At 42.1% G+C, this 72089-nt stretch overlaps 1 protein-coding gene across 2 annotated transcripts; it reads right to left on the bottom strand.

Moving 5' to 3' along the window:
• Positions 1–26644: 26644 nt before the first annotated feature.
• LOC142198137 (calcium-binding protein 39) lies at positions 26645–58270 on the bottom strand. 2 transcript variants are annotated; one of them, XM_075268998.1, is made up of 10 exons: positions 57935–58270; positions 51415–51492; positions 48065–48216; positions 38970–39134; positions 37968–38086; positions 36651–36819; positions 34676–34735; positions 34437–34502; positions 30747–30890; positions 26645–28842 (listed from the first exon to the last, which is right to left on the bottom strand). In XM_075268998.1, the coding sequence occupies exons 3-10, from the start codon at positions 48176–48178 to the stop codon at positions 28654–28656; spliced, it is 1026 nt and encodes a 341-aa protein (XP_075125099.1). In that variant the 5' UTR covers positions 48179–48216; positions 51415–51492; positions 57935–58270; the 3' UTR covers positions 26645–28653. The 2 variants fall into 2 exon arrangements, with proteins under 2 accessions (XP_075125099.1, XP_075125100.1); XM_075268999.1 differs by having other exon boundaries at positions 58009–58270.
• Between the last annotated feature and the right edge of the window lie 13819 nt (positions 58271–72089).

Genomic DNA, 72089 nt, shown 5'->3' with positions numbered 1-72089 from the left:
ACATACATCACCAGTTCTTACATCTTAATATTGGTCTATACTTGTTAAAGTGTGTAGGTTATACAACCGATTGATTCACAACTATTTTGGTTGTTAATAATGATATGTTTCCTTATATTTCTTGTCCCCTAGAGTAAAGATCAATTTATGTTCTTCAATCTACATTTATTGCGGTTCTAGGAGCGTTTTTGGTAATTTCACCCATGAGTTGGGTTACATTTTCGTACATATTTGAAGATCGAGAGTGGATAGAACACAACTTGTACATCTCTTACTTACCTGCTTGTTGTTGATTCTTTCTACATAGTAATGTACATGATACGGTATAGTCTCTTTCATTCAGTTCCCGCAAGATATATCATTAGTAAGAACATGAAGTCCTTATTGGCTAGTGTCAGTCACGTGACTGCTCTTGATTGGTTACGGAGGGTCACGTGACTAGTTACATACGAGAAGGCGCTCTATGCTTGCCTGGAAGTTATAAACAGTCCAGTTATATCCATCATGCAGGACTAAGAGATCTCCGGAGGTAAAACTCTTATGATGCAGTTTAGGTATATCGAATACTGCATTATGAGTGTATATCCACATGTTTTGTGTACATTGCGTGATTAAATCTTGTAAGATGTAGATTTTGTATTGCAAGTTTCCTGGATGTATATAGTGTATGAGATTATATATCCACTATTACTGTTATTGCTATCATGCTGGTCGAATTTTGAATAGAACGAACCAACTACATTACAACGCAACTTTATTATACATATAAACACATCACAACAGGTTCAGGTGGCATGAACTTAGTCAATCAATAATGGTGACTGATTGGCAATTCAATGGATGGGAGTTTCATCTCTGGAATTTACCTTTAAAAATGGTTCATTTAGAACTGACCGATAGAGCTATGACTAAGGGGCATTAAAAAACCCCGAAACGCGTCAGACTCGCGGCATTATGTTTTTTCTCACTTTTTCTTCCTTTTGTTGCACTTTTTAATGGATTCATGTTTTGTCTGGAGGTCCCTTCGACCTGTTTTAATTTGATGGAATAAACAAGATTTTATACTTACCTCAGTGTTGCGGATCCATACTAAGTTCGTATTGTTGCACAAACTTATGTACTACCTAAAGTGACATATGTCCTACAGATGCTTCCAATCTACCTCCCTCCAGCTTTCTTTAGGTCAGTCAGGACAATGTTCACTGCCTATATGTGGAAGGTAAAACCCCCTCAGGCTCCCATATAGCTTACTGATTAAAAAGAGAAAGAGAGGGGGGATTTCCCACCCTGATCTAATTTCAATATGTAAGGCCATCCAATTAAAGCACTGGATTTCTCTAGTGAAACTACTCCGATGCCATATCAACTGTGAAATGATTCTTAAGTGATTAGGCCCGCCCTACAAATGCTTGCTCTGGCTCCCGCCAAAGCGACTCACTGGTGACCTTAAATCTGATCCCTTGCTCAGAGGACCCCTTGAGACTTGGCAGATGCATAGTACCCTCCTGGCTCCGTCTCCCACCCCTATCCTTCCAGCTGATCTTATTCTCTTCTTAAATTCTTCTACTTACAATGTATACCCTGACTTCTGGGCTAAAGTAGGTAATCTTACGCTGAAGGACGTTATAGTTGACAATACTCCGCTCCCTTTGAGCAATTGCGAAAAATCACAGCTAATGCCCCGCTTAATTTTTTGCACTACACGCATTTTAGCAAATGTGTGTCAGCTCTTGGAGCTCTATGAGTTCTGTCACGCCATCTTACAGACTTTGAGAAATCCGCTACCAGCAGTCTACCTCTACAAAGAAAAGCTAGGATTTGCAAACAATTTCTACAATGCCACCTGACCAACAAATCTCAATATTTCATGGGAAGCCGAACTCAAACGCTCCCTTGACTCAGCAGACAGACTTTTCATCCTGAAACACACTCACAGCTTCTCCTCCCAAGTCCGCCTACAGGAATCTCATTATAAGATACTGACTAGGTGGCATAGATCGCCTGACTGGCTCTACGCCCACAAATTAGCAAGTTCAAACATGTGTTGGAGATGTAAGTCTTCTAGGGGCACACTGTCCCATATTTGGTGGCATTGTGACAAAATCAGACCGTTCTGGATAACTGTCCAAAACTGTATCAGAAAAGTGACAAAACAACATTTAACGCTGTCCCCAGAGTTAGTAATACTTTCATGCCCAACTCTGACCATGAGACCTTCAAAAACCTCTTTAGCAACAAACTTATTGTAAGCAGCTAAATCACTGATACCCACTCACTGCCTACAAACCTATCCTCCAACTATACAAGAGTGGATCGCTAAAGTAAATCAGATTATGAGATTAGGAGAACAGATAAACTGGGCCAGTAGATCTCATGACTCATATACAAGAATCTGGTCCACTTGGTGAGACTTCAACCAGGCCTTACTCACATAACGTTCTGGATAGGTCACCCCCCCCCCCCCCATGTCCTTATCTCTCTAAAACCCATAACCACCTCTGTTGCTCCTCCCCCTCTCCCCCCCCCCCTCATTCCACCTTACTCCTTCCCCTTCCTTAACAACATTAACGAACATTTAATGTCTTATTTGTATTTACTCTTGTGTAGTTATGGTTATTTTACACCTTTATTTGTTGAAGCTTGTTCTGATTTAACATGTTGTACCTGTACTATGTAAACTTGTAAATGTTATAAAACCCAATAAAACTAAGAATGTAAAAAAAAAAAAATAAACATGGCCTCTGACCTTATGGAAACCACCCAGCTCCATCTATATTTGCTTGAGAGACATCGTCCATTTTGTCACACTTTGTCTGCATCTAGAGCAGAGAGTGAAGTCCAAGCAGGAGAAGAAATTTTCATCTAATTTGCATTAGACTAAAACACTGGAGAATAAGAAAAGCATCTTTGGAAAGTGTATAAGTAGCACTCTAAGATACAGTCATTAGTTCGATACCAGCAATAATAATTATATATATATATATATTTGCCAGAGCTCAGAATGGGGGTCCTAACATAAAAAGATATATCCCACTAATCCCATGCTAGCCTAGTTCAATGGTGCCCAAGTTCCTGCTGGTCTTTACTTCCTGATGTCTCTAAACACACACGAAATGCCTGGAGATGTCTCTCATCCAAACACTAGCTAAAGTGGATCCCCAGTGTGGCTAATGATTGGTTGAGCAGACTTTTTAGGCATTTCCTGTGTATCATGAGACACCAGGATGTATACACTAGTGAGACCTGTGAGATATTGAAAAATGGACCAGCAGGAGATTAATTTACCATGATAGGCTATGTTCACACAGCAGAATTTGGTGACATAGTAGATGAGGTTGGATGAAAACACCAGTTCATCAAGTCCAACCTATAACCCTACAGTCCCCTACAGTGTTGATCCAGAGGAAGGCATGAAACCTTATGCCAATTGCCTAATTTCAGGGGGAAAAAATCCTTCCCGTTTACAATCTGGCAATCAGTATAAAACCCTGGATCAACATGTCCTTAATAGAGATGAGCGAACACTAAAATGTTCGAGGTTCGAAATTCGATTCGAACAGCCGCTCACTGTTCGAGTGTTCGAATGGGTTTCGAACCCCATTATAGTCTATGGGGAACATAAACTCGTTAAGGGGGAAACCCAAATTCGTGTCTGGAGGGTCACCAAGTCCACTATGACACCCCAGGAAATGATACCAACACCCTGGAATGACACTGGGACAGCAGGGGAAGCATGTCTGGGGGCATAAAAGTCACTTTATTTCATGGAAATCCCTGTCAGTTTGCGATTTTCGCAAGCTAACTTTTCCCCATAGAAATGCATTGGCCAGTGCTGATTGGCCAGAGTACGGAACTCGACCAATTAGCGCTGGCTCTGCTGGAGGAGGCGGAGTCTAAGATCGCTCCACACCAGTCTCCATTCAGGTCCGACCTTAGACTCCGCCTCCTCCGGCAGAGCCAGCGCTGATTGGCCGAAGGCTGGCCAATGCATTCCTATGCGAATGCAGAGACTTAGCAGTGCTGAGTCAGTTTTGCTCAACTACACATCTGATGCACACTCGGCACTGCTACATCAGATGTAGCAATCTGATGTAGCAGAGCCGAGGGTGCACTAGAACCCCTGTGCAAACTCAGTTCACGCTAATAGAATGCATTGGCCAGCGCTGATTGGCCAATGCATTCTATTAGCCCGATGAAGTAGAGCTGAATGTGTGTGTTAAGCACACACATTCACCACTGCTTCATCACGCCAATACAATGCATTAGCCAGTGCTGATTGGCCAGAGTACGGAATTCAGCCAATCAGCGCTGGCTCTGCTGGAGGAGGCGGAGTCTAAGGTCGGACCTGAATGGAGACTGGTGTGGAGCGATCTTAGACTCCGCCTCCTCCAGCAGAGCCAGCGCTGATTGGCCGAATTCCGTACTCTGGCCAATCAGCGCTGGCCAATGCATTCTATTAGCCCGATGAAGTAGAGCTGAATGTGTGTGCTAAGCACACACATTCAGCACTGCTTCATCACGCCAATACAATGCATTAGCCAGTGCTGATTGGCCAGAGTACGGAATTCGGCCAATCAGCGCTGGCTCTGCTGGAGGAGGCGGAGTCTAAGGTCGGACCTGAATGGAGACTGGTGTGGAGCGATCTTAGACTCCGCCTCCTCCAGCAGAGCCAGCGCTGATTGGCCGAATTCCGTACTCTGGCCAATCAGCGCTGGCCAATGCATTCTATTAGCCCGATGAAGTAGAGCTGAATGTGTGTGCTAAGCACACACATTCAGCACTGCTTCATCACGCCAATACAATGCATTAGCCAGTGCTGATTGGCCAGAGTACGGAATTCGGCCAATCAGCGCTGGCTCTGCTGGAGGAGGCGGAGTCTAAGGTCGGACCTGAATGGAGACTGGTGTGGAGCGATCTTAGACTCCGCCTCCTCCAGCAGAGCCAGCGCTGATTGGCCGAATTCCGTACTCTGGCCAATCAGCGCTGGCCAATGCATTCTATTAGCCCGATGAAGTAGAGCTGAATGTGTGTGCTTAGCACACACATTCAGCTCTACTTCATCGGGCTAATAGAATGCATTGGCCAATCAGCGCTGGCCAATGCATTCTATTAGCTTGATGAAGCAGAGTGTGCACAAGGGTTCAAGCGCACCCTCGGCTCTGATGTAGCAGAGACGAGGGTGCACAAGGGTTCAAGTGCACCCTCGGCTCTCCTACATCAGAGCCGAGGGTGCGCTTGAACCCTTGTGCAGCCTCAGCTCTGCTACATCAGAGCCGAGGGTGCGCTTGAACCCTTGTGCACACTCTGCTTCATCAAGCTAATAGAATGCATTGGCCAGCACTGATTGGCCAGAGTACGGAATTCGGCCAATCAGCGCTGGCCAATGCATCCCTATGGGAAAAAGTTTATCTCACAAAAATCACAATTACACACCCGATAGAGCCCCAAAAAGTTATTTTTAATAACATTCCCCCCTAAATAAAGGTTATCCCTAGCTATCCCTGCCTGTACAGCTATCCCTGTCTCATAGTCACAAAGTTCACATTCTCATATGACCCGGATTTGAAATCCACTATTCGTCTAAAATGGAGGTCACCTGATTTCGGCAGCCAATGACTTTTTCCAATTTTTTTCAATGCCCCCAGTGTCGTAGTTCCTGTCCCACCTCCCCTGCGCTGTTATTGGTGCAAAAAAGGCGCCAGGGAAGGTGGGAGGGGAATCGAATTTTGGCGCACTTTACCACGCGGTGTTCGATTCGATTCGAACATGGCGAACACCCTGATATCCGATCGAACATGTGTTCGATAGAACACTGTTCGCTCATCTCTAGTCCTTAACAAAATCTAGAACCCTGAAATTGAGTTGGATTTTGGCTCAAAATTAACTCCATACTCCGCCTTAATCCAGCCTCCAGTCATTTCAATGGGAGTCAGACCCAATTTTTTCCTCTAGCTGATTTTGTTAGCCATCAGAAAATTAAGCATCTGAGCTTAAGACAGATTCTGCCTGATAATTCCAATTTTACAAAAAATATGTGATTTGAAGCAAAAAGCAAGATCCGGTAGAAATAAAAGGTACTACCTTATCTCAAGACCAATATTTGAAGAGATTGTGTCTTCGTAATTGTCATGCTAGTGCTTCGGACCTAAAAGTTGAGTTTCAGAATGTGTCTACTGTTGAAATAAGTGCACAAACTATCCGAAAACGTCTAACAGAATGTGGTCTTCATGTCTATAGACCCAAAAAGAAGCCACTGTTGACAAAAGAAATGAGGGAAAAGCAACTTGCTTGGACTAAGAGACATGTTTCTTGGACAAAAGAACAGTGGGACAACGTCATCTTTTCTGATTAATCAAAATTCAATCTCCATGGATCAGATGGGAAACGGTATGTGAGAAGACGAAAATCGGAGGCATACCAACCAGAATGTATTGTACCAACTGTAAAGCTTCAAGCAGGCCAAATGATCTGGGATGCATAAGAAGCAAAGGAGTAGGTCAAACACAGGAACAGTGAATGCAAAATACTGCTGTGACATCTTAGAGACATCTCTGAAACCGACTATCACCGATCACTACTCAGACAACCAAAACTGCATATTTCAACATGACTCCGCACCTTGCCACACAGCAAAGTCAGTGAATATTTCTCATGAGATTTATTCATATGCTTATTTCCTAATATTGTTACAACATTTTATTAACGTTTTCTCTTTCTCCACTCGCTTCTGGTCCAGGAATTCCTCAAAAGGAGCAAGATCAAAGTGTTGGAATGGCCTAGCAACAATCCTGATATTTATCCTATTAAACAGTGCTGGCATATCACGGGTTGTAAAATTGTTGTGAAGAAGCCAAAGAGTAAAACTGAACTCCAATAAGTCAATAATAGAGTGTGGCATCATGAAATTGACCAGCAATATACAGTATTCAGAAGCTGATTTGTTCCATGCCAGACAGATGCAAAGCAGTTATTATAGAGGACCTTTCATCAGATTGGGCACAGGCAGTTCCATATACTGCTGGAAAGCCAACAGTGCGCTGAATTCAGCGCACTGTCTGCTTTCCCGATCTGTGCCCCGGGTAAAGCACTATCGGTCCCGGTACCGTAGCATTTTACAGTCAGAAGGGCGTTCCTGACAGTCAGTCAGGTACGTCCTTCTGCCCAGCAGTGCCTATCGCGCTGTATTGTGAGAGCAGGGAGGAACGCCCCCTCCCCTACTGATAATACTCGTCTATGGACGAGCACTGTGAGCAGAGGGAGGGGGCATTCCTCCCCGCTCCACAGTACAGCGTGATAGGTACTGCTGGGAAGAAGGATGTTCCTGACAGAGAGTCAGAAACGCCCTTCTGACTGTAAAGCGCTACGGTACCAGGACCGATAGCGCTTTACCCAGGGCACAGATTGGGAAAGCCGACAGTGCGCTGAATTCAGCGCACTGTCGGCTTTCCAGCAGTATATAGAACTGCCTGTGCCCAATCTGATGAAAGGTCTTCTTTGAGCACCAAAACATGTTTATATATAATCTCATACTGTTGTATTATGGTTCCATTGTGTTTGTAATAGAAAAAACAATAAAAGTTATTTTGGTTGTAAGGAATGATACAACAATGATTTCTTGTCTTTTTCCATTTCTATCCTCTTCTCTCCTGCTTGACGAATATTTGGGAATTTTGTACGTCACGGGACATTTTTCAGTCGATTTCATAATAGGAGGTATACATATCATCTGTAGAAACTCAATTTAGATGCATCACATACGTTTGACAAAATCCACTGGTGGTGCATTTTAGTTGTCTGTTAGAAAAAAATCTAAGATAAATAAAATGAAAATTTTGGTGAGAAACTTGAAAACCTTTGTTTTCCTGTTTTAATCATATTTTATCAAGCATCAAAGGAGCTTCTAAAATAATAATTGAATTGTTACATAAATGATAAATCCCCGTAGAATTCATGAGTTATTTTATGCTTCAGAAACCTGTTTTCCAAAGCAGCACAATCCTCAGGGATTTACCCTACAGAGATCCCACTACTCATTTAAGCCGTGCTTCAGGAATACGACTGAGCAGGCGGCTGCTTCTAAGGGACGGAGATCTGTCTATGTGGTTCATGGCTCCAACGCAGTAAGTTGCTCATGTGTTTGCACCTGAAGATTGAGAAGTTCAGTCGGCAGCACGATACAACTTTATGTTAAATACCCAAGTGCTTAAATAAAATCTATCCAGTCTGTACTTTAACACTGCTATGTTACTTACTGTACATGGTCCCTTCCAGAAGATTTCATGACACAACTTATAGTGGGACCTCCAACCTTTTATAAATGAATACAAGAAACTTCTTGTAAGAAACTGCAATGTATTTCCTTAAAGAAATTGCTTCTACCTCCATTTATCACGGCGTGCGCTTCTTTTCTCAGTCTATTATCAATAATATGCCTATCCAAAGAGGAGGTGAACCATAAGACTCATACAGAGAAGGCTATGGAGAAGGAAAGGGGGAAGATGGAGGGAAAGAGGAGACACCCAAGCAATGCTGCGATATAATAAGTGGTTGTTCCCCTTACAGTGCTAGAGAGAGTTATCTTACTTAATAAGTATAGTAGAGCCAAAACTGGTGTGTGTATTTCTACCATCTCCCTTTCAGCTCCATAGACTTTTATGTAAGACATAACTTATCTGCATGTGAGGCTGACAGGCTGTCTCCTTTCTGGATACAGATTTTATTAAGGAGAACAGACTGAAGAAAGGGAGGTGGAAACAGTCTGATAAATCAAGAAAATAGCATTTTTCTTTAATAAGATATATTACATTTATATTTACTATTCATTAATATAAGGATGATATATAATTGGAAGTATGTTTTAAAGTGACCAAAAATACCCAAAGTGTGTTTCACATATACTGGCCATTATTGTAAGGATCTATTGTAAGACGGATCCAAGTGGTGTCAGACACATTTCAGTGACCTATAACGGAGTCCAGTGCGGTCAAGGTTTCTCTAGTTCAGCCCTGTGAGCTGTGAGCGATTTGTAGTCAAAAGAAGTCCTAGACGTCCTACTGGTATCTGCTGTGATAGACGGGGGCCTAACTGAAGGCTATGTAGGTATAATTGACAAGTACTGACTACATGGAGCCTCAACCATAAAGGGAACTGTCACCATGAACATGTAGTGTAATTTATAGATATCATGTTATAGAGAAGGTGGAGCTGAATAGATTGATATATGTATAGTTTTTGCTTTTTTTTTTTTTTTTTTTTTTTTTATGTAAATTGTGAGCCCCATATAGGGATCACAATGTACTTGTTTTTCCCCATCAGTGTGTCTTTGTAGAATGGGAGGAAATCCACGCAAACATGGGGAGAACATACAAACTCCTTGCAGATGTTGTTCCGGGTGAGATTCCAGCTCAGGACTCCAGCACTGCAAGGTTAACCAGTGAGCCACTGTGTTACCCCTTGACATATATAGTTTTGTATGAAAAGATTCAGTATAGTCTGTCATTTATTTATATATTTCTCTGAACTTCCTTTACTTAGAGGAAGCCATTGTGTAACCAAGAAACTGGAAGAACCTTTTGGAGGCTTTATCCAGCTTTTAAAAATCAATGGCCTGTTATTACGTTAAGACAACAATTTTAGGGTTGACAGGGGCCGACTGTCAGGACCCCCACTGATCAGCTGTGTCCAAGAGCAGACAGCTCCCATCCTTTATGTGCTGGCACTGCTTACTCACCGTATTCTTGATAAAGGCGGTTGTGGGTACTATAGCTGTATCACTTTCAAGTTGTTAGAGTAATTCTCTTTTCATATAGGTTTACTTATATTCTTATATGACAAAGGTCTGTATCTTTCTGATCCAGAGTAAGTCTCGGAATCCATTTTATCAGATTATGTAATATCTTCACATTGTGTAATATTGCAAAGTGTTTTCTCATCCATATATGGAGCTTTTGTTCTATTCAAGGATGATACTGATAGACTGGACACTCATAAGCAGCTTGTTTCCTATTTAGGGAACTAGATGTTATCATTTTCATACAATGTGACCAGACCACAGAACCCAAAGATGGTTATACAGACCCACAGTTTTTGTTCTTCCCCGAAGTGACATGTTTTATTGCTTAATTTCCCGAAATGATTATTCATGTAGCTTAAAATTATGCCAAAGGTCAGCCATATTTTGATGGACGTGTTTTATGTATCTGAGCTTATAAAATAAACGGCTTCTGGGTGGGACTTTGGAGAGCTCTGTCCGGACCATAACAACATCAAGGTGTCTGTTTCTTCCCTTTTCTGTGATTGCTACCGGTGACAATCTGACTATACAATCTACCTGGGGTAAGATAACTGACAACTATGACAAAGTCTATGGGACACCACTAGTAGGGGGCCCTGGTCAAAGCTTGTACTAGGACCCATAGGACTTTAGTGACGTCACTAATCCGGGGGGGGGGGGGGGGGAGGATTTATCAGCTACTGATTCCTACTAATGTCTCTTAATAAACTGGGCACATCTGCTGTCCTACCCTTTACAAGACTGAGCTATAGTTTAAGCCAGTTTCTAGCATAAATGATGGTGATTTTGCACAGAAGCTTATGCCCGCCCATTAATCCACTTCCAGAGTCATCCAAGTAAGAAATGATTGATAAATTGGCTTCATTATGTATACTGCAGTGTATACTATGTATAAAGTTTAACAGTCTTCCCCTAGAGCCAGCGTAGGGACCTTGTCTCTCCAGCTGCTGTGAAACTACAACTCCCAACATGCTCCATTCACTTCCATGGGAGTTCCAAGAACAGCAGAGCAAGTATGCATGCTGGGAGTTGTAGTTTTACAACAGCTGGTGAGCCTTAGGTTGGCTACCCCTGCCCTAGAGGGTTATGTTGCACATGAAAAGAATGATGACCAGGTCAATGTATCCACAGCATTTTAGATGACACATCTTGTCATCAATTCTCCCATATAATAAAGGTCTATACAATGGGGAATACATACCAAAATGATATTTTGTGCAGTTGTCAGGTGAAATAAGATGGACAAGCGGAACCAGACGTCACCAATGGAATTCATCTTCCAGGCCTTTTCCAATTCCACCAAGTTTCCAGCCTTGCTCTTCGCATTATTCTTGTCCTTGTACTTTCTCATCATAATGTGGAACTTTACTTTGATGCTGGTCATAAAAACAGACTCGCGTCTCCATACACCGATGTACGTTTTCCTCTTCAATTTGTCCTGCATGGACATCTGTCACACCACAACTGTGGTTCCTCAGACTCTGTACAACTTGATAAGCGGCAGGCACAGTATTTCGTTTTTTGGTTGTGTCAGTCAAATGTTTTTAATCATTGTTTTTGGGGGAGCGCAGATAGTGATGATTACCAATATGGCATATGATCGCTTTGTGGCCATAACTAACCCACTGCGTTACAAGTCCATCATGACCCTGAAAACTTGTGTGATATTATGTACCACTCCTTGGGTCATCTGCTCAGTCATGGCATCTGTCATGGTATATTTGGTCTTCCGGGTTCCATTTTGTGGTATGTATGAGATCAATCATTTTTTTTGCGATGCTGGCCAAGTGTTATGGATAACTTGTCCCAAAGTGCCAATTCACCGAGCTGTGGAAGTCATCATATTTTTTATAGTTCTTTTGTTCTTCACTTTTAACTTTCTATTTGTCATTGCTTCCTATGTATATATCATCAAGGCTATAATGAAAATCCGCACCAAACAAGGACAGTGGAAAGCCTTCTCCACATGCTCGTCACATCTTAATGTTGTAGTTGTCGAATACGCTTGCCTTGGCTTTTTGTATTTGCGCCCTACGTCAGCTTATGCAATAGATAAGGACAGAATATTTGTTGTTGCTTTCACATTTGGAACTCCCATACTGAATCCACTGGTATACAGTGTGAGGAATAAGGCTGTAAAACGTGGGTTCAGGAAGCTCTTCTAAGAATATGCCCTCCTGCAGTCAAAAAATTGGGCCCCCAAAAAAAATTTTTTTTTTTACATTTGAAGACCAGAATTAGTGTAAACCAAAGACGGCTGTCACCCATACTGTAGACACAACATTAAAGGGTTTTACAGATCATGTATTTACCATTTAGTAGGTCTGTAACTATGACTGCTATGATGTGCCATTTGTAAGTTGATGGCCACTGAGGCCTGTGATCGTCTGCAGTGGTACCCCCATACAAACAGCACCAAACCTGTACAAAAATACATGGCGTTACTGTCGCTGGTGAGAACTGGTTTGCTATGTTCATATACCCAGTAGAAGTCTTATTAAACAATAAAATTATGACCTGGAAACCCCTTTAATATGGTAAATAGAGGAGCTTATGACTATTTAGACCCCTTTATGGGTCATATTGATCCTTATCCCTATTATCACCATCATGACTGATGTGTAGGATTTATATCTTGACTATACAAGGACCTAACAGTCCCATCTACAGCAAAACCTGAGTTCAGCATTGGACATGAAGCCCTAAGATGGAAACTTTGATTATGTATTATGTCTTTTACTTTGGCTCTTCTCACATTGCTCCAACATATTATATATGCCAAATTTATAAATAGAGTCAATGATGGGGGCTATACCCTGTGGTGGGGGGCATTAGGGGGTATATTAAAGGGATAGTCCAGGTTTAATTGGTAGGGGGCCATACAGTATGGGAAACCAGTAAAGAAGCCACTATTTAGGAAGGAGTAGTGAAAGGGCCATTGTATGGGGGGGCGACTAGTGACAGTATGTGTGCCCAGAACAGGAAAGAGCTACGGGGGTCGGAGAGCAGACAGGTAAGTAATGATACTCAGCTTGTAGGCCACAGACTTAATGTAACCTGTAGTCTACAAGTTGGAGAGTGGTAGAGAACTCCTGTAGCAGAACTGGAGGTGCCAATTCTCCCCAATCCTGTGATGTGATTATATTTTTAACAATTGGATCGGCAGAACCAGGGAGAACTAACTGCTTTCAGTTACTGATCCCCACTCCTGCTCACAGCCTCCTCTTCCCTCTTCAGCCTTCAATGGGCCCTGAAAGCCGCACATCATGTTGCAATGATGTAATGTGCAGTGCACAGGGGTGCCCTGGAGGCTAAAGAGGAAGATTGCAGTAAGCAGGCGTGTGGCTAGGTAAGTTAATATGAGCCATTACCAGACCCTCACTGCCTAATCTCCCCCACCCCAGTGGGCCATTCCAAGCCTTGCTCTGACACATAATTTTAGCAAAAAGTGTTGTGGTATTGAAACTCCCTGCATGACCACTGAGGACCAATTGCAGAACTCAGAAGTGGCATGGGGATTCTGGCATCACAGAGAATGCCAGAAGACAACTGGGAAGCCCTAGCTAAGTGAGGTAAGACAAGTATGAGCTGTTTTTTTATTTTTCTGCACCTTCCCAAGCTACTGAAGTGACTCCAGAGTATAATAATAGCACTTTTGATTCAAATTGAAGAAAACTTTGGTCTAAACCAAAAAACTTACAGACAACAACTTTATAAAATGTTTGCAAACAAATCTTGCAAGGTTCGTTCATCACTATCCAGTACTCACCGCCAACAAAACCTTATTGATCATATTAACGGAGAGAAAACCAGTGCTGAGCTTACCAGGTTTGGGGCCCTTAATCTCCCCACCATAAAGATATTCTGTTGGTTTAGGGTCCTCAAACCTACTGATAGGTAATTCAGCAATGTAGAGTTTTTCTACATCAAGCAGACATTGCCTTCATCTCACACAAAAATAAGTGCCAAATACTTTATACAAAAGTTATGCATTTATCAATTGAATAACTCACATTTCTACGTTCATTATTTTATAAACAATATTTTGTGAGAACAGAGAACAATTTATCACATGGTTTATTAAAGAATAATGCAAATGATCTTGCACGTCTTGTGTATAATGGTTTTAGTTGATATGTTATATACGGGATCCCTAATACAGTCTACATTCCCCATGATGCATCTGTGTGAGTCCCATGCAAGGGCTTCAAGTGATAGATCAGGGATAGAGATGAGCGAACACTAAAATGTTCGAGGTTCGAAATTCGATTCGAACAGCCGCTCACTGTTCGAGTGTTCGAATGGGTTTCGAACCCCATTATAGTCTATGGGGAACATAAACTCGTTAAGGGGGAAACCCAAATTCGTGTCTGGAGGGTCACCAAGTCCACTATGACACCCCAGGAAATGATACCAACACCCTGGAATGACACTGGGACAGCAGGGGAAGCATGTCTGGGGGCATAAAAGTCACTTTATTTCATGGAAATCCCTGTCAGTTTGCGATTTTCGCAAGCTAACTTTTCCCCATAGAAATGCATTGGCCAGTGCTGATTGGCCAGAGTACGGAACTCGACCAATCAGCGCTGGCTCTGCTGGAGGAGGCGGAGTCTAAGATCGCTCCACACCAGTCTCCATTCAGGTCCGACCTTAGACTCCGCCTCCTCCCGCAGAGCCAGCGCTGATTGGCCGAAGGCTGGCCTATGCATTCCTATGCGAATGCAGAGACTTAGCAGTGCTGAGTCAGTTTTGCTCAACTACACATCTGATGCACACTCGGCACTGCTACATCAGATGTAGCAATCTGATGTAGCAGAGCCGAGGGTGCACTAGAACCCCTGTGCAATCTCAGTTCACGCTAATAGAATGCATTGGCCAGCGCTGATTGGCCAATGCATTCTATTAGCCCGATGAAGTAGAGCTGAATGTGTGTGCTAAGCACACACATTCAGCACTGCTTCATCATGCCAATACAATGCATTAGCCAGTGCTGATTGGCCAGAGTACGGAATTCGGCCAATCAGCGCTGGCTCTGCTGGAGGAGGCGGAGTCTAAGGTCGGACCTGAATGGAGACTGGTGTGGAGCGATCTTAGACTCCGCCTCCTCCAGCAGAGCCAGCGCTGATTGGCCGAATTCCGTACTCTGGCCAATCAGCGCTGGCCAATGCATTCTATTAGCCCGATGAAGTAGAGCTGAATGTGTGTGCTTAGCACACACATTCAGCTCTACTTCATCAGGCTAATAGAATGCATTGGCCAATCAGCGCTGGCCAATGCATTCTATTAGCTTGATGAAGCAGAGTGTGCACAAGGGTTCAAGCGCACCCTCGGCTCTGATGTAGCAGAGCCGAGGGTGCACAAGGGTTCAAGTGCACCCTCGGCTCTCCTACATCAGAGCCGAGGGTGCGCTTGAACCCTTGTGCAGCCTCGGCTCTGCTACATCAGAGCCGAGGGTGCGCTTGAACCCTTGTGCACACTCTGCTTCATCAAGCTAATAGAGTGCATTGGCCAGCACTGATTGGCCAGAGTACGGAATTCGGCCAATCAGCGCTGGCCAATGCATCCCTATGGGAAAAAGTTTATCTCACAAAAATCATAATTACACACCCGATAGAGCCCCAAAAAGTTATTTTTAATAACATTCCCCCCTAAATAAAGGTTATCCCTAGCTATCCCTGCCTGTACAGCTATCCCTGTCTCATAGTCACAAAGTTCACATTCTCATATGACCCGGATTTGAAATCCACTATTCGTCTAAAATGGAGGTCACCTGATTTCGGCAGCCAATGACTTTTTCCAATTTTTTTCAATGCCCCCGGTGTCGTAGTTCCTGTCCCACCTCCCCTGCGCTGTTATTGGTGCAAAAAAGGCGCCAGGGAAGGTGGGAGGGGAATCGAATTTTGGCGCACTTTACCACGCGGTGTTCGATTCGATTCGAACATGGCGAACACCCTGATATCCGATCGAACATGTGTTCGATAGAACACTGTTCGCTCATCTCTAATCAGGGACATAGAATTTCTGTCCACTAACTCACACTGCAGACTCTCAGTATATCCTATGTGATGCAACTTCAGCCTTCCTTTCCTACCTCCTGCTTGTGCTAGATAGATTTCTCCCTATCAGCTCTTATAAGCAGAAGGCAGGGGAGCAGTGCAAATCTGTATTTTATAGGATCACCCTGGAGATTGACAGTTTAAATACTACATCAAAATGAAGGAGAATAGGTTCACTTTCCCATTTCCCTAAAATATAACTGATATTTATCTATAATAAAATTACTTGTCAAGTTAAACAGCCAGTTGCTCCCTCCATATATTTCCACCAATAATTCAGTAGCCTCCGTAGAGAAGTTGATAATCTACCTAATCTAGTAGATGTTGTAATGTTCAGCAAAGATACCTCCTATTTAATTCCATATAAAATATCAGTATCAGATATCAAAGTATCAATTCATCTTTAGGAATAGGTTAGGGGGTTGCTGATTTAAAACTTAAAGTACAAGGGGGGCTGCAAACCTTAGATAAGGCAGAAATTATGTAGGCCCACCTGATGTCACACCAACTTACTTTTAATGGGAAGTACCATCCTTTTCACTGACATTTTTCATTATGATGTCATCACCCCTGTGCTGTCCCCAACCCTAAGCCATCATCAGTTGCACTAGTAGCTAGAAAGAGACATCCCATTCCCCTGACAACACCCTGGTGATGTCATCAGTGAAGATGATATCACCTTGTAGCGCTATAGAGAAAAATATATAGAAAAACAATCACTCCAGGTCACCCATGTCTTCAATAGTCCTGTTGTTCAGGGTTAGTGACTTACATAAAAAGGATGAGCCTGCAGTGCAGTTAAGCCGTGTCCACTTTGTTTAAAAAGCATATAAAGTTCACAGAAGTCCACATAAGCATTATTAATGAGAGCAACAGGTGGCATCTGAAACGCATAGATGGCTGTCATCACTCATGTGCCATGTTGCCCTTGTGGACTTCTGTGGACTTTATATGCTTAAATAATAAAGTAGACATGTTTTACTACACTGGAGGCTCATCCTTTTCATGTAAGATATTACCTTGTCTGTGATGTCACAATTGCAGCCATAAAAGGTAAGCACCATGTCTCTGCAATGTTACATTCTTACCCCCAGGTGCAGCATAGGAGGTAGGCTCCTCTTATGATGCCACTGACCACCACGCCATCTTTACTTTTGGGCCTAAATGCATAAAATATACTCAGGATAACAAGGAACCAGCTTTGTACTGATTAAGATTTGGAGTACTGTGTGATTTGTGGGTTCAGTGGTGACCTTATCGTAAAATATACAATATTTGGTGAGATCTATTATCACGTGTTGAGAAGCCTTAAGAGAGAGGACTAAGCTTCTTCTTATAAAAAAAACACATGTAGATTTATCAATGTCTTCAAGGAAAAAAAAAACAGTAACAGTGAAAACTTCCACAAAAACTGAAATATCAATCAATGTCTCATTAGCTTACATCATCAGAGGAGATCATAGGTTTCTTCATCTGGATATCTTGTAGAGTTCCAGCTTAGTTCATGCTTGATCATCTGGTTGATAGTCTCTGGGATGGTCACGACATCTTGTCCAGGATGACAGAGAAGAGATAGCAGGCAGACCCGCCATAGATCCCCCATGGATGACCACCGCCCAGTCGTGTGTCTGTCACTCATTTATGTTCATGAGAATGGATGTTGTCCTTCCTTGTGTCTATATAAGGATAACTCTAAAATGGTGTACCCTAACCGCACCCATGTAGCATGAGGTCACTAAACTACAAGGTTAACCCTATATATGCCAGGAATATTGTAATATAATATTTAACACTTATATAATGAGAACACCTAGTGATGTCACTGCTCGCCACACCTCCACCTGTGGTTAGGTCCCTTGAGATGCCCCCCATTGCATTTTAGCCCAAAAAGTATTATGATACAATGACTTCTACAGTCCCATGCACTGCTATCCTAACCCACTGGCCCAAGTCCCAAACAACCCATTGGTGGTGACATGGCCAAGACCATATGTACTGTGTCACCATAACGAGGATGTTCCACATCCTGAGTCCATACACCATGCCCTCAGCAGTCAATTTATGTCTGCCACGCCATGTTATAACATGGTCTAGAACCTGTGATTTTATCCCCCTGGAAATCATGACTTGATCTAAAGAGCTAAAGGGGACGCTTTAAGGAATGGCACCAGCAATAACTGCTCAACCTTCAGACATTCTGTTGATGATGAATATAAATTTGTTTAGGGACTGTGGTTAGACAAGTAAGTCTAGGAATCTCTAAACTGGTTGGTCTCTGTGTTTCCCTTACACATTATTGAGTCCCTCCACCCTCATCCATGCCAAAGATCCCAGTGACAGCAGTCACAGGGATCACAGAGAAAACCCATACCTATTACATCCAGTGGACACTCTCTTTCCTCATCTTCTCCACTTGTTGCAGACCACCACAACGTTTCTTGCAGCTACAAGTCATTTCTGCAGTTTATCACACAAACATCTTCGGTTTCTCACATTTCTATCATGCCATGTCCTGCAGCCATCCCTAGTCTCTACCCCCAAACTAAAGTGGTCTGTAGTTTATACAGAAAATGGCAAGACAGAAGGGATCAATAGACTCTGTATTGGAAATTGCCATTGAGCCCCCTTAGGCTATAACTCAATTGGTCCTTATAACAATCTTCCCTTGTAATGGGGCTCTTGACAGATGGGTATTAAACTATTTGAATCTATTTCCTGCCAGAATCATAATAAGGCATCTTTGGAAAGTGTAGAAGCCGCCCTACAAGGGCTGTCATTAGTACGACAATTTTTTTGGCCCATTTTCCCCTGTACCTGGCACATTTAGCAGCATTTACAAGAGGAATTCAACCTCCTGATCTGAACTGCACAGCTGATCTGGGTCCTCTAGGACTCAGCCGCTTCTACAGTTCCTGGGCCTCTGTCAGATCACGTGATCGCTGGGTCTGAGGGGGATACATAGCACTTATCGTGCACTATGCAAAGACACAGCAATAGGGAAGACAGGGATAGTAATAAACTGTCCTGGCCTTCTCTATGGGTACATCCTTGTCGTGTAGAGCGCGGAGCGGCCCAGACATATACAGTTAAGTGGGTGAAGTGGGTGTCAGGAACCTCCTAAAATGGCCTAAAGGCAATACTGTCTTAAGTGTCCATAACAACCAATCACTGTGCAGCTTTCATTGTTTAGGCACTAAATACAAAATGAAAGCTGTGCTGTCATTGGTTGCTATGGACAACTAGGACAGTTTTGCTTTAAGACCATTTTACTAAACCTTCCCCAAATGTCTTGGGCCTTGGTGTTTGTACCTGCAGCAGGTCCATATCTCCCTTCAGATTCAACAATGCACAGGTTAAAATCAGTTCCAGTAAAACCTCTTCTAAAAACAGATCGGGTTTTTTTTCGCTGTGGGTGGAGCTGCTACAGATATCCAACAATGGACCCCCACATGTGGCCGACCTATATAGTGGTTAATGATCCTTGGGAGATGAGTATTTGAAGAAGGCAAGTCAGAGTGTGGTGTAAGGCTTCATTCAGATCACGTTTTGTTTTTTTGTTTTTTTTTAACTACAGCCGTTTAACAGATACAAAAAACAAACCCAAACGGTTGGCTCTCCATTTACATAGACTTCAATATTATTTAAAAAAAAAAAAAAAAACAACTTCTTTGGACAGACACAAAAGAATGGCATACTACGTTCTCTTAAAGAAAAATTAAATGGACACTAATGTCTATGTAAACGGATGGAAAAATTTGATCTGAGTGAAGCCTTAAGCTGAGACCCCATGTTGTGGAAAAGCAATTTTTTTTTTATTGCAGATTTTTTTTGTGGTTTATTGAGACTAAGCCAAGAATGGCTACAAAAAGAAAGCGAAATATATACCGTAGGAAGCTATTCTACTTCTACTTTCTGCTCAATCCACTCCTGACATTGGCTATATATTATATATATATATATATAACTGCAGCAAAATCTACATAAAAAATGCATTTCCACAATGTGGGGTCTTACCCCCTTCATGAACAGTGCTGAAACAAAATACACCACTTCGTGAGAACAGGCAGTGGCCTCTTAAAAGATTAATGTATTAATGTACAGTCCATGCACCATTAATGCTAGGCACCCATTGTATTATACAGTTGACCTCTGGCTGTCACTGCTGCAGAACTTTGTAGCCCAGCAAAATCACACACACCATAACGGACACACAACAGACTCCAATATAGTCATTGGCTCCATTAAAGTCATGTATCGCATCTATCACTCCTCTGTGGCGTAAATCCAACTATGACCAAAGGGAATCACTGGTGACCATACTCACTAGTCATCTCAATCCTGTGAGTGTAGACATCTAGTGGCCAGCACTGTTACTACAGGTGAAGTATGACCCAGTGAGAAACACTATCAGTAAATTGGAAATCTTTCAGGATTTTGATCTCTATTTCGGTACAGATTTCCAGGACTACTAGTTCATATTAGTAAAAATGTCAAATCTTCTCTACATATCTGTGCAGTCATACATTATATACATAAGGTATATACAACTTCTGCAGGTCTAGGGTAAAATTGCGGTACTGCTGATAAGAGAATAACACACCTAATATAGTCAGAAGCCGCAATGTGTGTGTTACCACCTCCATAGTGCCCATGTGTATGAGTCCCGGGATACAAGATTTCAGTTTTATAGATAAGTGTGAGGGATACGGCTGGCCATACCTGCTGGCACTATAATTTTGTAGGCACTGAAGTGTCCTACTACTGTATGGCCACAATGCAGAATATTTGGATTGTGCACATGGCAATGTATAGTAAATGTGCTCAGTCTACGCCATGGGTCAGAAACCTTTAGCTGCTGTGAAACTACAATTCCAAACATGCTCCATTCACTTCCATGGGAGTTCCAAGGACAGCATAGCAAGTATGCATGCTGGGAGTTGTAGTTTTACAACAGCTGGAGTGCCAAAGGTTGCCTAGCCTTGGTCTATTCTAGGAATACAGCACACAACTATGTCACAGCACACAAGTTTGGAGAGTACCAAATGAGTAATACTTACAATCTCTTCCAATATGTTGGGATTTCAACAAATCTCATTCAAATCATACAAACATAATATTTTAAAAAATATTTGCATGTAAAACGTGAATTCTTTCTGGATTTTTCACTGAGGAATTCATTCTTTGCATTCATGTAAGGCTGTGTCCCCATGTAGCGTAAACGTTGTGATTTAATTAAAAAAAAAACAAAAGAAAAAAAAATCGCAGCATTTTACAGTACCTGAAAAGTGGGTGGGATTCTGGCTAATCCCATCCTCACATTACAGAAAAATATCTGCAGCGGGTATGCTGCGACTTCAAAAATGGTCATGTTTTTATAAATTAGCATGTCAATTATACCTAGGGAAACTGCTGTTTTCTGTATAGCTATAACAGGGGCAGAAACTTGCTGTGGAGAAAAAAAACCTGCAATGTGTTTTAACCGCAGCCTGTTACATGGGGCCTTCGTCTACATCAGGGGTGCCCAATACGTCGATCGCAGTGGACGTATGGGTCGATCGCGGGATGCAGCCAGGCATCCCCGCTGTCTGCTTCTTCACAGCGCAGGCTGAGAGTCATCTACGGACACTGGCAGGCGGGGTTGCTGCAACCCCAGCCTGCCAGTGTCCAGAGATAGCTCTCAGCCTGCGCTGTGAAGAAGCAGACAGCGGGGATGCCTGGGCGGCCACCTCTCACGATCCGCCCACATACCCAGTCCCGCCCATACACACCCGCTCCACCTACAGGACCGCCCAAGCCCTGCCCACATGAAGTGGGTTGTCGATCTTAGGGCTTGGCCATTTAAAGAAGAAGCTCACATGCTGAGAAAGTGTAAGCACCCCTGGTCTACATCAATACACATTTTACTACAAAACCTAGCACAAATATTTTTCCATTTTGTGTTAAGCCAAGCCGAGGCATATGAAGTAGGTGGAGACCTGGCAGCTTAAATCCTACCTCCAGCTATAAAGAACTTTCCAAAATGAATAGTGCAGGTGAATAGAAGAAACTAGTAATATATCTTATTAAGGAGATCTGTTTTCTTCCACACTTATTAAGCTACTCTCCTGTATCTGATCTTTTCTTCTTATTCACATTATCTTTGGAAGGGATAGAGTAGGAAGCTGGAGAGTTAATTTATTACCTTATTCTGTGCACTGGTATCCTCTTATCTACAAACATAGAGTTAAAAGTGCTCAGAGTAGCAGTGTATAAGCTGCAATAATAAACATTGCTTATATATAGTTTCTCTCTCTCCCCCCCCCCCCCCTTTATAGAATAATATGTAAAAAGTGGAGAATACAGATTTCTTTAACAAGGTCACTTACTCATATTTTCACTTGTGCTATTCGTTTATGAAAATTTGTTGCTGGAAGTAAGCTTTTAAAGGAGTTGTTCTGTTTCAGCAAATAAATGCTATTGTTTGCATTGTGAAACGTTATACAATTTTCCAATACATTTTCCGTATCAAGTCTTCATGTTTTCTATATCTCTGCTTGCAGCCATTCATTCTTGCTTTCAGTGGATGATTTAAAAAAAAAAAAAAAAAAAAAAAAAAAAAAAAAAATCAGTCCATGGCCATGTGATGTAGGAATGAATTGACCAGCGTTGATTGGCCAGTGTACAGCATTTGGCCAATCAACGCTGGTTCTGCCGGAGGCTCGTCTGTGAGGAAGCGGAGTCTAAGATCAAACCACAATGAAGACTGCTCTGCTGTGGCCCGATCTTAGACTCCGCCTCCTCACAGACAAGCCTCTGGCAGAACCAGCGTTGATTGGCCGAATGCTGTACACTGGCCAATCAATGCTGGTCAATCCATTCCTATGAGAAAAAGTCAGCTCTCTCGTAACATCAAGCTGCCAGCTGTCCCGACTAGCAAGGACGAGCCTGCGGCAGAACCAGCGTTGATTTGCAGCAGGCTCATCCTTGCTAGTCGGGAGAGCTGGCAGCTTGCTGTTACGAGGGAGCTGACTTTTTATCAGCACAACTGCAAGCGCTGTGCAGGTAAAGCGCACGGACCCCATAGACTATAATGGGGTCCGTGCGCTTTAACTGCACAGCGCTCCTCCTAAACACTCTCCTCCTGCTATTCGTGGACTTAGTGACTCTCCTTTAGTCGAATAGTGGTTTCCCCTGAAATGAGCATTTTTCCCCATAGACTATAATGGGATTCGATATTCGATCGAGTAGTCGAATATTGAGACTCTAATCGAAATGAATATCGAATCTCGAATATTTGACTGTTTGCTCATCTCTAGATGCTAATATAAACATATTAAAATCAGTTAATATTAATGTCCGTTATGATAGGCGTGCATTTTTTATTTATTTAGTTTTTAAAAAACAGACCTTATCAAAATGAACCCTTTACTTGTTAAAATGGGAAGACCCTGTAAGGCTAAAGAGGCAGAAAGTCCACAGAGAAATACTCTGCAAAAATGCAAGTAAAAAAAAAAATTTTTTTTTTTTTCCTGCAATGTTTTTTCGGGCTTTACGAGTGAAACGCAGTCAGTATATGTTACCCAGATTCAACGGTTTGAACTTCGTAGTGGGAGCAGGACTCGCATTATAGTTATCTATGATATTAGGAGTCCCTGCCCCCAGCGACATACTGTCCTGTACCATAATTCATACAGGAGGCAGAGACTCTTAGCACCATATATACCGTAACTCTACTGCTAGGAATCCCGCTCTCAGGATGAAGTTCAAGGGGTAAATCTGGGTAACACACGGACCGTATTTCACCTGTCGTGTGCTGCTACCCTTAATATGTTCAAGCCCACACTGACCCTGGCCCAAAAGTAGTGAGCAAATCAGATAGTGGACAAAGTGGTGCAAATGAGGATTTGAAATGAGGCACTTTTGTACAAGAAAACTGGCACATTAAGTTTAATCTTTTCCCCCCATTGTGTTTTAAGAAAAGATGTCTCAGAATTAAACGCGGATTAGAAGGGCTTATTAGAATAGACATGTCAGCGGCAGACATTCTTTCAAGCTACTCCAGAACGTACCACTAGAGGAGGACATTAGAGATGAGCGAACACTGTTCGGATCAGCCGATCCGAACAGCACGCACCCATAGAAATGACTGGAAGCACCTGTGACGTTGACTTTGCCGCCGGCCGGCGTCACAGGTGTTTCCATTCATTTCTATGGGTGCGTGCTGTTCGGATCGGCTGATCCGAACAGTGTCCGCTCATCTCTAGAGGACATATGTACATTGGATGTGAAGATGAAAAAGTCTTGTGTGTTACTCTATATTGTACAAGCTTTAGGCTGGTCTTACACGGCTGTAATGTAAGTCCGCAAATGGTCCACAACTGAGGGTTTTCAATTGCGGACACATTATATTCAATGCCGCCTCTTACACCACCGGATATTTTATCCATAGTGTGGCCGGGCCGCAACCGTGGTCCGCAATTTATAGAACATGTCCGTAATGGCTGTGAATTACGGCACTGCACAGACTCGCCCATAGAACTCTATGGGCGAGTGTGGCAAGACACGGATGTCTGCGGAGTCTATGTTGCCGATCAGCAACTAGTGTTGTGAGACCAGTCATGTAAGACCAGCCTTAGACTGCAACTTATGTACACAGTGAAAAACTGGGACACGTATACAAATATAGCAGGGCTGAGTTTGTTATTGCAGACAACTCATCGGGATATGGAAAAAAAAATATCCACAAGAGAAAACCCAATGGTATCAGACTACACACACCCAGTTGTGAAAGATGATTTTATCATATCATAATAAACTTACCATTAGAAGTTCTCCATGTCATGCCCTTGTCACAGCATTTATGTGACATGACCAGTCAATGTGCTGTCTATCACTCACTAGGAGTATTCAAGGGACTATTATATTAACATCAACACACCCCTCATTTACAATACTGTAAAAATCACTACTAGGTGGCCTATAAAAGGGGAAATGTTCCTAAATTCACATTACACACGTCTCAGACATATTCTTTTGAGATGCAATAACCATATTCGTTAAATGTAACTGCTATAGGCACAAAGTACTGTGGTCATGGAGATAAAATGTAGCATTACCTTAGTAACAATGACTTGGAGAAGGAGTAATAACAGTGCAAAGTAGTTGCAGAAAACCATTAAAGTTACATGTATGGTCATATCTATATCTATCTATATATAGGCCTTCCTTCCCCTATAGCTGTCAACTATTATGCATATGTCTCTCCATGGTAACAGACTACAAAAACACTGTGTAGTCCGAATCTGCAATACTGTTACCTGTTCCTGAAATAATGCTAGCATACTTTTGATGGGTCAGAAGGAATCAGGGGATAAAGGGAATAGAGTGCAACTTCAAGATTAGACTATACACAGATCCAACCATGAGCAGCCTCCATGCATGGCGTCAGAAACTATTCACTGTATACCCAGTGCTAGTCAATGGTGGCCACCTATGCATGTATTTGGTTTTGTGCCCCTCGGTATGCTGCCATGTTCTGGACAGGAGCACACTGTATAAGGGCAGGACGTCACATATGTAGACATCTCTTATACCAGTATGTAAATAAGTGAGACAAAGGGCTGTTTATAGTCCCAAGCTCTTTAGGGAAAATCATGACAGGATATAATGACAATTTTCAACCAAATTTGAGAAGAGTTTCCAGGCCTTAGGGTATATAATGGGTATATAGGAGGGTGTTTCTGAGTGCCACAGTGCTAAGTATTATATGGTCCTGTGCACATTATGTGCCTCTGTATGGCACCACAACAAGGCAGATTATGAAGAGCACGTTTGGCAGAAGGCCCTTTGTTTGGCCACAATGTGCGCCTCAGGCTCTGATCCATGCCACACTCGCCAGTCTATGAATTTGGACAGAGCAGGGCAGGCCGAGGCAGGGCTATAAGCAGTTTTCTAGTGTGAGTTAGAATGGGAATCTATACCAGTTCCTACCTGGCGTAGCTTTCCATTCCGATGCAGGACCTGCGGCAGATTTATGAAGACACCGCAGCCTCTTCATAAATGTTGCGGTCCCTGCGCCAGTATTAATAAATATAACCTGTTAATAAAGCTAAGAATCAGAAGCAGAGAGTGGTATAGTATTGATCCTTGGCAAACTATAGGTGCCATATTGCAGATCTGTAATACAACCATAGCCATTCACTGATAAATAGATGTGCTGAAGTCAAGCTGATATAACAGATGATGTTATCCTTTTAAGAATTCTTATGGAAGTGTTGATCACATACTAGGTACAGCATTGGGCCTGGCACGTGACATATTATTGCAGATACATAGTCTCAATTTTCTGCCTAGCATTGGAAACCTCTATACCTGGAACTTTCTCATTTCTCACTTTCTTTTCAACAGAATACATAGTAATATATTCCTAATAGGAGCATGTGAAGAATACAGTGGACTCAGTTATGACTCCGGTGTATTCATGAAGGACATGCTCCCCTTATACCAATCCCCGTACATCAGGGCAGTGACTGACAGGCTGTGATGGATGCATATCTGCAGCTGTAAGTCACCTAGAGCCCTGAGAAAGCTGGGTACAATACACAAAGGAAAGGCAGAAATCTGCTGTTGTGGCAGCCCAAGAATCTGTGCGGATTCCTAACTTACTTGCCCTTTCTGCCATCCAAATATGTGAAGTTAAATCAGTACCATCCCTCCACATAACACTGGTGTATTTTGGACAAGTTCTGGGATCTGCAGGGAATTTACCTGACATTATAACACGTCAGAAGCTGCATTACAAGAAACATGAGTACACTCCTTTGCTGTACAGTTTATTTTTTTTCTTTACGAATAAGAGGCCAAAAACGTATGTACACAGAGAATCCAAAGTAACCCAAAGCAAATCTGCATGAAGCGAGTGTTTACCCCTTCACCCGAGGCTTTGGTTTCAGCATTGTCCAGGGGAGATTTTGGGGGCAATAACAGAACCAGAGTGGTAGGGGTTCCTTCGATGAAATCAAAATGACATGCACTGGGCCAGCTGCATGCACCAGGTAGGAAATCCTGTGTGTAATAAATAAGTTAAAAAATAATGTTTGCCCGGGTCTCTTTCTTCAGAAACTCAGTTAAAGCAATTTGTAAGATTGATATGTTCTTAATCCCTTGTGTCTGGCAATAATAGAATACAATGCAAGCTTAAAGGTTAGCAATCCCCTTACGTACCCAAGCACTCAGCAACACCATTCACAGCTAGTAATGTAGCTGCAGCATTTCACAACCAGCATTCTCCGCAATGGTGCAATTCCAGGGTGCAAGTATATCATCCCCACCACCAATAACCATGCTCTTACCACACAATCCACCCCATCCACTAAGCAAACAGAAGCAGGCATGCTGACCGAATGGCCACATACAACAAACCAGCAATACATTCTTGGCATCTGTGGATTTTCCTAGTGCTATTATACATGGTGTGAAGGGTGGAAGCTCTGCTGAAGTTTGGTGTCAGGGTGAAACAATAAATCACACAAGGCCTCAAACCCGCCTGCCTACCCCCCTGTAGTATGACATCTCAGGGAGATAGAGAGGTAAACATCACAACTTCCCCAGTACTGAGGATTAAAGCAGCATGTTATGTTCAGGAGCAAAGTGATGGCTAGCCAAGCCTGTCCAAGCATGGCCCCACTACAGACTAACTAAATATCCATGAGCTGATGACTCCCACCCACTCCTTGCCGTATGGAATTAACAAGGACAAGTTGTAGGCAGTGTTATTTGGCAAGAAGCTGTTCTACATACATGTGCCACTACATTTATTGCCTTGCGGTATGATGTTCTTAAGATGATGTTTGCCTATGATATAACATGCTGCTTGTCCTCTCTACCTCCTTATACACCTGGTGAAACAAAAATCACACTGCTAATGAAAGCATGGAAAGAAAAAAAACAAAAAAAAAAAACTGAAAGGCATATATAATGAATGTACACTCATCTTTACATAAACCCATCTGTTATAAGCGCCTCCCAATCCACACTGTTAAAATATGTATGCATTACTGCAGAACCAACCTTCCATTCCTATGCACCCTCCGCAGCGTGGGCCACCCCACTCCACGGCATTACAAATAAAAGCACTGCGCTGTTGCATTTTATTGGTTATTTCGGTTGAAATCAAGGCATATTGTTATTTTAAAACTAAGGTACCAGCTATGCACAGATCAGATTTTGTGCTCAATTTCTCTTCTAACAAGTTTATGTGCAAATATGCTGATGGAAACCAGATTTCGTGTTGACGTTTTTCAGGTTTTTTGCTGCAAGCATGCAATGCATTGCAATAAAAAAAAAAAAGAAAAAAAAAAAAAAAGAAGAAATTATTAACTACATGTATGCCATCTTATCCAAAACCCAGACTAGGTACTACACACTCGCTTGAGACTCTAAGACCTCTTTTTTTTCTTTTGATTTCACTTTTGCACCCTGATACTGTGATAACCAGCGAGTCACAATCCCGTGTTGATGCAACATTAAGGATAGGAGGGAGAGGAATTCCATCTTGCTCAGTAAAGGTGTAAGGGAAAAAAAGAAAGAACATAAGGTAGTTATGCATTCATCTGTTAACCCCTGAGCTGCAGAAGAATAGTGCAGCATCTGGGTTCTTCCATCAGAGAAGGGTTACACTCGGACAAAAAAACTTCAAATGCAATGGAATAGGGTGAAACTGTTCGGGGTAGAAGTGAGGATGTTGCTCTCAAAGTCCACGGGATGCTGAATACTCTCGCAGCAAGCGCTGGGTTTGGGCTCCTCCCTCCCCCCCCACCATCCACTTCAGGCCTCTTGCTGTGCAGGTCTTTTCAGGTCCCGGATCTGTTTCACTAGGTAGGTTTTCTCATCATTAAACTGCTCATCTTCAGTGCGGTCGTTCTGAAACTTGCTGAGGAATTCGATCAGCTTGCTCTGGTTCTTGAGAAGGATATCCAGGACAGGCTGTGTCTTGTTCGGGTTAGCTACAAATACCTACAAGTTTAAGGGGAAAATATATGTTATCCATGGATATCAAAATCTAGAAAGCCCAGGCTAATTCTAGGAGATCAACCACATCCGCATATGAAGTAACAAGTAGTGTGATGTAAAACCACACCACTCATTTAAAGGGACTTGACTTGGGATGGCTTTTTTTTTTTTTGTCTAAAATAAAGATCAGCATGACACAGGAAAAATATCACTGCTCACGGAGAATGTTCCTATGCTATTGAAAAGAGAACTTAAAGAAGTTCTCCTTGATGGAGAAAGGAAACCTTGCTCTAGCGTCATCTTTTGGAAGATAGCTATAGATCAAGGCATTAGTTTTCCAGAAACCTAGCGACATGGTCTGGCATTAAAGCAAAGTCAGAATATCTCCTTCAAAAGGAAGAACGTACGGACAAGGATGTCCAATTGGCAACGGATTGAATGGTGAAACTGACTTTAGACATGAGGTCCAGCAATGGAGTCTGGTTTGGAGGAGATTTATTAGCTTGGCTTTAATCCAGGAAGATACCACTAGGTTTCTGAAAAACCAGGCACTGATCTATAGGGAGCAAATTCCAAAATGTGGCACTAGTGCAAATCTTCCCTTTTTCAACAATGAAAACTTTAATACATATTTTTTTTCCCAAAATACTTGGTAGAGCCTGTAAGACTCCAATAGGTGGCCTGCAAAGGAACACTCCTTAAGGAGACACAGACCGTTTCTGATCCTGTGTCATGGTTATCATTAGTACAGACACATTTTCTTCTCTCTAGACAACCCCTTTAAGTCTTTTTCTACACTTTGTTAGAAATATATCTTAAAGCTAGGTTCACAGAAGGACGACTTTTCTCTTCACTGTTTTCAGTGGAAACCAGTCAGACAGGGTTTCAGTCTTTTGGGTTCCCAAGCCAACCCGAAGGACAGAAACCCGAACGCTAGTGTAAACTTAGCATTACTAATGTTCTTAGAGCAACACCCTTGCTTTAATAATTGGACAAAGTCTAATTAAAAAAAACAAACAAACATGTAAGCTGATGCCATCTTTATGACTGGATGCAATTCTATATGACATCTGTAAGACGACAATATCATACAAAATTCTCCATATCCACAGCTGCTGTCTGCATTCAAACTACAGCTACTCAATCTGCCCTACTGAGGGTAAGTAATAATGACTATCTGTTTCTGGAAACGGATGGTCACCAGATAATCCAAAAATGAATATGGGGATAAATATAAATTTTTTTATTACTAAAGTTATTTAGAAAGTAGGCGGGGGGAGGGTGTTTAGACTAGCGTAAGATTTTCAAATTATCCCGGACAACCCCTTTGCAGACTCTTCATATATAAGGGTGTTCCAGCCTGGTTCTAACCCCGGGTCATGTAATTGGAACCAGCCCCCCAATCCATCAACCCCTCAACTCTTGATCTCACCGGTAATTTACCTGTGATATGGGACCTTGCTGACTACAGTAAAGCCAGCGCCTCCATAGCACAGGTAAATTAACTGCGAGATCTGGGGCTGGTTACCATCATGTGACTTGAGGGGGGGATCAGAATGAGGCTGAAACCCCCGAGACCCACAGACAGTAATTCATGGATCTTCTTGTATGTGATTGCATACAGATAGATCTGTCAATCATTCTGTGTGGGTGGGGGAGGCAGATCTCATAGTCTCTCTCCTAGTACTGGCAGTACTTACTCATCTACTTTACCAAATCTATTAGATCCTCAGGCTTAGCATTTCCTGCTCTATAATATGCTTGTTTCAGATAGGCATCATATTGGACCAGTCAGATTCACTTTGGAATCACTTGGTATAGGCAGACTTCATGAAGCCAAAGATTTAAATTCTATTTTTTGACATATTGCTCCTCTTTCACAAAAACTGAATTCAATAGTGCAGAACCTTAAACACGTGGAAAGCTTCAAACTGGATGTTGCGGCTCTTGTCACGAAGCAAGTTCATCATCAACTTGAGGTTTTCAGGTTTACTGATATACTTTGTCATGATGGTGAAATTATGTCGATCCAAAAGAAGTTCACCAAGTAGCTGCAAGGAGTGACACAGGAAGGGAAAAGAGAGAAAGTGAAATGAGACAGAACATAAACGGGGAAAGTTAAAATAATTTTGTAAATTCATATTAGAAATGTATCATGAATATAATTTGTGAATCTTGAAATAAAGAGATTTTTTTTTTTTAATAAAAAAAAAAATCAAAATAAAAAAAAAAAATCACCCTCTGGTGACGTTTCCTTTGACCTTATGTTAAACACATTTTTAAAGAATATTTGGTGAGGTTTCTAAAATGTTTCCATGTTATCTATATAAAAATGTTCTAAAAAACCTGCAGTTCTGACATTGTCCACTAGGTCATGTAGTATGCTTAGACCTGGTTCACATCTGCGTTCAGTATTCCATTGGGGAGTCTCCCTGAACACATTAACAAGCGGTGAGCAGTGAAAGCACACCACACAGACTCCATAGACTATAATGGGGTCTCTGTGTTTTTGTTTAGCACAGACGTGTCATGCAGACTGGAAAAGTGCTTTTCTCTCTGCATGTTCCGTGTAGACACCACGCGGAAAACACAAGGACCCCATTATAGTCTATGGGGTCCGTGTGCTTTCATAAGCTCACCGCTTGCCAATGCGTTCATTATTCCGTTCAGGGGGGTCCCCATGCGGACTCCCCAAACGGAATACAGAACGCAGGTGTGAACCGGGCCTAAGACTTCCAGCTTTCTGTAGGAGATTTCTTTGCAGCAGTCACCTCACTTTTCAGCAAACTGATCATCACAGCTATTAACTTTATAAGATATAGAACCCAAAAGTCACAATAGGCGATTTGGCAGCAAATCTACAATGACCTTAGTCCCAGACCATGTGTAGAGATCTCTACCATACACATGAATAGGGTCTGCTCCTGACCACTGGGTCTTTGGCCCATGGTTCTTCTATACAACACAGAAAGGCTTAGTGGCAAAATTTGGAATTGCAAGATTTTTAGGCTTTGAAATATGGCTATAAATTTGAAAAATTAAAAACCATCAACAAAGAGTATAAAATATATGTTTAACATAAAAATGTGATGTTTCTGGGCGATACGTTCCTTTTAAACATCAATCCGCCACTATGTCAGCATGAACACAAAAAAGTTTAGGCTCATGTCAGACATTTATGGCAGATCCACAGAAGAAGCCATAGACACGTGAAAAATGCAAGACCAGAGGTCACACTACATTTTTCTCAGAAGATTGGGCGTCTGTCTTATTTTTGAGAAGAATTTTTAGCCACAGGGGAAGGAGTAAGAAGTGTGAAGTAATGAGAGTAAATTAGAACGTAGGCATAATAATACCAAGAGGTCGCTATATGAGAAAGGAAACCATTGCTACAAATGTCAACCTTGTATAAATAGCAAATTTAGCTTTTCGATTTTATTGTGTGGCAAAAATGACATGCTGATTATACCAAATTTATATAGTTTTAATAACCTTCCAAAAAAAAACCCCAAACTTTGAGAAATACCAAAATTATTTTAGCCATATTCTGACACCTAGACCTTTTTTGAGTTTCTGTGTACAGTGCTGTGTAAAGTACAGCTGTAATTCATACCATTTTGGGGGATGTCCAAACATGGTGACCATTTGTTAATCAATTTTTTGGGGAGGCAAAATAGTGACTTTGATCTATTTTTACCGCTACAGTGTTCCACGTATGGGATAAATATTTCTTTATTTTTATAAATCATGCATCATGGAGGCTCAACTATAGGCTATTAGAGAAGAGCGAGTAGGTATTCGATCGAATAGTTGAATATTGAGGTCTACTCGAATCGAATTTTTGAATATTTCACTACTCGCTCATCTCTACTGTATACGTTTCTTTAATGCCTACGTTATTCTAGTTCCTGTCCAACCTCCCCTGCATAGTTATTGGAGTAAAGAAAGCACCAGGGAAGGTGGGAGGGGAATCGAATTTTTACTGCGTTTACCGCGTGATATTCGACAGAGTACGAGTATTTCGAATACTGTTGTATTCGATCGCTCATCTCTATAGGCTATGTGAATCCTTTCTATTAATATTATAAATGTGAAAGTTTGTGAGTTTGGATGTTTGTGGGTTTGTGTGTTCGGATGTTTGTTAGTCAATCATGCAAAACCCGCTTGACCGATTTGGCTGAAGTTTTCCACAAACATAGTTAATATACCCCATTGCGCAATAGGCTACTTTTTGTCACAATAGCGCACATACGTTTTTCCCAGGACCCCCACAAAACCCAAACTCACATCACTATCTCTGCAATCTCACACACTTTGGACCATAGCAAGCCACAAAATTCATATTACCCCCTACAGCAGAGGTCAGCAACCCCTGGCACACATGCCAAGAGTGGCACTCCTGCCATATTTCACTGGCATGCCAGCAGCACAGGACCTGCAAGAGTTAAATAAAGTCTCTGCTACAGCTGAGGCATAAGGACACTCCCCTTTGAGATGTGCAGGAAACCCAGGGGGTGGAGCTTAATCGCTCAAGTCTCTGCCTGCTATAGTGATAGCTCCTGCTGAAGCTGCTAGCAAACTGAAAGTAAGAAACACACAGCTCCCTTCCTTTACTTCCTATTCTCATTAATGTCAGGCATGGGGTTATTAGTTTAGTGTTAGTAACTCCATGTGCCTCACATTAATAGGAATAACCCCCATCATGTCCCTCATATTAACCCCTGTGTGCCCCATATAAAGGTTACTAATATGTGAGACATATGGAGGGACTAATAAAAGACCTCAGTAATGAAGATACTTAATTATTACCTCCAAGTCTCTCACATATCAGTAACTAGAGATGAGCGAGTACTGTTGGGATCAGCCGATCTGAACAGCACGCTCCATAGAAATGAATGGATGCACCTGGTACTTCCGCTTGGACGTAGCCAGCGCGCTTAACCCCCCGCGTGCCGGCTACGTCCATTCATTTCTATGCGAGCGTGCTGTTCGGATCGGCTGATCCCAACAGTACTCGCTCATCTCTATCAGTAACTCTTACACTGGGGTTAATGTGAGGGACATGATGGGGTTAATTGCTATTAATAAGAGGCACATGGAGTTACTAAACTGTCATGCACAGAGCCAGACTTTATGTTGCTTACTCAAGAGTATCCTGTGCCCAAAACTGACATGTACTGGCGGAAAATAACAAATCATACAATGTCGTATATCGAAGTATATTAACCTGAAATACCTCTGTCCCAAAGACACTATGTACAGATTATACCAACACCGTATAGCGGCTGAAATACACATTACATCCAACACAAAAGTCTCATGTGCTCTCAGAATTACAGAAACAACAAGATACACAGTTACATTTTATATCCCATACCTTATACACAATACGAAAACCTTACCCGCGCCTGTATATACCCACTTCTACAATCACCGCAGACGAAGTCGCGGGTACCAGCTAGTACTCAATAAAGCAGAATAGGCAGTAAAGATTACAGAGTTATGTATTTTCAGTTTTTATAGCTAAAGGGCTCAACCTGTCTACAGGTGAAATTACACTTTCCTGTAGTAAACCTGTCTTCAGTTTGCAAGCATACCTTCAGAGACTGTCTTTTTGTCACATAGTTTTCTGAGTGCAACAATTTTTCATATTCACTGAAGAACTGAAACACAAAAAGAAAGAAATAACAATAAGCAACTGTGCAGATAAGTTGTAAATGCTGCCAAGAAAGGTGGTATATGTACAAAAAAATCTAAAAGAGAAAACAGGAGAAAAAGATCTAAAGATGAAAAATAATGTATATAAAAGTGCACAGAATCTTGGTCTGCATCTTACCCGGTCATAATGCTGTTCCAAAAACTCGGCACTCAGAAGTTTATGTCTAGTCAATAAGTCCTGAAAAGTAAAAGTGAAGTGAATAAGTAAGAGCAACTGGCCTGGATAAAAACTGTCATTAATAGGTATGTGAGGCATGAAGCATCTGAGATTCCTAGGGATGACATGAGAAAATACTGAACAGAGACCAGGAGCTAAGATCTGAAAGATTGCTTGAACAAGCATCCCATTGAGAACATCTCCTGTCCTGTCAATTGAAATGGGGTATTCCAAGCTACACATTTACGACTATATCCATGTGCACTACCATTCCTCCCCTCACTGAGGATCATATCATTCAGGCATTTATGACATATCCTAAGGATATAGCCACAAATGTCTAGTTGGGAATATCCTTTAAAGGGATTGTGTCGTCGGGATATGTATCAGACGACTAGGTCCAGCAGCAATCATCTGAAAGTCTCCCTCCTTGTAAATGGAGTGCCAGTGTGCTTTTTGTGACCAGAGCTCCTTTCACTCCTATAGGTCTACTAAAACTATAGACTCAGGCAGTGCCCGCAGCCCCATAGCAGTGAAAATAGTGCAGGTTATGCAAGTGCACTGGCGTTCCGTTCAGAAGGAGGTTTTAGGGGGATTTCTGGTCACCCATTGTCCTGATCATGGAGCACCTGATAGCTGGACCCCCAGTGACCTGACCCTTATTCCTTGTGCGGTGGAAAAGGACCAACTGTCCTCAATGGCAATCTCATTTATTTCTTAAGAAGTTTGTTACATTGGATCCTTAGGACAGACAATCAGTATCAGTGGTTGTCCGACTTTCAGCTCCTAAGTTGTTTGAAGGGGTCTTGTCACTAGTTCATTGTTTACACTACATCTTTAAAGGGGATGCCCAGGCAAAAATGGGCAAACCCTTTAACGTTTAAATCAGCTGGGCGCAGTGAAAAAACAAAAAAAAACGAAGAAAAAAAATGCACACTTACCTGTTCCCATTGCTCCGGTGCATCACAGATCATCTGCTCCAGCGCGTCTGTTCCAGAATTGTGCTGAGACCAATGAGTGGCCTCAGAAAGAGGTCTCGTGATGTCACAGGTAGTGACATTCAGGCCCTTCACATAACCGCTGAGGCCAATCAGCGACTTCAGAAAGACGATGCTGGAGCAGAAGAACGAGGAGGAATGGGAGGACAACGGAGCGACGGGGACAGGAGAGTAAGTTTTTTTTTTTGTTTTGTTTTTTAATTCACTGCCAGCTGATTTAGACGTTAAAAGGGTTGTGCATTTTTGCCTGGACAACCCCTTTAAAAGATTCTGATTTAAAGGGGTTGTCAGGTTCACTTTATATTGATCAGTGTGGTGTCTCTGGTGTGGTATGCCCACTGATTTTTTTTTTTAATGATTACCTATCCACTAATCAGGCGCCTCATGAAGCTGCAGTGCTTGGGTAAGCTCTGTGAGCCATTCACGGTTTATATTGCACAGTGTTCTCTCTATAAAGCTGTGCCATATAATTACACTGTTGTCCCATTCAGTTCTATTGGGCACACTTCTAACTGCATTACACGGCCACTATGAAACATACAGTGTGCAATGTAAACAGTGAAGGGGTCACGGTGCTCGCATAAGTGCTGTGTCCCCTTCAAACAGCTGATAGATGGTCCAAAGTGTCAGGCCCCACTGATCTTTTATTACTGACCTATACTGTCTTTGGGGTGGGGCTCAATTCAGATTAGAAAGTAAGTAAGAGTCTGTCCTGTGCTGCAATACACAGACAGCCCATGTATAACTGTAAAGCTTAATATTTTCTGTGATGGTGCTGCAGAAACACAACACTTACTGCCAAGTTTTCCCACAGTTTGCAGCTGATCACTGGGGGTCCCAGCAGAGGAATATTTGTAAGTTTATTTTCAAGGAATTCTGCCTAAGAATAGAGACTGTCCAAAGCAGAAAACCCCTTTATGCAAATAAAGAAATCTTACCTTAAATGTAGCAAAGGCATCCGAAGCAATATCAAACGTTGACATCTCTACGTATCGGAAGAAATCATAAAACTGCTCAGACCACAAAATAATCTTGGCAAGTGGTTCGTGCCTAATACACTCCCGCAGCATGATTCCACAATTCAAAGCAATTTCTGGAGATTCATACCTATTAATGAGAGAATGGAGACACTATAAAAACAGAAAACTGAGCAAGCGTATGTCGTAACACAAACAGCCCTGAATTATTGCAAACAACTCCGATTTCATGCTTGAAGTGAACCTGCTAAAATACAGTCCAAGCTCAGGCACGATGTAATAGAGCAGACTGAGCCATAGTTATATAGTTTCATCTTATTCACCCAAACCTCTGACCATGTTGACCTTAGTAGTGACGTTTCGGCCCAGCTCAGAGACTGCCAGTCTTCCCTATAAGTCTCTGTATGAACACACAGTGTTGGCCAAAAGTATTGGCACCCCTGCAATTCTGTCAGATAAATCATTTTCTTCCAGAAAATGATTGCAAGCACAAACTCTTTGGTATTAATATCTTCATTTATTTTGCCTTAAATGAAAAAACACTGTGCACGGTAGACACAGGAACATTCAGGTCTTTGGAGATGGACTTGTAGCCTTGAGATTTCACATGCTTCCTCACAATTTCGCTTCTCAAGTCCTCAGACAGTTCTTTGGTCTTCTTTCTTTTCTCCATGCTCAATGTGGTACACACAAGGACACAGGACAGAGGTTGAGTCAACTTTAATCCATTTCAACTGGCTGCAAGTGTGATTTAGTTATTGCCACCACCTGTTAGGTGCCTCAGGTAAGTAACAGGTGCTGTTAATTACACAAATTACAGAAGCATCACATGATTTTTCAAACAGTGCCAATACTTTTGTCCACATTCATTTTTATGTTTGGTGTGGAATTATATCTAATTTGGCTTTTTGACAATTCTTTTTGTGGTTTTCCATTGAAGACAAATTAAATGAAGATATTAATATCAAAGAATTTGTGATTGCAATCATTTTCTGGAAGAAAATGAGTATTATCTGACAGAATTGCAGGGGTCCCAATACTTTTGGCCAACACTGTAGCTGTCAATTACTGAAATACAAATTATACAGAATTTTGTTTCTACAATACTATACTATATATTCTATAGCAACTTGCGCAACTTATCCTGCTCTATAATCTGCTCCCAGCAGCCGGAATTGGATATTAAAATGCAACAGGTTCATTGTAAACCAAACCCTGCACATTATACTAATCTGTATACTATATACACTGACAAAAAAAACACTACATAGGTCATACCCTTTCAACAGCATGAAGAGAATATTCTGCTGGGTGCATATATATTCCACTGTTGGGGTTCGCGTTCCAATCTGCCTTCGTAATATGTTGTTGAAGATCTGAGCCACATCCTTCTTGCCCTAAGAAAGAATACACTGTGTAAGCATTGTACAAGTAAAATCTGAACATGTACTATGATCAACTTACCACTGAAGGGCCAAAAATTCCCAAAATAGGAAGTAAATATAAAACTTCACCTTTATTATATTATTTAAAAATATTAGAAAGGTTAAAAAAAATATATCAGACCACTTTGCCAATGCTTATGGCCAATTGATATGTCTATGTAGATAATTCCTCCTACACATTTGTGAAGGGCAAGGTGAGTATATAAACTGCAAGGTATCCCTATAGATAGAACCCCGTCTCCCTCAGTCAGTGGTAATAATAAGCCGTAGTGTGCAAATGCAAAGAGCGAAAAGACCCAGATGATGAAAAGGCAGCCACCTTCCCCCCTTCCCTGAGGTTACTGGCCGAACGCCACACCAACAGGGAGAAAAGGTTCAGGCTAGCTATGCCCTGGGTCAAATAAGGCTCAGTTCAAAACACTTAGACATAAATAACTCCTGTTATAGCCCTACGCGTTTCATCTCTGACACGAGAACCTTCAGGGGCAATATATATCATACGGATTCCCTATTACCAGCAGTAAAAACTGCTTTTTACCATTAGCTAGACCTCAACTTCTGCCATTCTCCATCTAATGCTGCCTAGCTCCTCCAATCATTTCTACTTTCTGGTCCCTCTTGATACACAGGTAATAACAGGTTTCGATGGTCACCTCTGCAACTCACTATAGGCTGCGCAGTCTATTCCCATGTGTTAAGTGGAACCAGGTATAAGAGCTCAGCAAGGGGGCCGGGCAGTATTGATTTTTTTATTTAACCCATTTTGAGCCACATGTACAAAAACAATATTGCTTGCCAGAAAACACCTGTAAACCTTATCAGCATATACGGATACCTCAAAGTCTATGAGCTGGAGGTCGGCCACTAAAGTCCCCAGGAGACCGCTGTTGTACAGTTCCTGAGCGAGCTGGGCCACGGCTTCAGTCTGAGGTTCTTTCTCGTTTGTCCCATATAGGATCTCCTTCATAGCCACCAGGTTTTTAGACACTTCTTCAGTTGCCTGGAAGGAAATGATGCCACTTTTACAGATGGTACAATAAGAGGTTTTATTCAACTCCTCCAATATGTTCATCATTCTGTACATGGTAGTACCCAGCACCACAGGTATCACATAGACTGCTTTATTCTGCAGACAACCCATGCAGACTTAAGAGAGACTTTTACACAAACAGGACAACTTCTTGTATGCGAAAACTCTGTAGATTAGGTTATAAAGGGAACCTGTTAACAGGCGGATCAATATAATCTTAAGAAACAGTGTTAGTATTCCAAAAGACACAAAGTCACGACAACTAAAAACACAGAACTGGCAGCGCAATGAGGATGCATGCAGTATATCAAGGTTTGTCATCCTGAATGGTACATTAGGTGAAGGACATACATTTCTATATGCTGCCTCTTTATCTGAACACAAAACTAGGAATAAAGGTTACAGAAAACTATAAAATGGAGCCTACTGTTAAACTGCTGCGCCCCATTTCTGTGTTTTCAGCTTCATTATAGTGGGGGGGGTCTCAGAAAAAGACATGAGGACCCCCACCTATATACGGAAATATCTCCTGCCATACTATATGATGTATTCTGACACAAACATGGCATTAGTTGATTGTCCCGTTGAGAGGTTAGTAACTCCATCACAGTGAGGGTGTCCTCCACCAGAAGATCCTACAAAGAAAACCTGGTGACAATTCACACATATTAACCGATAAAACTGCAGTTCTGTCCATCTTCTGCTTCCCAAAGGAGTTCCTTTTGGCTTTGGGCCATGCCCCTTTCTTTGGATCCTTGTTCCTGCTGCCTATGTGCAAGTCATCGGTAGAATACGTGGAAAGCGAGATGTTTGAGCCAGGCGAGGGACGGGTAAATGAATTGGTTTGGAGGGTGGGGGTGCTGAGTGTGTGAGGTAATAGCAGCTGCAAAAATTAAACAGCACAAGAAAGCAATGTATAAAATGCAAAGGTACAGCCAGAAGAGCTTCTCTACGAGGAAAAGGTCACATGCAATTCTAGCAATAAAGCAGCGGATAAGAAAATTATACGTAGAGTTAGAAAAAAAAAAAAAAACATATTTGTCATATACGTCATGGACTTTTTGGAAGCACACGAAGCATATAGTCTTGTAAAAATCTCAAAGATAAAGCAGAAGCCCTCCACATCTTTGGATGGCAGATGACTAAAGGAGAAAAATGATGAACCACTGGCAGGGCTCAGCTGGTCTGATCCCCATTACCGACCAAGTAGCGTGTGAAGGTTAGTACTTCTACTCTTGTAGAAAACCTTGCACAACAAGCAGATACAGGTGTAATGGTCAGGTGGTGACATCATTTTGGCCATGCAGTTTCAGTAGGATACAACTCAGAGACAATAAACAGATGCAGGGAATTCTGGGAGTGAAACATGACATAGCTATCACAAGGCGTGTATAATTACAATGGGACATTGTGCAGACGGGACAAGTCACTCTCTTACTGACTACATGAACCAGATTGTGGCTAAACAGGTTTATGCTAACTAGGTGTAAATTATTGAAGATACAATTACCAACTTCTGGATTTAGACATGAATCACTTCCTGAGATCTCACACCCAACTAAGTAGGAAGGCCCAAAAAGCCGAGCTGTAACTCAGAGATCCAGTAACCTGGGGAAAGTATTCATACAGGTACAGAAGGTAAGTCAAAGTCCCACAATGATATTCAAGGGAAGCCAACACTTGTCAGGGTATTAACATATAATCTTGTCAGGGTATTAACATATAATACGTCACTACAGCTGCTTAGCAGATATTAGCTTTCTGGTGAAATGAACTTCAATAACTAGCTACATGGGTAGCCATGTAAAATATGATGAAAGCCCCTTATGGTAACCTGGGCTGTTAGCGGTCACAAATACCAACCGGGTATTGTAAAAGAAGGTTTCTAATAAAAGAGTTTTTCTGGCAGGTTAGCGTTAAAAAAGAAAAGTCCAGAATGGGCTACAAAATAAATAAAATTAAAAAAAAAGGAAAAATATTCACTTTGTCTATCCTGGTCACTCCCCACAAGAAATGCTTCTCAGACAATCGATGACAGAGAAGAGTCCCTGCTGTGGCCATTCCACATAAGTAAATAGGGAGCACGAAGTAGAGACCAGCGGTGCAACCGGGCAGTGGGAGATCAGGGTTTCGCCAGCTCTCCTGTCTCCTCTCCCCTCTGCCTCCTAGTTTCAGTGATAAGTTAGTGGGTGGCTTTAATCTATGTGATGTACAGCTCAGGCCAGCAGCATGCACCCGAGATGAAACTTTACAGTAACCTTAGATTTACATACAGTGATCAGCATTGTTCTAGCCTGCAGAGTTGACAGAAGGTTCTACTAGCCATCAATAACAGAATAGAGGTGGCCAGGACAGGGGCTGACAACACCAGAGCTGGGCTGAAACCTAGGCAACGAGCTGTATATACTGTGGACATATACTGTGTGGCATCTAACAAACTGAGCAAGAGAGATAAAGCAATGCATTGGGTAAAACACTTCAGTTAGCTTAAAGGGGTTGTCCCATGAAAACCATCCTATCTATACTGCTAGTTTATGTGGATTTAAAGCTTAGTTCCCATGTAAATAACATGTGGCTTATTTTGGCACCGGAAAAAAAACGCATCCTAATTAGGAAGCATTTTTTGACCTTGGTACGCTTTTTGTGGAGCGTTTTTTTTGTAAAAACCGCTTCCAGGTGGTTTTCCCATCCTTTAAGAGAACGGGCCACAAAAAATGTGTCACATTTTTTTACCGCGCTGTAAAAAACGCTTCCCATTCAATGCTATTGCTTTCTTCAGGCGGAAAGCCACTGGGCTTATCTGCTCATTTCCCAAGTGATGTAGCTGACCAGCAACAGAGCTCCTCAGATAGGGGAGGGAGGAGGTGAGTGCTCCGGGATTACTGTGCTGTCTATCTTCAGCTTTTCCACTTATCAGCCGCTTTAATTGAATTTGGCTGATAAGGGCTGAGATAAGGAGTCTGGTACCTCTGTATGTAATGCAAACTGACTCAAATCCAGCTCTGCTACATCAGTTTCTATATCAGTTTTATACTGTGGTAATGCATTTACAACCAATCCCTCATTACTACTGCAAACATAGCAGATAGCAGAGCAAGTGAAACCCTGCCCACCAATGTGCCGAGAAATCCAGGAAGTGAAGAGAGCACAGAGCCTGGAGGCTGCAGAACAAGGGTTATGGGAATAACCCTTTAAGCCTAAAGCCATAAGCTTTATATATTGTATGAAGTGATTATTTTTTTGTAATGTATCTTTTTTGTCTGTACTTTACCCCTAAAATTTGTAAAGGGCTGTGGTATATGTTGGTGCTATATAAATAGAATGTATTATTATTATATGACCATCCTGGAGACAGGAATATCCCTTTATGTATGACTTTTATTTAACAACCAGGAAAACTTTTTAGTGACCTTTATGACTGTGCTCTGTGATCCTGAGAAAGAGAGGGACGATTGAGTGTCTAATAATACGGTTGAGACGTGTTCCATGACCTGAACATTTTGTTAGTCGATTACAAGTCTCAATATGTAGAGGCTAGCAGGTGACTATATAATCACAAATCTACAAATCCTCATAAGGACTAAACATTTTAATCAGGATTAGAAAGGATTTTTAGTGAAATAATAACAGTTTTCCGTTCTCTCTTGATGTCACTATGGCCGAGGACCCCAGGGGACCCCTGACCCTATGTTCAGCCATAAGTTTTGACACCTAGTATCTTGATTAAGATGTAGTATGCAATTTTATAAGGTGTTGCTCTGCTGTGGCTGAATGGTCTTCATGATCACCTTTACTAAATACCATGGGCAAGGTTTAGGCTGTCCATAGATCCTCATCTACAGCTGTGTATGTGTTCTTAGTGGTACAAGGGGAGAAAAGCACTGACAGGCACCTGGAGGTAACCTATCTACACTAAAGAGCAAAAGGATTGGGCATGCTGAAATCCTTATTTCCAAATGTCAGGACACTCTCATATACATTATGTGGTCAGCTGACCCTAAATATCACATGTATGAGCAGCTTCTAGACACAAATACACTGCTATCAAGAGAGAATATTATACCTCTGGTTGAATAGGAACGTAGCTGAGAAATAAATGAACCTACTGCAGAAAACTTATTAAAAATGACACTCTGTATTCATCAACTGACTCGAGGCACGCCTGAATTTTTGGCATGGGTTATAGTAAGTTTGTTATGTTTGCCTTGGTCTCCAACCACTTTCTTAATAAGTGGCAAAGGGGGCACAAAATAAATAATGTGCAGATCTTTGGGGAATAAAAGGGACAGTGCACCAAAGCGCCTCATCTTAAAAAAATTCTTCTACAGTAAATCCCCCCAACTGTGTGCAAGTGGTCACAATAGCCGAATGGTGTCGAGTTGTTTCTGGGAGAAGTGGTGATGTTCTAGGTCTAGGTGTCACCATGAATACACTATATGTGAGTCAGTATTTCCACTGTCACTCACTGATCTAACCATACACGAAGATTTCCCCCTTCTTTCTTTTTCACAACAGTGTAAAAATTTGAGGTTGGAAAGAGAAAAAGAAAAACCTACAATAAATAGCGAGAGACTAGATCCCTCACACCATGGTTCCTCATTCGAATACTAGCATAACTTATATGATAGCTGAAGTTACCCATTCATCCATGTAGTTGATTAAAAAGTTACTGAAAAAGAATGGAAACTGCTGAATACAACAATGGGTTACACCTTACAGATAAAAATACCGTATGCATTACTCATTTTCCAGTGCAATGGCCCAAACAGAGTTGTGGCTTCTCATATAGAGCTTTAGGCTAAGACCCCAAGCAGCAGTCCTCAGCCAAAAATCACTATGGGAAAATAGTGGCGGAAACACACAGCGTTTTTTTCCGCAGGATTTTTCATAGAAAGTCCGCAAAGTTTTCCTTTGTGGACTTTCTGCTTCAATTATAGTTATATGGAAACCGCCAGCATTTCCGTACTTATAATTGACAGGGTGCGATTTACAAAAGCATGTCGGCTGCAGATATTTTCCTGGAAAGCTGTGTATGGGATTAGCCAGAATCCTGTTCACTTTGCAGTTACTGTAAAATACTGCATATTTTTCTGTGGTGTGTACGCTACGTAGGGCCTCTGCCTTAAAGGGGGTTTCTGGCTCCAAATCTTATTTTCATACCGATAACGTTTCAGACCTTGGCAGATCACATACTGATGACTTATAATGTGGAAAGGTCATCAGTATGAAAAAGAAAACCCCTTTAAACACCCACTTCAACTTCTGGAGTAGTCACAGTACCCCTTTAGTTTATAAACTGCCTAATGGTCTTCTCAAACAAGATGGTCTTTTGCAAAAAATCCAGAGGGGCTGTAAACCTCCAAAGAGTACAGATTCCCCTGCTCATTGGGAGGCAGAAGCATGTATACTGATCTCAGATAATATATCCTTTAGAAAATCTCATGAGGACATTTCAAGTGTGACTTAAAGGGAGTCCATTACCAGAATAGAAGCACAGTAAGAAAGCTATGGTTCATGCAAATACAATGTTTTTTAGTTTGTGCTTCTGGTAGGTGACACTGTTGCAAAGATATTAGCTTACTTCCCGACATACTTATAAGCTATTTGGTACAATGAAGGTGTCACCATTGTTCTCGTCACACCAATAAGCTACCTCATGGCCATGACAGAGCCAGCATTATACATGTCAAACACAAAACAGAGGGAGAGATGTAGGAATTGGGCTTTGACAAGTATAGTGCTTTGGTGTGATGAATTCAAAGGTGACGCCCTTGATGCACCAAACAGTTCAACAGCATCTCAGTGCAATGGAGGCTCTGATGGATAGCAGAAAAAATGTACTATTCACCAAGCCCAGCAATCTGACTGTGCTTATAGTTCTCTGATTCCTGCTAAATAACCCTGACAAAAATGACATGATGTGCCTGGTATGAGACCATACCACTTTCTTTTTCTATAGTAAGCATCTATAAATGACAGTACTGTAATAAATCACAGAAGCTGCTGAATGTAATTATTTCTAGAATGAATCCATCAGTTGTTTCCCTTCAGCACCACAGACATTACAATTTGTACCTACTGCAGGTTGTATCGCTTCCTTTAATGAAGACGATGACATCATCACACAAACTTAGCAGCACAGATACAGTCTCAGTATGCCACCATGGCCGAGTGTGTTCATTATTTGTACTATTGTGAACCCACCATTCACCATCAAGGTTTAGTGGCAGATATGTGTGCATGTTAATGGAAACCGTGATTAAGATACACATGATGTCCCGGTGTGGTCATGGGATCACTACTGCAGAGCAGCCGCAGGCTTAAAGCGAACCTGGAAGGTAATTTAATGAGTGCAGGATAAGAAAGAAGAATAGATATGATATATAAGTTCATATGAAAGAGGGAGAGAAGCTGAGCTCTGTTATATATAGCTTTATATGATAGAGGTAGAGAAGCTGAGCTCTGTGATATATACACTCACCGGCCACTTTATTAGGTACACCTGTCCAACTGCTCGTTAACACTTAATTTCTAATCAGCCAATCACATGGCGGCAACTCAGTGCATTTAGGCATGTAGACATGGTCAAGACAATCTCCTGCAGTTCAAACCGAGCATCAGTATGGGGAAGAAAGGTGATTTGAGTGCCTTTGAACGTGGCATGGTTGTTGGTGCCAGAAGGGCTGGTCTGAGTATTTCAGAAACTGCTGATCTACTGGGATTTTCACGCACAACCATCTCTAGGGTTTACAGAGAATGGTCCGAAAAAGAAAAAACATCCAGTGAGCGGCAGTTCTGTGGGCGGAAATGCGTTGTTGATGCCAGAGGTCAGAGGAGAATGGCCAGACTGGTTCGAGCTGATAGAAAGGCAACAGTGACTCAAATAGCCACCCGTTACAACCAAGGTAGCCAGAAGAGCATCTCTGAACGCCGCACAGTACGTCGAACTTTGAGGCAGATGGGCTACAGCAGCAGAAGACCACACCGGGTGCCACTCCTTTCAGCTAAGAACAGGAAACTGAGGCTACAATTTGCACAAGCTCATCGAAATTGGACAATTGAAGATTGGAAAAACGTTGCTTGGTCTGACGAGTCTCGATTTCTGCTGCGACATTCGGATGGTAGGGTCAGAATTTGGCGTCAACAACATGAAAGCATGGATCCATCCTGCCTTGTATCAACGGTTCAGGCTGGTGGTGGTGGTGTCATGGTGTGGGGAATATTTTCTTGGCACTCTTTGGGCCCCTTGGTACCAATTGAGCATCGTTGCAACGCCAAAGCCTACCTGAGTATTGTTGCTGACCATGTCCTTCCCTTTATGACCACAATGTACCCAACATCTGATGGCTACTTTCAGCAGGATAATGCGCCATGTCATAAAGCTGGAATCATCTCAGACTGGTTTCTTGAACATGACAATGAGTTCACTGTACTCCAATGGCCTCCACAGTCACCAGATCTCAATCCAATAGAGCATCTTTGGGATGTGGTGGAACGGGAGATTCGCATCATGGATGTGCAGCCGACAAATCTGCGGCAACTGTGTAATGCCATCATGTCAATATGGACCAAAATCTCTGAGGAATGCTTCCAGCACCTTGTTGAATCTATGCCACGAAGAATTGAGGCAGTTCTGAAGGCAAAAGGGGGTCCAACCCGTTACTAGCATGGTGTACCTAATAAAGTGGCCGGTGAGTGTAGCTTTATATGATAGAGAGAGAGAAGCTGAGCTCTGTGATATATAGGGTTATATGATAGAGGAGAGAAGCTGAGCTCTGAGATATATAGGGTTATATGATAGAAGGAGAGAAGCTGAGCTCTGTGATTTATAGGTCCGCCTGAAGATTTTGGAGCAGGAGTTCTAAGTAAAAGAAGAAAATCCTTAGAGGACTCTGAGGAAAAACTGTAAGGGTAAGTTCACAGGTATTTTTTTTTTTGCAGGTGGATTTTGACACAGAATCCGCATCAAAATCCACCTGCAAAAATGGCTCCCATTGACTACAATGGGAGCCGCTCGCTTTTTTTTTTCCTGCTAGCTAGAAGCGGCAACAAGAAGTGAGATGCCCTACCTTGCTGCAGATTCCGCACATGATTCAGCCAGTAGCCGTAGGCTTGAGTCATGCTTCTGTGTAGGCCCATTCATTTGGGCCTAATCAGGAACGGGATGCCGCAATACAATGTTGATGCTGCATCGGTATCCAGTGGCAGCTAGCCGCACAGAATGTTCACAAGCCGGAAAAGGTTTCCGCAAGATACCCCAAGAGGCCTACTTACCCCACATGAGTGTCTATACACAGAAGGCTGACAATCACTGTGTAAGGTCAGGATAAGAAGGCCTTTCACTGTCTCTTCTAAGAGTCCAGTCAGTATTTAAGCCTATGTGACACGTGTGCCAAAAGTGTATTCTACCAACAGCACAGACACACTGATTTTCTGAATGAGATGTGCCAGTCACTTTTATGGAAAATTGCTATATTTTGTATTGGGTTTAAACAGTGAAATGCAGACAAAGCAGATATCTGTATGTTGTCTTTTCACTGACCCATTTTACAGCCCTAGAAACCTATAGATCAGAGATGTTCGCTTATCTCTCTATTATACCCTGCCAGCTCTCACACAGTACTACAGAAACCACCTAACTTTGCACATGAGGTTTTAGATTCTACAAGTTCATAAAGCGTACATTACATTTTATTTCTAGTGTCCTCCTCTAATAATCCGATAGCGAAATATAAATCTAGTAACTGAACAATGCATAACAATAGCACAATAGAGGTAAACGGAACACCTAAAATAAATTCTACACGTTCTCATGTTATTATATCCATTAACAGATTTCAGGACACATTCCATCTCTATCTGCAATGAAGCCAGAGTAGAAGACATGAGAGTTACAGTACCTTCTCTGCTTTCTTGTCCGAGATGTCCTGCTTCTCCAGTACTGCTATGCTTTCCTTCAGGTTCTTCACTATGTCTGCAGGAGACTTGTGGGACTTCCCAAAGGGAAATGGCATGTTTGCTAAGATAACACTGCTTTACAGTCCCGTACCTCCTGAAGGTAAAAACACACAGACACAAGTATCAGCAGCCGCTCTGGGAAAGTTAGAAGCCGACAACCTTCTGGGCTCCCGCTTTCTACATTATTGCTATCAAAACAAGTTACTTCAGAACGCCCATTAAGAAAAATGCCGATTCTTTATATCATCTCAAGTGGTTCCCCTCTATGCAGAGCTCTGGAGTTGGAAGGCCAAACCACCGACTCAGACTTCTCAATTTTAACACAGCCTGACTGACTTAAATGTGCGACAGCCATGGTCGGACAAACACAGTGAATATCCTCTAATTCACCAAAAAAAAAAAAAAAAAGTGACTGAAGTCCTAGGAAAGTAAATGTGTAAAACTATTTAATCTAATTATACAATATTAAAAATTGTATAATATAATTAAAAATTAGGATTCATTTTTATTTTAAAGCCAGAATCAAGGAACTTTTTCTGACTTCATCCAAAATTGGACCCGACTCAGACTCCTTCACTACAGCCCAGCCTCGATGGTAGGCTTTTAAAGCATGGTTGACAGATATCGGAATAGAGCAAGGTTAATCTATCAAAATAATGAATACTGAAGCTTAGTAAATGTTGCACTTTATTTACTCCAATAGCATGCGCCAGCAAACTCTAGCTATAAAGCTAGTATGTACAAACAATGCCAATTGTAGAAAGCGTCACGCGATATATCAGTGCAAATATACCAAATGTGTACAAAACTTTAAACAGACGTATCTGGATGAGTCACGTTAAGATCTTGTTCACACAGTATAGTTATTGGTACGCATTTTCAGCCAAAATGGGGCTGTATGCAAGAAACAACAAAAACACAAGAGTTAGGGAAACGCTGACATCAAATACTGATCCCTTTACATTTGCTGCACAAACAACAAATGAGGGTCTGTAATATTGATCTGTATTATAGCTTTGTATAAAGAGTGTAAAGCTGTCATGGCAATGAAGCATGCTACTGGTGATGGATTAGCTTCTCAAAATAAGTGACATATCTTCTATGTCGCCTCATGAACCTCATCAGGAGCATGCCCAGGCGTTGTAGGGAGGTCATGCCGGCACGTGGAGGCCACACACTACCCAGCCTCATTTTGACATGTTTTAAGGGCATTACATCAAAATTGGATCAACCTTTAGTGTGTTTTTCCACTTTAATTTTGGGGGTGACTCCAAATCCAGGCCTCCATTGGTTAATACATTTGATTTACATTGATGATTTTTGTGTGATTTTGTTATCATCACATTCGACTTTTGACAGAACAAAGTATTCAATAAGAATATTTCATTTATTCAGATCTAGGATGTGTTATTTGAGTGTTCCCTTTATTTTTTTGAGCAGTGTATATACGCATATACGTGTGTATTTTTCTACCTATATAGGTACTGGCTTGTCTGGTGATCAGGGCCAGCCCCCACCTCCTCCTGACTGCTCTGGCAGTCAATAAAGTTTAGAAAATTCTGCATTTTTCAGTCATTCATAGTGAGTGCGGCCAAAAACTGATGTTATATACACAACGAATGCGACATGTTCAGTTCTAGTAAGGTCCAGTAAGGTTATAACCGAGACTATGTTGCTCAAAATTCTGCAAAAAGGTAGGAAATTCTTATGTGGTCTCAATCAGAAAATTTCATTTCAGCACATTTTTCATCTAATGATATAGATATATCTGAAAAACCCTTTTCATTTCTTTATCTCTCCCCTACTTAGCACTGTCAGTAGTTTAAGGGGGCACCCTGCTGGTAAACTCCCTTTAACTGACAGTTGATTACAGAGAAATATGCAAGACATTTGTATTTGGGGAAATGCAGAGGCTTTGAAGTTATGTAACATGAACGTCTGGCCCTCATGCGGAATAGTCTGCGTTCTATACTGGTCAGGCAGAGTGAAAATAAAGAGTTGCTCAGTGGATTAAATTGGTGGATGACTCTCATCTTTATATAAAGCCGATCCATGTGCACGTTCTAAAAATATGACATCACTGGTGTGAATGCCGGAGGCAACAGCTAGGTTATCTACTTATGTCTGCAGATGGAATTGAGTGCTTGTAGAAAACATGACACAGAGGAGGCCAAGGATCCTTCCTTTACCTCTAAAAAATATCTTTAAAAGACTCAAATTCTTATCAGTCTTTTCTCTTATTTTGCCTCCTTCCAGTCTGTTGAGACTTTAAGAGGTCTTTGGTTTTTGTTGGACAAGTTGCAAGGCTTTGTTATAGGGTGTGTATGTATATCAATGACTAGGTTCACATCTGTGTGGAGTCTCTACTGCAGATTTCACCAAAATCGGAGAGAACAGTCCTGCACAGAGGACTTTTCATTTCCCGTATAAAAACTGTGGTGGCGGTCTAACACCTGGGAGCCCAACAGATAAGCCGTTCGCAGAGGCATTGTGGTTCAGTGTAGAGACTGCAACACTCACCCGAACGTTATGGTCTCTTGAAACAGGTGAACTGTAGAGGTCCGGGGTGTTAGACCCCAGGCCATTAGATACTTATAATCTATCCTAAGGATAGGTCATTCATAGTTCAGTCCACTAATGCCTCCTTAAAGTCCTCAAATGTTAACCTTCCTTTTTGTAACTCTTTTGAAGGATACTACAAGCAAACTCAGAGTGGAAAGGGATAACAAAGGAAAACAAAGCCATAAAAAGACTTCATTGTATACAGAATATCTTATCTGGAACTAAACAAATACTAAGCTCAAACAGTATAAAGTATCACAAACTGGTTTATCTATAAAGTTGGCAGTTCAACCCCCTGAAGCTGTTTTCTGAATGACTTGTGGTTAATGGTTGGTCTGTGAGGGCTACTGTCTTGGACAACAATGCCATAAACTGCAATGATAAATTACTTATCAATCTCTGCCATGATCTGTGGCTTAGTCTGAGCTTCCAATGATTCGGCATGAACAACTATTCAACTACAATACCTGATAACCAACTATAAAGGCCATATTAGACGGCCCATGAACAGCCATTAGACAAACCATGAACAAACTAGACAACATATACTACTGTATTGTGGCTAGACCTTACAGCGATTCATCATCTAACACATATTCTGAATATTATCAAGCTTTATGTGCATTAAAAATGTATTTCAGGATTAAAGTAGTTTACTTTTATTGCTAAAATAATGTATGTGTTAGATGTGTAAATGGAGAGGGCAAATAAGACGTAACATGCACTGTACCTGTAGTTATACTTGATGTCCCAATAGTTGGGTGGGTAGCCAGCCTCCGCAGGACTCAGAAGCAGCTGAGAAGCCAACCTACAGAACATAAAGAATTAAGTGTCTTAGATCTTTATATAGAACACAATGTGACATCTACAATCACAGAAGAATTAATCATCCCCAAATCTAACAAGTGCAAGAAAAAAAAAACATGCGAAGTTTGTTGGGTCTTAAAAGTGAATCTAAGGCCACACTGGTCGGGCCCACTGCAGACATTGGTTGGTTTTAAGGCCACGAGCCTGGCTTTCAATTTCTGTACTCCAAAGGTGGAAAAGAGCGGCTGAATAAACAGCAATAATTCACAAGCTGCATGTTCAAAATCTGCAGCACAGGACGCTTTGGGCTATGGCTTTGGGCTAGTGTGTGGATGGGATTAGTTACTGTACTTTACAGGGGATCGCTGTGGCTGATTTCTCTCTGCCTAAAGTTGGTATCATGCATCCATATTATGGCCAAACCTTCATCCCTTCTGCTCCGAATAAACTAAACTTCAATTTCCTCATATTCGAGACCTAATTTTCTTGCATAATGGGCTCCGTCCCCCTCCTATAACTAAGTGACAGCTTTCTCCAGATTACTCTTCATAGAGAAAGCCGTCAGGTTTTGGCCACAACTCCAGTGGCTCATCCTAGATAAAGCTAGGAGTCAGTATCCAAGTACCGTATAATGTAGAGTCCGTTAAATATGGCCCCCAAACGGGAATAAGCTTTGAGACATAGCATTACCAATGTGCTGAAAAAGTGAAGGACGTCAACACTTACAATACAATAAGTCATTAGAACCAGCACAAAATCCATCTACACAACTTATGCAACAAAAAAAGCCCCCAAAACTCAATATATTTTATTTTTTTTATTTATTTATTTTTTTTTTTAATGTAGATTGTGAGCCCCATATAGGGATCACAATTTACATTTTTTTCCCTATCAGTATGTCTTTGTAGAATGGGAGGAAATCCACACAAACACGGGGAGAACATACAAACTCCTTGCAGATGTTGTTCCTGGTGGGATTCGAACCCAGCGCTGCAAGGCCAGGACCCTCACTGACTATCCTTGGAGTCCTATTAGGATTTACAGATTCCAAATCCTATAACCCTATATATGAGAGAGCTCAGCTTCTCTCCCTCCATCATATCCTGCACTTAGACAGGACATCACCTGACAGGTTCACTTTAACTGTGGAAACAAAAAGCAGCAGCCATTGTAGCCAAGAATGAGTGTACTGGGGATATTTACAAAGCCCTGCACAACTATCAGCACTAACATAGTAATATTTTACATTATTACACTGGTCATTCTAATTTTACACGTGGGAAAGGGCATGGTTAGCATGTCAAGCTTATGTATACCAGAATTATTAAATGCAACCTAATAAAAAGTTGCAAAATAAGTCCATATCTGACTCCAGTAAAGGGATATTGTAGAAAGAGGAGTCAAGACATACATGCTAGGCTACATGCACAAGAACATGTGCATAATGACAAACATTTATAATGCTCTTTTCTCACCAAGGGACACAAAGCACAGGGAGCATTGTTGAGTAGGGGAGTTAGTGGCTGCTATAAAGGTGCTTATCCCCAACACCCACAAGGGTCAGTCGCTTTAGAGGAGGCCAATTTACCTGTCAGTATACTTTTGGGATGTAGGATGTAGCTGGTGCACCTGGTGGAAACCCACGCATACAGATAGAGAACATACCAACTCCACACATATGTTGCCCTTGGATGGATTAGAACCAAGGTCCCCAACCAATGCTACCCACTGAGTCAATGTATAGCATAGAAGGGTCCATAGGAAAACCGGCATGGTCGGCACATGGATATCAGTGTTTCATCCATGTCTTCAACTGTTAGCCGCAGCCACAAAGAAGAATAGAATAGTCCTGATTTTTGCCCAATATTCACTGCCCATACAGACTCATAATAATACACAGACGTGTCTATGGCGCCACAGAGAATAATGGGTCAATAACGGAGAAAGTACACAATTGAGTGCGTGGGATGTTAAAGACATATTTAACAGAACCTAAATTTAATAAATCCAATGTAAACTATGGCAAAGCAAACCGACTTTCTTCTCATGATAAATTCCCCCACTACACACACGTATTCTAGTGAGGGCTATGCATTAAGTAGTATTACTGTATATCACTAGAAAGTTCACTGTTACCAGGCATAAATATTACTATCTATAGAGAAAGGCAAAGAGTCAAAAGGCAATATACAGTAAAAGTTCTTTTAAAGAGTAAAACTTGGAAAAACAAATATATGCATTAAAGGGATTGTCTAGGAAGTTTCATTTTACTGACAGACTATAGTAAAGACAGCTCAAATAGCAAACCAGCTGTGAATATAGTAGAGGCCGAAGGGGGCAGAGTGACCCAGAATCCTGGTGCTGTTTTCATTGATGTGACCTGAGATCAGAACCAGCCCATGGCCCCCAAGAATCCAGCCTGAAAATAATCCTTGGAGCAATTAAATAAAGTGGAACTCCCTGTACAACCCCTTTAATGCTTGGTCTGGTACCAAGACAGAAGACGACGAATCTGCAAAAAGAGTGAATGCAAGAGGAGGCATAAACTGCAAGTAAAGGTTCTCCATTCACAGACAGTCCTAGAAGATGTTTATTATAAGCATGAGCTCAGCTATTACTCACCCCATAATATATATCTATAACAGGATACTACTCTATATTTGGTACACAAGTCAGTAAGGCGAGTGTACACCAGGGTTATGCAAATAACAGGAACCAGGTAGTTAACGTGTCTACAAATTCAATATGGTCTCCTAGATTTTTAATTTGTTTTATATGAATATCTACAGTATACAACCGTGCTCATAATAGTATGGAAGTCAGTACCTACCAGGAGATAATACCTATTATTTATTGCTCTCAGATCTTTCTCCGTGACCACTTTTTAGCTCAACTTCATTAGAAAAGAGCTAGAATTTGTCGATGTAGTTTAGTTAGAGTGCTTGGGCTGAGACCTGCCCCCCACCTTACTATTGGTTCAGGCTGATGCTCTGTCTCCTCCTTCAGCTGTATCTTGTATAGCACAAGTTTTTCATAGGCTCACCAGTGAGTCAGTGCGTGGAGGGCTGATGTATATTATAGAAAACAAAATATATTCCAGTCCGCACTCCTGAGATGTCCTTTTTCTTAAAATTTAACTTTTAATTTTCCATATGTAAAAATGGGTAAATATAATACATACAAAACAACGTGACGGTGAAGACACAAAAAGTGTTTTAAAATCCCATTATTCAAGACCTGGCTGGTAAAGCGTACCCGGAAACGCGTCAGCCAGGTCTTGAATAATGGGATTTTAAAACACTTTTTGTGTCTTCACCGTCACGTTGTTTTGTATGTATTATATTTACCCATTTTTACATATGGAAAATTAAAAGTTAAATTTTAAGAAAAAGGACATCTCAGGAGTGCGGACTGGAATATATTTTGTGTTATACGTGCTGTCGATTGCCCCAGGAGTCCGGGATCTTTCTGGCCGTGCACCCTGAAGATTGGATCATTATATGGAAATCTGGTGAGCCACTACTTTATTTTTATTTTTTCATTCTATGAATATTATAGAAAAATAACAATAAAAATCATAAGAGGAAGCCTGGACATGAACTAGCTGAATCTTGATCCAAAAATATCTCCCTATTATATATAGCACTTTTCTTCTATCTTACACACACCATCTACTGCATAACTTCTGACCTTTACAGTTATGTAAAAGTGATCAATAAATTACCAATAAGGACAGTAGATGGCTAACAGTTCATGTCAACAATGTGACTTTATTCCAAGGGTAACATGAACAGCACCACTAGAATGCAAGGACCTTAAGGTGGTCAAAATACAACTTTAAGATGCTCATATGCATAAGAGCAAAGAGCCACGCTTTGAAATTCAATATGCCCAATCCTTTCCCCAGACATAAGCAGCTACTAGAGGTGTCCGACAATGCCCCCCTAATTCAGAGGACATGCATATCTTTGGAGCTTTGAGTGGAATACTTGTCGACCAAACAGATATTTACTATGATGAGTATCCAAAGGAGGGCAACTTTTCTAACCACAGAAGGCTTGTTATCAGGTTGCCCCAGAAGACGATCTACATAATCTAGCAATATTATAAAATGAGTTTGTGATCCTTCTGCCCTATAGCTGGCTATACACTTAAAACAAACAAATTACAGCTTTCGCTCCTGTTACCCCGATACACATGCCAAAAGAGCTTGTGTTCTTAACTAGGACAGGGTACTAAGTCACTACCAGATATCTCCCCCATCATCTTGGAGAACTTGAAATGGCTGGGTCATGGAGTAGAGAGGCCACCCATTCACAGATTCAGTTTGGCTGACATTTTATCATTGGCTTTCAAGTGTCATTATTTTGCCTGTGTTGTACAAGTCTCCAAAGACCAAAGTTACAACAGTACAATAGTTTTGAAGTAGAACCTGCACTCCAACTGATGGGAGATACATGCGGAGGACCTATCTAAGTCTAGTCACAATTGGCAAGAAATCTACCACGCTCTCAATGCGTCAGTAAATTTTTATCAATACAATTTCAGACAAATAAATAAGGGCCAATGTGATAGAAGGAGATAAGGCGATAACATAACTGCACAGGTAAATGCACAATAATAATATACCATCCGGGAGCTGTGGAAAGCTTCATGACACTGCAATGACTGCCAAGTGAGAATGTCACTCAGCATTTGTTACCTGAGAAGGCAACTGACTCAGACACAGCGCAACAAAATGTTCAATGATGTCATATAGGTCAATAACTTGTGGACTTATATGTAAAGGCAATGTTTCATTTTAGGGTTTAGTGTTTAATTGTTGCAGTGCGTTTCAGCCTAAGTACACACAACATTCATATTTGTAGCTGTAAAATTGTATGGCACATCCTTAGGATATGCCATAAGTGTCTTATACGGGTTGTTGGATGAACTGTGTGCTTTGGGTGGGATCAGCTGACCATCCCACGTGATAAGCTGATTATATACATTAGATATATAAAGACTTATTACTGTAAAAACTGAAAATACTGAAGTACCGAAGGTGTAATAATAGCCTATAGGAGGAATCAAAGCAAAACATATAAAATGGGAAGTTTCATGCATTGCATAACAACGTTTAGCTGATACACTAGATGTTGCATCACAAAGTGGATGAAAGAAATACACCGTATAACTGACCGGTTTCTCAATATTGTTGGTGTAATGGGAGTATTACATATAAACATAGTATAAAGACACGGTATGACATGTTATACTGCACCGCAACAGGTATAAGGTATATGAGAACACTATAGGTATGCATTATATACCAGAATATACATGCATGCATATTATTCAATAGGGCAGGTTTAGATTAAGTTTTTGATGCAGTTTTTCAACCCAAAACCGGAAATAGGTTCAAAAGTAGAGGGAAATACAAAGGAATGACTTACACAGATTCCTGCTGGATCCACATTTAATAATGCTGTCTATAGGCATCAACCTTATATTCACAAGACGCGCCACATTCCTCACAGTACCTTTCTAGAAGTAAGACCTGTTCCATTTTTTAAGCCAACTTTTACTTGTCTTGTTTGCTTTTGTACCATAAAAATCAGGCTCATCATCATTTAATCTGAGACATTTTAAGACTCAACATGAACAATCCTCCTTGTCTAAAGACTTTTGTACTGTTACAAGACACAAGCATCTGTATCTTTAGCACAAAATAGCAATACATTTGTCAGAACTCATTTGTGCTAAGTAGAAGGTGCTGGAATTCTAGCACAGGGGCTTATAAATGTAGACCTCTGTGTGTGAAGCCTCTGCACACCTATTGTCTATTATCTTGTAGATTAGGCTGACTGCAATGCTCTTCAATGGCAGGAGTAGACCGCAACCTGTGACTTTACAGCTGGAGGAAACTACAAACCCCATTACCCCTAAACTCTAAGCTGCAGGATGCAAATAACAAGTCACTGTCCTGTGAGGTGACATTAGGACTCGTCTCCATGATCCCTACTTTATCTCGCAGATATACAACTATAACCTTTACCAGCAGTCTGCTCCTTGTCACTTTCTAACTAGATGGGACTACAAACATCATCACACTGATTCACTAACATTTTGGCCTAGACTATACAGCAACTTGAATACCAGGACAATGTGCAGGCAGAGATGGCTGCTGCATACAAATATACTGACTCTATGTGATGAGAGTCAATAGAGCATCAATCATATCATACAATGTAAATCCTTCAATCATATAGCTTTGGGTATTAGTTGCTCTGTAGTCCATGTCTTAAAGGGCCAGAAACGAGACAGTTAGGTGACCTGGGCCATCTAGTAGAAGCAGTAATGTAATCCAGGTCCTAAAACGCAGGGAGGAGCACTGCTAGACAATAATACACACAGAGGGGACTTGGAAACGCATGACCAGCGCAGCCGCCCAGGATACTCACAGATGACCTAGTGGGCACCAGACACAGGGACACTCCCTCTGCCGGGCTCCCTGCTCTCAGTGTGGGGCTTCTACCTGGCTCTTGTCGCTCTGCTGACGGGTCACTACACAGGATTCCTTTCTTCTCCGCTCCTTCCCAGGGCTTTTGTCCTCTCCAGTCACTTCCGGGGTGTCTAGAATTCCGTGACACTGTTGCAGTGCCACTCCTTTCCTGTCACTCCCGGGTGTCTATGGTGAAGGGTCACTCCGGGGGTCTCTGTTCTTTCTCACGGGTCACTCCGGGCGGCTCCTCCCGTCTCTATGGTGTTCTCGGTCCCAGAGGGATCACTTCCGGCGCTTCGGATGACGTCACTTGCACGGCGACAACCAAGGAACTGGAGAGTTAGCGGAGATAAAACTCTATAGTAAAGAAGACTAGAACGGTCTGTGTAGTGTTCCGCTAGTTTAGGGGCTCCCCCATGTGGTGGCGTCATGAATTACACCTGAGAGTGTACATGTGGTGGGTGTTGTCCTGTAGAGTATGACACATAAGCTGGACGTGTAACTTGTGAGGGGCAGGGGGTTAGTGAGGACGTGTTCTGCAACACACAGGGAGGAGGAGACTAGTAGCCAAGTGTGAGGTGGCCATAGCTGGAGGTATTGTCTCCTGCACCAACATTCCAGCTCTAGTGCAAACCTATGAGATCTGCAGGTCTTTTAGGAAATAAGGTTCACATTGCCTCGTGTCTATGACAGACCTCCCAATGGTCACACAGACAACTTCTGCAGCTTGCACAGTTTTTGCATCAAGCCATGCTCCTAACCAGGGCCAGAATAAAGGATTTCCCCATACCTAAGTGTGTAAGCAATTCAATGTTAAACATTTTTGCAAAAATAAGTAATGCGAAATCTTGCAGATTTTTAGAGATTTTCTGTGAGAGTGTTTGTCAATGGATACGACCGTAACTGCAGGAACCTTCTATAGGCTGAGGTTTCACGCTGTGGATACGCAGCTTCTTTTGTTGCAGATTTTGCTGTGGGGGGTTTTTTTTGAGCCAAACCAAGGAGTGACTACAAAAGGAATGGGAAATATATAGGAAGTTCTTATACACCTATAGAGATGAGAGAACTCTAGTTTCGAATACCTCGCTCCATAGGAATGAATGGAAGTGGCCGGCTGCCGGCGCTTCACCCCTTGCTGTTCAACCGCTCCCATTCTATTCCTATGGTAGCGAGGTATTCGAAACTCTATACATCTACCTTCTGCCCAATCCACTGATGACTTTTGTTCAAAACACTGCAACAAAATCTGCAACTAAAGGGGCCACATGGTGGCTTAGTGGTTAGCACTGCAGCCTTGCAGTGCTAACCACTAAGCCTGGAGCTCTGGTGCTCAAATCCCACCAAGGGCATAAAACCACCTGCAAGGAATTTGTATGTTCTCCCTGTTTTTGCATGGATTTCCATCCCATATTCCAAAGACATACTTATAGGGAAAAATTTACATTGTCAGGTCTATGTGGGGCTCACAATCTACATTAAAAAATAAATAAATCTGCAACTAAAAAAAGCTGCGTGTCTGCAACGTGGGGAAGTGAGGCACTTGTTAGATACTCATCCTAGATTTCTTATTGTGGTCAGGTTATCAGGCAGGGTAACGACATGGAAGAGAATATAACCCGGCCACAATAAGAAAGTTTTTGATTATCTGACAAGTTTCAGACCATAAAAGTTTATATTTTAAGTCTCTGTAGGGGTTAAAAAAAACACTCCTCAAATTGGACAACCTCTTTAACCCATACTTATTATGTAGATATCTGGAAGCGAAGGCAGTAAAAATGCCCTGCTAAAAATGTTTACCTGGTCACAACCCTTTTGGGCATGACATGCCGCCTTTATGTAGTGTGTCACTATTGCTTTTCTGATTTGGACACAAAATTTGCTGGTCATGCCCCTTTTCGTGATGTGACTGGCACATACAGTGTTGACATCACATATAACAGGACGAGGTGACAAGTATTCTTCAATCAGACAGTTGCTAAGCACCAGAACTTTTACCCCGTGAGCTTTATGACATGTATGGTGTATAAGGTTGTTTTCCATGCTGTAATGCATCTAAATGATGAGTATTAATTAATTAAAAATCAGGTGATTTATGGACCCAGCACTAATACACGTCAGTCACATGGATACAGACTACAAACCATCTGTTTTGGTACCAGGGTTGAACTTGTTTTACAATGGAATGTGCTATTTAACTATAGTCCAGAGCTACAGAAAAGGGATTGTCCCACAATAAATAACATTTGGTCCCAATTTGCATTGTGCAATGTCTGTATATGAGAAAAACTCTATGAATTCAATGGTTTTATAGATCAGATTATAATACAAATAACATCTTAGAACTTATAAATACAATATTATCAGTTAAACAACACATAAATTACATTATTTATTTAAAATGCAGAAGTGTGTGAAAATGAAGTCCATCTTTATAAAAGAAGTTTTGGCAGTTTGCTGGTCTGGAGTTTTCTGGTGTATGCTAACAAAATGCCAAGGAGGAACAACAGTAAGGGCTAGTTCACACGTGAACTGCCCGCGCGGGTTTTGACACAGAGAGAGCCGCGCCGAGCCGCGTCTCTCTCTTGTCAAAACCCGCCCGCCGCGACCATCGCTGTTGCGGCTTAACCCTCTGCTGTCGGCTCAAATGAATGAGCCGACATAGGAGGGAGCTGCCGGGGGCGGAAGCCGCGCGGCTGAGCCTGTGCGGCTTCCGCCTGAAGAAAGGACATGTCCTTTCTTTTCTCCGCTAGCGGCAGCCCGCCGCTAGCGGAGAAAAGAAGCCCGGCGGTCTCCATAGACCACCATTATAAGGGGAGGTTTTGGACGCGAAATCCGCTGTCAAAAACCTCCCCTTATACTCACGTGTGAACCTTTCCTAACAATGATCTTTAAGAAGCAACTGTTGCTGCCCAGCAATCTGCTAAGGGTTATCAGGTCATTACCAAACAATTTGAAGTCCTTCAGAAAGATTAATCACAAGTGCAAAACACACAGTTTACAATCCTCCCAGGAATAGACATCGTAGCAAATTCACCCTATGTGCAGAGAAATATAATATAGAGAGATACAATGGTCAGAGAAATTGCAAAAAACCCAAAAGCTACATCTAAGGGCCCCTTCACACGGAGTATATGCTCACTGATTCTGAACGTGTAACACGTTCCGAATCAGTGGCGTTAAAACAGATCCCGGCATACCTGCGCTCCCCATAGAAATGAATGGGCTGCTTTTTTCCCTATTGCTTTCAATGTCATACGCGAATACCGAATGCATTAAAAAGTGGTGAGCAATGAAACCACAGGGACCCCATAGACTATAATGGGGTCCGTGTGTTTTCTGTGCAGTGACTGCATGAGTCATGCGGAGAGAAAAGTACTTCAAGTGGCAGTACTTCAACCCGACTCACGATCAAAGCCGGTGTTAGGGGGGGGGGAGAAATAAACAATTGTCTAGAGTCTCCATCTCCAAAGGGGCCCCTTGTATCCAAAGCACCAAACTTGTGGCCTGATGAAACGGATCAGGGGCTCCTCTTACAATTGTATCAGTATGCTGTGCACGCTTGTACTATTGAAATGTATGACAAAACAGGAAGCTTCAGAGTCCATGTTCTGCCATAGAAGACTCAGCACATGTGACGTGATCATATCATTGTATTGTGCTACTTGTGCCGGACTAGAAGAGGAAGACTCCGGCTGCTCCACTCAAGGGGGTTGGGATAAGGAGAGTATAGAGATTTTTTTTATTTTTTTTTACAAAAAGTAAAAGGACATAGATATATGAAACAGGGACATACTGCATAAGGAGGAACTATTAATAATAAGGCTGGAGTAACTATTACTTACAAAAAGGGGGCTATTTATAAAGAGGAACTATAATTATTATTAATAATATTATTAATATTATTATTATTATTAATAAGGCTGGAGGAACAGTACTTTAGAAGGGTGGCTATTTGTATGGAACTATTATTAATAAAACCAGCAGAGGGTCTATTAGTAATAAGATGGGGGCTATTATTAATAATACGGATACTCTTATTTATAAAAAGAGATTGTTATTTATAGGGGGCTATTACTGATTAGTGTGCTATTATTTTTCAGAGGGGACTATTATTTATAAGGGGGAATATTACTAATACAGGGGGGCTATTATTTATAGGCAGGGGCTATTATTTATAAGAGGGCACTATAATAACTCATAAGATGGTCATTTCCATTGTGTATTTTATTATTACTGTTTGGGGGCAGAAAGGGGGTATTATTAAATCACTTTTTTAGTGGATCTGATTTTTATTAGGGTAAAAGTGAGGGCACTATTACCCCATGTGTTGGCCGGATTTACCAGCCTGAACATTATGCCGGCAGAGGGTCTCCTATGTATTATAGTGACATAGTGTCCTGTAGTGAACATAGTATGAGAGTAGATAACTATAATGCTGGGAGTCCCGGTATAAACTTGGTGTGTGAATGCGGTGTTACTTTTACTTTATTGTGCTGTACTATTGTCTTTGTGTCACTATGTAGTGGTAATGGAGATAGCCACAGTGTGGAGGTTTTTTACTATCTAAGACTTGTATATTGATTATTTTTGATACTAGTGTAGTTATATGTTTTTTTTGCAGCAGTTGTCTGTATAGTGGTAATATTTCTCCCCATGTAGCAGTATTATATTAAAACTCTAACTTTTTTTTTTGTTACACTGAGTTTTTAAGACCATAACACGGAAATGCAGGACTGCTTTCGGAATTGAGTCAATATAGTGGTGTTATTGGTATATTTGCATTTGCACTTTTAATTTTGCCCAGGGCCACCCTTTGTCTAAAACTGGCCCTGCTCTCAATGGAAAGCTGGATATCAGTTCTGGTACATAGATGTGGGCCTAAAATAGTAAGAGACCAGTCAGGGGCTTTATTAAGACTGGTGTACAGAAAGTCAGTCTCAATAAATTCCACCATTGACTCTGCTCAGTGAATAGAGCTAATATATCATCACTATAACCAGGCTGGTGTTATGCCTGTAACCAGTAGAGGGGGTACTTTGAAAGCAAAATATGATGATAGAGAACTCAATGGAAATAGCAGTCTTAGAAGGCTGTAATAGCTATTTAAAGCATCGTACAGTATTTCTAGAATTAAAAAATAGCTTGTATTATCATTTCTTGCCACCATATGCCTCCCTTCCTGCTGTTGCTAACCTGTACTGCGGTGGCTGGGTTATCAACAGGATTAGTCTCCTTTCCCTGCTGGCAGCTGACAATGTAGTCTTTTTTTACTGCCCCTGCAGAAACAGTCTCCTCCGCTATACGTCTATATTACTGCAAAGTCTCTGCTCTTTCCCTGACAAGCAGGACGGGAATGCCTTCTATTGGCTGCTGTACAGTGACCTGATGCTATCACTGTGCAGAGAACTTGCTGTGAGGAGAGTGACTGAGCATGTGCGCCCACCAGCACTCACCTCAGTAAGTGGATGTGCAAGTTACTATACACATTGAACACCAGGTGACACCATACTATGTCTATGAATGCAACTATTTCTGAAATGATGTTTGACATGTAAATTGAAAATTGTTTTTCTGGAGATATATCAGCCCCAGGTTTCTGACATGTGTGTGGTCCAGGGCAGATCTGGAGTAGGCCTCAGCCCAGGTGTAGATCCTTGGCTCATTACTGGGCAAGAAAAAGGCTGCAGCTCTTGCACTCCAGTTAAGTTCCATGGGATGAAAGGAGGTGCATAGTTCTCTCCTGTAACCCTGAGTCCGGTGAAATTATATTGCGTCTGTTTTGATCAAGTGGCTGGAAGTAAGCCACACGTATAGTTAGGGTATCCATTCTGTTTAGCTAGTGGCTCAGACGAGCAGGTTTTTATTTTGTTTTTGCCTGAAGTTAAGGCTGTATTTTGTTTTGCGCATTTGTGCCTGAAGTCAAGCTTTATTTATTTACCTGTTTTTTCTAAATAAACATTTTGTGTCCCTGTCTTGACTGTTTGGGTCCGCACCACTGCTTCTACCGAGCTAACTTCTCTACAGTATATACACACAACATACATACACAGATGGAAGTATTAAGATTATGAAAATGCAACAATCCATCATGTCAAAAAAAAAGAAGAAAATGGGCATCTTGTGTTTCTTTCTTATTGGTGTACTTATTGGTGTTCTTTCTTCAAAAGATCAAAAAGGGACATGTAAATGGGAATTCCCATTGTACACATTTATGGTATATCCACAGGCCCATAATACTGTTCTATGTATCTCTATAATCTATCTATCTATCTATCTATCTATCTATCTATCTATCTATCTATCTATCTATCTATCTATCTATCTATCTCTATAATATATCTATCTATCTGTTGTCTGTCTATCTATCTATCTATCTATCTATCTATCTATCTATCTATCTATCTATCTATCTATCTATCTATCTATCTCTATAATCTATCTATCTATCTATCTATCTATCTATCTATCTATCTATCTATCTATCTATCTATCTATCTATCTATCTATCTATCTGGTTTGTTGTAGTTTCGTGCCCCAAAGATCACTTTGTTCATTCTGCGTCTCCCTCTTGAAAAAGTGGGCATAGTGGGGTAGGGCAGGGACACCTTGACCTTAGTAACTTATTTTACATCAAATCTATTTCAATTCTGGCACATGGGACTGCCTCTGGTTTATTAAGGGGCTGGAGCCCTATGCCAGTCGGGAACTTTATTAAAAGTGGCCTAGTCTTAAGACACCAGTCTTAATAAATTCCCCCATTATCTCTTAAGCCGATAACAGGGAACAATAGTTTTAATTTAACTAAACAGCTATTGCTAAGAAGACATGTTGTAGCTAAATGGCAATAAAAACAGAAGGCTAGTGAAAGCTATTGAATGTGAATAGCCTCCTATAGAATGAATCCTGGCAATTAGATGGCTGCAAGATAAATCTTGACCAGTAGATAGCTCTGTCAACTATTCAAGCCAATGCAGGCTCTAAACTGTTTGCTGCCACCTGCAGGTAGCACTGGCTATGCCTCATAAACAAGACAAGGAGTGTGTCTATGTGTCTATGTCTAAGTGTCTATAAGTAAGTGCAGTGGCGTAACTACAGCGGAGGCAGCTGCCACAGGGCCCGGGCCATTAGGGGGCCTGGTGACAGCCGCTACCGCTGCGTTTTTTGTTTTTTTTTTATAGGCTGCTACGGGCCCTATTTATTTGCCTATCCTGGCTGGGCTGGGATCGGTAAGTGACACCGCAGGCCCCACAAATACTATCATTATACTCGGGGGTCTTTGCAGACCCCCGAGTATAATGATCGGCGGACCGAGAGAGGTAAGGCAACGTAACAAACACTGTTACTTACCTCTCCACGATCCTGCCAGGCCTCCTTCCTAGTTGTCTGACGTCACATGAACCCGGCCTGTGTCCCGGGTCATGTGATGTCCGACATCATAGAAGAAGGACAGCAGCGGAGAAAACAGCGTAGGAGCCAGGGGACAGGTAAGAGACAGTAATTTTTAATGTTTTTATTCCCCCGGGTCTCCGATTATTATACTCTGCGGTCTGAAAAGACCTCACAGTATAATAATTGTTTATGGGCGTCCACTATGGGGTATAATACTGTGTGCAGGGGATACTATGGGGGGATAATACTGTGTGCAGGGGACACTATGGGGGGATAATACTGTGTGCAGGGGACACTATCCTACTAATATTATAAACTAGCTTTTACCCGCGACTTCGTCCGCGGAACCCTGACCCCCTGCGGGACGCACCTGGAGCGGAGCGCAGGCTTGTTCCTTTGTCTTGTGTCCGCAGCGGGCGCTTCCTACACCTGAGGGTCCATGGACCCTCGGGGCCAACCTTGCGGCCCGCTGGAACTGTTTACCTTCTCTCCTTCCTGGCGCCCGCAACCCCCCTTTCTCCCTACCCGCTTCCCCTTGGGGTTACTTCTTCCAGCTACCCCGTGCCCCTTTGTTCCCCAGGAACAGGCCCCCTTCTTCCGTGTTACCTACTCTGGGCCCCCTTTTTCCCCCTTCCTCATGCCGCCTGTCCCCGTGTTACCGACCCCGTGCGGCCCGCTGGAAGTGTTTACCTCCTCTCCTTCCTGGCAGCCGCCACCCCCATTTTCTCTATACCCGCTTCCCCTTGTGGTTACTCCTTCCACCTACCCCATGCCCCTTTGCCCCCCAGGAACGTGCCCTCTTCCCCCCCTAGTACCCGCGACTTCCTCCGTGGCAGGGTTCCTGGTTTGCGCGACCCACCTTCAGCGCAGGCTGTGGCTCCCCCATGGTGTCCCTTTTGTAACCCCCCTCCTCCCTTTGTTTTTCCAGGCCCCCCCTTCCGACCCCCTCTCTCTTCCGCGGCACCCCAGATTAACCTTGCCCCCCCTTTTTCATGCAGTCCCCCCCTCCTATGACCCCGCACCTGTGAGGCACTCCTTGTACCCCCAACACCCCCCCCCTGTTCTGCGGCACCCCAGATTAACCTTGCCCCCCCTTTTTTATGCAGTCCCCCCCCATGGCCCCGCACCTGTGAGGCACTCCTTGTACCCCCAACACCCCCCCCCTGTTCTGCGGCACCCCAGATTAACCTTGCCCCCCCTTTTTCATGCAGTCCCCCCCTCCTATGACCCCGCACCTGTGAGGCACTCCTTGTACCCCCAAACACCCCCCCCCCCCCCGTTTAGCAGGCCCCCCTCCCTAAAATAGCCTAACTCCACTGGCATGACATGTAGTGCCCTGGTGTGGAATGATGGTGTGCGAACGCAGACCTAGTGTGGCTGAGCGCTAGATACCCGACTGACCTGCAGACTCTGTAGGCCGCAGGCGGTGCGGGACAGCAGGCTTTCTTGACATCGGCGCAGGCGAGCCTGTACCTGTCCGCGGCAGCATAGGGTGATCTGGCAGCGAGCCCTGCATGTCTCCCTGGTGCACAGCCGTTACGGAGCGCACAGCGACGCCATGTTGGTTTGTTTGCTGTGCGCCCGATAGCTCCGCCCACACAGAGCAGCGCCAGCCAATGGGGTGAGCGGATGAAGGGCCTGGGATGACGTCATCTCAGGTCCTGCAGCTGAAGTGTCTGGGATGACATCTCTCAGGTCCTTGAGCGAACGCTGAATTGAGAATCACCGTCGGCGGACGTGAATTCTGGTGGAGTACGGGGATACGAAGTAGCCTATCGTTCAATCTGGGACCCAAGGTATGTATGTGTTAAATTTCAGGTAAATTTGTTTGCCTCTTTAGGCGTGATTGAGGAACAAACATCCAAACACACAAACATCCAAACACACATACTTTCACCTTTATAATATTATTAAGATGTGAAAGTTTGTGTGTTTGGATGTTTGTGAGTTTGGATGTTTGTTCCTCAATCACGCTAAAACGCCTGGACGGATTTGCGTGCAATTTTCCACAAACATAGTTTTCCCTCAGGATTGAGTCGCAGGCTACTTTTGGTGCCACTAAACAACATGGCTTCCTAGCAGGAGACTCACAAAAGCAGGACTCCTAGCCCCAGCTATAGACTCACACACACTGCCTGGCATTTCCTGCCTCAACCTGCCTGCACACTCCTTACTGTCACCTCAGGAGTAGCCCTCACTCTACTCACTCACATTTACATATAGCTTTCCACTATATAACACATCACATTGTCTGTATCACGACATACACAATACAACACATCACATTGTAATTACATGTATCTCCTATCACTGCTATATACAGTACCTGATACATATATACTCCTGTACACAGGCTGTATATACTATATAATTACATGTATCTCCTATCACTGCTATATACAGTGCCTGATACATATATACTCCTGTACACAGGCTGTATATACTATATATTACATGTATTACCTATCACTGCTATATACAGTGCCTGATACATATATACCCCTGTACACAGGCTGTATATACTATATAATTACATGTATCTCCTATCACTGCTATATACAGTGCCTGATACATATATACCCCTGTACACAGGCTGTATATACTATATAATTACATGTATCTCCTATCACTGCTATATACAGTACCTGATACATATATACCCCTGTACACAGACTGTATATACTATATAATTACATGTATCTCCTATCACTGCTATATACAGTGCCTGATACATATATACTCCTTCACACAGGCTGTATATACTATATAATTACATGTATCTCCTATCACTGCTATATACAGTACCTGATACATATATACTCCTGTACACAGGCTGTATATACTATATATTACATGTATTACCTATCACTGCTATATACAGTACCTGATACATATATACTCCTGTACACAGGCTGTATATACTATATATTACATGTATTACCTATCACTGCTATATACAGTACCTGATACATATATACTCCTGTACACAGGCTGTATATACTATATAATTACATGCATCTCCTATCACTGCTATATACAGTGCCTGATACATATATACTCCTGTACACAGACTGTATATACTATATATTACATGTATCTCCTATCACTGCTATATACAGTACCTGATACATACAGTCCTATGAAAAAGTTTGGGCACCCCTATTAATTGTAATAATTTTTAGTTCTAAATATTTTGGTGTTTGCAGCAGCCATTTCAGTTTGATATATCTAATAACTGATGGACACAGTAATATTTCAGGATTGAAATGAGGTTTATTGTACTAACAGAAAATGTGCAATATGCATTAAACCAAAATTTGACCAGTGCAAAAGTATGAGCACCTCAACAGAAAAGTGACATTAATATTTAGTAGATCCTCCTTTTGCAAAGATAACAGCCTCTAGTCGCTTCCTGTAGCTTTTAATCAGTTCCTGGATCCTGGATAAAGGTATTTTGGACCATTCCTCTTTACAAAACAATTCAAGTTCAGTTAAGTTTGATGGTCACCGAGCATGGACAACCCGCTCTCAAATGATCTGAAAACAAAGATTGTTCAACATAGTTGTTCAGGGGAAGGATACAAAAAGTTGTCTCAGAGATTTAACCTGTCAGTTTCCACTGTGAGGAACATAGTAAGGAAATGGAAGACCACAGGGACAGTTCTTGTTAAGCCCAGAAGTGGCAGGCCAAGAAAAATATCAGAAAGGCAGAGAAGAAGAATGGTGAGAACAGTCAAGGACAATCCACAGACCACCTCCAAAGAGCTGCAGCATCATCTTGCTGCAGATGGTGTCACTGTGCATCGGTCAACAATACAGCACACTTTGCACAAGGAGAAGCTGTATGTGAGAGTGATGAGAAAGAAGCCGTTTCTGCAAGCACGCCACAAACAGAGTCGCCTGAGGTATGCAAAAGCACATTTGGATAAGCCAACTTCATTTTGGAAGAAGGTCCTGTGGACTGATGAAACAAAGATTGAGTTGTTTGGTCATACAAAAATGTGTTATGCATGGTGTCCAAAAAAAAGCATTCCAAGAAAAACACTTGCTACCCACTGTAAAATTTGATGGAGGTTCCATCATGCTTTGGGGCTGTGTGGCCAATGCTGGCACCGGGAATCTTGTTAAAGTTGAGAGTCGCATGGATTCCACTCAGCATCAGCAGATTCTTGAGAATAATGTTCAAGAATCAGTGACGAAGTTGAAGTTACGCCGGGGATGGATATTTCAGCAAGGCAATGATCCAAAACACCGCTCCAAAGCGACTCAGGCATTCATGCAGTGGAACAATTACAATGTTCTGGAATGGCCATCTCAGTCCCCAGACCTGAATATCATTGAACATCTGTGGGATGATTTGAAGCGGGCTGTCCATGCTCGGCGACCATCAAACTTAACTGAACTTGAATTGTTTTGTAAAGAGGAATGGTCCAAAATACCTTCATCCAGGATCCAGGAACTGATTTAAAGATACAGGAAGCGACTAGAGGCTGTTATCTTTGCAAAAGGAGGATCTACTAAATATTAATGTCACTTTTCTGTTGAGGTGCCCATACTTTTGCACCAGTCAAATTTTGGTTTAATGCATATTGCACATTTTCTGTTAGTACAATAAACCTCATTTCAATCCTGAAATATTACTGTGTCCATCAGTTATTAGATATATCAAACTGAAATGGCTGTTGCAAACACCAAAATATTTAGAACTAAAAATGATTAAGATTAATAGGGGTGCCCAAATTTTTTCATAGGACTGTATATACTCCTGTACACAGGCTGTATAACACATCACATTGTCTGTATCACAACATACACAATATAACACATCAAATCACATTTGCTAGCCCACCAAGCTTTTTAAAGCACTTTTACAGTTTCACACGTATGTGTTCGCCCAATACTCAACTCACCGCAGACGAAGTCGCGGGTAAAAGCTAGTGGGGTATAATGCTGTGTGCAGGGGCCACTAAGGGACATAATACTGTGTGCAGGGGCCACTAAGGGACATAATACTGTGTGCAGGGGCCACTAATGGACATAATACTATGTGCAGGGGCCACTAAGGGACATAATACTGTGTGCAGGGGCCACTAAGGGACATAATACTGTGTGCAGGGGACACTAATGGACATAATACTATGTGCAGGGGCCACTAAGGGACATAATACTGTGTGCAGGGGCCACTAAGGGACATAATACTGTGTGCAGGGCAGGGGTGAACCTTCCCCTTTCGCCGCCCGAGGCAAACGACAGAAAGCCGCCCCCCCCGGAGGGGGCGTGACGGAGCGGGGGCGTGGATAAGCGAAGGGGCGCGGCTTAGCTGCGTTCGCAGACAGAGAGCAGGCACGGAGATGACCTGTTCTCTGCCTGAGAGTGAGGGGAGGCTGCTGGAGCAGCGCTGCTCCAGTGGCCTCCTCAATCCACCGCTCGGTGCTAAGCCAGTCCAGGACAGCTTGTCCTGGACTGGCTTAAGTAAGTAAAAATGCTGCCCTCCCTGGGGCCCTGGCATAGCGCCGCCTGAACCAGTCACTTCAGGTCGCCTCATGGGAGGTGCGGCGCTGGTGCAGGGCCACTAAGGGACATAATACTGTGTGCAGGGGCCACTAAGGGACATAATACTGTGTGCAGGGGCCACTAAGGGACATAATACTGTGTGCAGGGACCACTAAGGGACATAATACTGCGTGCAGGGGCCACTAATGGACATAATAATATGTGCAGGGGCCACTAAGGGACATAATAATATGTGCAGGGGCCACTAAAGGACATAATACTGTGTGCAGGGCTTACTAAGGGACATAATAGAGTGCGGAGGAGGGGGTCGGTCGAGGTCTTCCCCCTCGGTGTCGGTTGGGGGGGGGGGGGGCATGTCAAAAGTTTGCCACGGGGCCCCGCCATTCCTAGTTACGCCTCTGAGTAAGTGTCTATGTGTCGTATTATGTTGAGATATTGCTGACCCTTACTGCATCATTACTGAACAGATTACTGAAGTCTTTAGAATTTTATTGTATTTCCAGCAAACTTCATGACTGTGTGCATTGTCAGATTTCTAGCCATATGTTTTCACAGCTAGTACACTGACCCATTACATTGTATTAGCCACATGGCCATGTATTATCACAGGCACATTTATAGGGCTGGGACCCTGGGCCAAGCCCAGGATAGGTTCTGCACCTGTCCAATATATGACCTGGGCTCACTAAAAAAATAACGAATGAGTCCATGGAGACACGAGCAGCACATTGACATCATCTATGTGTCATCCGTATCATTCAATGAGGGATCCGGCACATGAACATGATTGTGTGCATGTAGCTTTGGGTTTGGAACACACAGAGCAGTATTGCATCCAGATAGCAACATTGAACATGAGAGGCGGTAACCCATGAAATACACTGCAGCAATATAGTGGATAAGACTTCTACAGTTGTCACCCACATGCTATGACTTACAACCTGCAGCATGTCAATTATATTACATTACAAAGTTTGAAAGCTGCTGGAGACCTGCATGTATAAAACACCCAATTTACTGAGTTAGCCAGTATGGTGATTATACCTGTGTTTTACTGTGTTTTACCCATAGACTTATACGGAGGGAAGTTAAAATTAAAAGCGCAGTGGAAAAACTGTGAAAAATGCAAGATTTTAGAACATTTTTTAAGCTTTTGCTGAGTTTCTTTCCACATTGGTTTTTAGCTGTATTTCCACAATATGTCGCCTTAA

The sequence above is a fragment of the Leptodactylus fuscus genome, chromosome 3 (assembly GCF_031893055.1).
Source record: "Leptodactylus fuscus isolate aLepFus1 chromosome 3, aLepFus1.hap2, whole genome shotgun sequence".
NCBI lineage: Eukaryota > Metazoa > Chordata > Amphibia > Anura > Leptodactylidae > Leptodactylus > Leptodactylus fuscus.
The sequence above is the reverse complement of the archived record's forward strand: the minus strand, read 5'-3'. Positions and strand labels throughout refer to the sequence as shown.

Coding starts and splice junctions, on each gene's coding strand:
- LOC142198137 (XM_075268998.1), bottom strand. CDS start 48,178: ATGCCATTTCCCTTTGGGAAGTCCCACAAGTCTCCTGCAGACATAGTG. Junction 36,820..37,967: donor CTCTTCATGCTGTTGAAAGG/GTATGACCTATG, acceptor TCTCATTAATAG/GTATGAATCTCCAGAAATTG. Junction 30,891..34,436: donor CAAAAAGACAGTCTCTGAAG/GTATGCTTGCAA, acceptor CACTCCTTGCAG/CTACTTGGTGAACTTCTTTT.